Below are 72,089 nucleotides of genomic sequence, written 5' to 3' on the forward strand. Positions count from 1 at the left end.
AAAGGACTCCGAATTGTATTTGTTGAATGAAAGACAAGTTCTTGATGTATGATTTTCTACCCTCAAGGCACTCCAAGAGAGTGGGTCCTTCAAATTTTTAGATAGTTTCATGGCCCCCAATCATAACCCTGCCTTTGAGTAAGCAAGAATTTTCTTTGTACCTTTCAGACATTCATTCTAAAGCATTTTCTCTTTTCATCTAAACTCAAGATAGCTAAGTCAATAATAATCTTTCAGCATCACAGAATTAAAGTAATTCAGACTTAGAAAAGAGCTTGAAATATTGAAACCAACTCCTCCATTTTACCAAGAAACAAATGGGACTCTTTGTAGTTAAGTTGTTTATTTACCATACAGAGTTAATTAGTGACTAAAACAAGGACTTGGTTTCTCAATTCAGTTTCAAAACTATTTTCATGCATCTCCCTCCCCCCTAAACCTTATACCTTCTTAAAGACATGTTCAGTTCTCTCCTCTTCAGAATAAATAAGCACAATTGTCCTTGCCTTTCCTATTGTTCCCCATATGCAAAATGTGTGGGAATGACATGAAGTGGTACAATGGACTGAATGTTTGCATCCCCCAAAAGTCATACGTTGAAACCCTAACCACTACTTCTATAATATTAGGAGGTGAGGACTTTGAGAGTTTATTAGATCATGAGGGTTGAGGCCTCATAAATGGAATTAGCACCCATATAAAATGGACCTCAGAGAGCTACCTTGCTGTCTTTCCACAGGGTGACAGCATGATGAGAAGAAAGTAGTCGGTGTCCCCAAAAGGGGGCCTCACAAGACCCTGACTGTGTTCCCACCCTGATCTCAGGCTTGAAGCCTCCGTAACTGTGAGAAATTTCTGTTGTTTAAGCATCTCAGTCTATGGTAATTTATTACAGCAGTCTGAACTGATACAGACTGATAGTATAAGAACATAGCTTAGAGTCTGAGAGGTCTTGAGTCTGCTTCTTTAATGCTGTATGATTTGGCATTGGCAAAAGTTTGCTTATCTAAAAACTGAGTATAATAATACTCATAGGTACTGGACACCTATAAGGTACGGAGTTGTGAGCATTGAAGAGAAAAAACACCTAACACATCATAGGCCCTGAACAAGTACTGGGTTGTTTCCCAAGCCCACACCTCTATCCATAGCCAAATAATATTTGTGAAATACTCTGAGACATATATAAGCCTGTGCTGAAATCTACAATTTTAGCTCAATGAAGTAAATTTTGTTGGAAGTTGCAATATCAAGAGATTTAGATACTCTATGCCAAATTAACAGTTATTATTAGTTACTAATACTTCTTAGCTAACTCATAGTCTCATAACACTAATGAAATGAAACCTTCCTTTTATTGATTTTTATCATGAGAATTTATTAGCATCAAACATGTGCAGTAGCCCAGACTGCAAAGTACTCAATGGGGTCTTACTGGATTTACTTAAAAGATAAAGTTATTTTGTCAGCAATAGAAATAGAGATTAGAAACTAAGTAACAAACTCCCCTTTTCAAACATTAGCACCTAATTTATAATACCATGGCAGCAAGGACAGCAGTCTTGTAGATAAAAAGTAATTTGATAAAATAATGACTGCCATTTTTCTACTGCAATTGGTCTGCAACATAATTTATAGGAACCATATTTAACCTCTTCTTGATGACAGGTAATGGAAAAAATTTCAGCAGCAAACATTCATAGCATGCTAAGAACATTTGGATCAGTACAACTAAGTCATTTTTAACTGTTTCCTCAAATTTTTTTCAAGTTTTACTCCATTTCATCAAAAAAAGAACAAAGGTTGATTATTTTTTGAAATCTTTGCTCACAGCTGAGATTTTTAGATTAAAATAGCAATAAAATTATTATGACTCTATATTGTAAGGATATTGGTTCATCTGCTACATTGAGATGTTTGTAAATTAGTCTACAGTTTATCACCATGAACATTAAAGTATGCAATACAAAATTACACATGCAGCAATTCTGAAATGTGACTCACAGAGTTTTTCTAATTAACATCATGTCCTGTTTGTTTCAAATAAATTCTGAAGATCTTTAAAGATATCACAGAATGTGAAATATGATATTTAAGAATAAAAGTGAGATCGACCATCTAAAACATGAAGAAGAAATATGACTTTTAAGCTCCTGAGTTGAGTTGATTAAATGTCTTGAATCCTAAATTTAGCTATTATGTTTCTGGAATCAAAGAATAAAAATAACAGACAATTGTAATAACTGTCATTTTTAGCTACTCACATCATCCTTTCACTCATATTTTGTATGGATCCTAAGTTTTCCTTACTACTTCAATTACTTGTTTTTCCATCTTGCTTTTGGAATTATGAGGATAAAAATAAGAAGTGGATAGTTTAGACCTTTGATCTTGAAACTTTTTTACTACTGATAGGGATCACATCACTAGTGTAATATGATAGGCTGTCACATCTCTATGCAAGATAATAGAAAAGAGACCATTTAAATACCAAAACTTAGAAGTTTAAACTACTGAATAAGTTCAGAAGTGACAATTATATTGTATAAATATGTAGTAGACAACTCAAGTTGTGCTATCACCGTGCTGTTAATGTTTAACTGTTCCAGAATAATTCTAACCATTAAAATTAACTTCTTAGAAATTGCTGCCAGAAAAAGACAACAGGCTCTGTGTTGAGCATAGTCAAAGAAGTTGGCATCATTTTTCTATAGCTGAAGAACACCTATGCATTCCATCTAAAGACACTATTCCAGAATATTTAGATAAAGATCCATATATTCATTCTCTCAATAATGCTCAGTGAAGAACTTCAATATTCTGAGCACCATTCTTGAAGCATGAGAGTCAGTTGAAAGCTATATGTGTGGCACTTTCTTTCATTCTGGTAGAGACTATAGACAGAAGGATGGGCTATGCAATATAAGGGTAAGTGTGCTGAAGCAAAATAAAGCAATATGGAGAGGGGAGTGATGCAGGTAATTTTCCATTTTAGAACATTTAGATTAATATTTTCCAGGATAATTACATTTTGGAAAATTTAGATTAATATTTTCCAGAATAATTAGAGAAAGCATCATTAAGGAAAAGACTTTGGAGGAACAATCTGAATGTAAATATCTAGGGAAAGAGTGTGCCAGACAGACATAATAGCATGCTCCAAGGTCCTGAGGCAGGATATTACAAGAAAATGTCAAGGAATAAACCAGACTAATGCTAATTAAAAATAGAATGCCATATAGTTTTATATTCTTCCTCTCTTTAATTGAGTTTTGACAGCAACGTTTTAAAACAGACTGAAGAAATAGGTAGTTTGGATCAATTTTCTGGGCACAATTAGGCCAATATATAGGCCCTGAATGTTGAAGAAAAGGATTCTGATAGGCCAACTAATCATTAAATACCCTGTAATTATCCTTGGCCACTTTCATAATAAAATGAAATTGCTTTGTGCATTGACCAATAATAAAAAACTGTACTCGTGAATTCTTCTTCTCATATAAAACATAATTTGGGAAAATAATGATTCAATTGTGTCTAAGCTAATAGAGTTTGAAATGTGTCTTTCAAACTTTGGCCATAATTTGGAAGTAATAAAAGGATAACCATCATGAGAGAAGCATAAAAAAGAGAATTAATTTATGTTAATAACTTGACAAAGATCACGGTGTACCGCTCAAGAAAAACACTGTGTGGTTTTTCTGCAGTGAGATCTTCCCTTGGAGTTTTGTTCAATTTGACCTGTGAGAAACTCAGGGAAATGAGGCTGAACTTGGTTAACTATGCTGGAGGTGCTGATGGACGGATATGTAAAGAGACAAAGCCTGTCATGTACATTCCTCAGCAAAGCTCTCCAGGCTTTCTAGAGAATTTATCAATAACTAAAACTGTTTCCTTTGGCACCATAGTTTGCCATCTCAAGGAAAAAGTTTCCAGACTGACTTTTCTACTAGCAGGTAGACCAAAAAATATGCTAATAAGATTTATTATACTTCATCCAATAAGCATATTAATAAGATTTTCTAATCTCGAATTAACTATAGTTTTTTTAAATCCCCCTCAGTCCCTCTCTTTCAATTCTGTTTTTACCTTTGTCATTTGACTCAGTCTACAACTAACTTTCTAACATTTGAGAGAACAATTTTCATTCAAACTAACTGTGAGAGTGCAAAAGTACCCAACTAAATGTCTCTGAGTTATTCTTTAGTTTATCTAAACTTTGAAACATTGTTCTTAATCTCAATTGACTCTTCAAGAATCTGATAAAAGTTATTGACTCTCTCCCGAAAAATGCAACACATCCAACCACACTAAATTTTACAGATTCACAGGCTTCCTGAAGAGTCCCGTTGTGTCTAAGTTCCCCAAGGTAAGAAGCCCTGGCTGATAGGAACTTATAAACTTTTCCAGGAGATCCAGAAAAAGCTTTAGAGACGTTTACAGGTAAGACAGAAACTTACCCTCAAAGTCATTTGCAAATATTAGCCCTTCCCATTCTTTCTAGCACAAAACCATACAATGGGCAAACTATCTCCACATCTGTCCTGAGCCTTTCTTGAACTTGGGAAGGGGAACATCACACACCGGGGCCTATCATGAGGGGGGAGGGGGGAGGGATTGCATTGGGAGTTATACCTGATGTAAATGACGAGTTGAGGGGTGCTGACGAGTTGATGGGTGCAGCACAGCAACATGGCACAAGTATACATATGTAACAAACCTGCACGTTATGCACATGTACCCTAGAACTTAAAGTATAATAATAATTTTTTTAAAATACAAAAATTATAAAAAAAAAAAAGACCCACTCCCGAGAATGCAATGTGTCTAAATTGTTATATGAGCTGACTAAGCCTTTGAATGACTTCTATTGACATGCTTATGACATTTCCAGATAGTTTTGCCTAATAGTTCTAGTTTCCTACGGGACTTTGCCAAATAATAAAGTCAATATTATCAGCTTTGTTTCTTTAATCAAGTCTAACTATGTCATACATACTTTTTGTTACACATAATTAGAATTGCTTCTTTCAGACAGCACATGAGAAATATTATCAAAGCCCAAGAAATTCTCCAATGAAAGGACAAGATGCTCACTGCACCTGGGCAGACTTCTCTCTTCCAGCCTTACCTCTCAATTTTAGCACAGGCCCAGCTGGATGATAAGACACATAACACTTAAATTGGAAAGGATCATTTTTTTGTACTCAACAGTATCAATATACCTTATCGAAGTTCAATAACTTATCATATGTGAATCTACACTGTGAATATTTGCCTATGTTGAAGTTGAGATTATCTTCAAAAAGCAGAATCCTACTTTGCGTGTTCATTTTCCTTGAAAAAGTAAGTAACTTTAGTGCTTTCCAATGCTTATAATGCATCCTATTTGTTAAAATTGAATAAATGGTAAATCATCAATGTGTGTGTTCTAAATCTGTTCACTGTCAAACTGAGTCTGGCCCTTATTTAAAGACATCCTGCGTAAGTAATTGCATCCCTCGATACCTGATTTAAAAAAATAGTTGAAGTAACCGGAGTCCAAAAACCCTCAGCCAGTTCACTATTACAGCTTAGTGTTGAGGAGCTATTCTCCAGAGAGGTTCAACATGTCTTGTGACAGTTTTCATCTGGACTATCTTTCCCAAGAATGATTATATGGTGAATATATTGGAAGTTAAAGATAGTGTCTCCCTCTGGGGCAGAGAGCAGAATATTTCTTAGTGACCAGAATAATTTTTTAAGTCTCCCTTCAGAACAAAGTTTTGGCAAATTGGCCAGAAGTTTCTTTATAAGACTGGGGTTCAGGGATCCTCAGCTGTGATGCAGACCCACCGTGTGCACACCATTCATCTAGGCCACTCCACATATCCTCATAGGACTTGGAGGACAAGAGGAACAAAAGGGACATGAAGCTCAAGCTGTTTGCTATGCCATGAGCAATATATCCTTTTTCTATGATCCAGGTGTCTCATGTCTTCTGCCAATACTGTAACTGTGGCAGACTTACTCGTTAGTTTGCAAGCAGGGCACAGTTCTTGACACTAAGCTAAATAAGCAAAGACAATCAGGATAGACAAGAATATCTAGGAACTTCAACATCTGGCCAGGATAAAGTAATGGGCCAAATTTATCTTCATGCCTAGAACACTGGGGGAAAAAAATATATGAAGGCAATGGTTGTTAGACATTGGACATCAGGTAGTATAACACAGCGCTCTCCGAAAGAAGGGAAATAAAGGGCCTATAAGAGTGTCCAAGCTGAATGGAGAAGAACCCAGGGGGAGCCCAAAAATCTCCCTAAGTTAAGGACATAGAGTTGAGAAATGAAGGAGGGGAGGGCAATTAGAGTGTGTAAGGCAGAGTAGAGGGGAAGAGATGGCTGCACAAAGAGAGAATTCCAGATACCTGCAAAGGATTTGTCTCAAGTCATCAAATTAGTACTGATCCATGTATTTATGTGAAGAAACTACCAAAGGCAGAAAGAAGAACCACCTTTCTACAGTGATTGTCTATGCCTCTCTCTTTCTCTCTCTCTCTCTCTCTTCCTCATATTGTATATCTTGCTCTTTCTATTCTGGGAGATTTTCTACTCCACTCTTTGACTTTAATTCCTGATCTATTTACCATGTTCTCATTGTTAGTTTTACAACAATAATATCCTTAATTTTTAAGAGTTCTTTCTTGGTTTTGCTTTTATGAGATATTGACCTTGTTTTCTCAGTCCTTATCTTCTTTATCCTGGAGCTCACACAGGACAAAGATAACAGCCAGATTGAATACCTCATAATGGTTAGAGTCTCTGGTAGAGTACTCAGAAGAGAATTGCCTTAGTAATGGAGTAAAATAAGTCCTCAATTAACACTGCTCTGGACCTACCTAACAAAGTTTAAACACAAGCCTCAAAAGGCTCAAATTATTTCCAAGTAGCTTAGCTGCATCCCAGACAAAATTCAAGAATATTTATAAGAATATAAAAATACCCAGCATCCAACAAGGTAACACTCTGGCATCCAATCAAAAGTAACAAAGCACGCAAAGAATCAGGAAAATACAACTCATAAAGCAGCAGCCAGGGAAATCCAGGAATATCCTTCCTACTCAAAATGTGGTTCACAGATCGGTAGCATTAGTGTCACCTGGGAGCTTATTAGAAATGCAGAAAATCTTGGGCCCTGCCTCAGTGCTGCTGAATTAGAATCTGCATTTTATTAAGATCCTCTAGGTGAAAATATACACGTTAAAGTTTGAGAGTCACAGAACTAAAACTGCTTACTCAGAGACTTCTATAAAGAATGAGGACATGGGAAAAAAAAACATACTTTTCAAGTACATTATAGGGTGGATTTCTTTAAGTTTCTTAAAGTCCTAAAAGTCTGTCATAAGTCCAAATTACAATCCAAAGCAGAATTGTGAGAAGCATGCCAAGCTCACACTGAAATCAGTAAAATAGTGGAAGCATGTCATTCCAACACAGCCCAACAAACCCTTTTATTACTCTGCCACATGTTCAGAAAGGAAGAATAACACATCATAGGACAAAATGGAAATGTTACCTGACTTCTTTTTAAGTCTGGATAGACTTGGTCTTTAAACAGATTTCAAAAATCATCCATGCTGTTTCTACAACAAAAGACTAGACCATGTTGTTGATAGCATATAATATTACTAAAAACAGAGAGAATGTGTGGTGATGAATCACCCAGAATTTGGCAAATACATCCTGAGTTCTTTTTTATGTGCTAAAAAAAACTCATGGGCCTTGTCATGCCTTGTCAGTTTTCTACATCAACTTGACTTGCAAGAGTAAACCAGTTTCATGGCTTGAACTAGTTCTCATCTCCAGGATTGAATATTTGTTTACAAAACTGTTCTTCTGTGTTAGACCATAATTGTAACTGCCTCTGTGCTACCAGATTATCAGCATTGATGTGAAATTTGTGCTGGACAGAAATAATGCTTCTTCATTTTTGCCACTTAGGCAGTTCAGTTCCTTCTCTAAACAGAAGGATAATTAAAAGAAAGCAGACAAGAATGAAACATGTCCAGAGCAAGTGCCTCCTTGCCAAGATTAGACTGTATTAAGAACACATCAGCCAGCTAAGTAATTTAGAATCACATTCTGGGACACAGTTCGCAAATGCAAACCCTAAGCCTCTTTTCCCATTACTGTAAGCTGCATATACACTCAACTCAGAGAGTGTGAAAATGCAAGTCACCTGTCTGAAAGGAGGGGCAATGGCTCAGCACAATCCAGCACCACTCCTGGAAAACATATTCCAGGTGTGCGCCATAATTTCTGCCAAACTAGGAAGGGAATGTACTTGGGGACATTCTTATTTCATATTCAGATTCAGATCACAGAGGCTGACATGTTTATAGAACACTTCCCCCAAAGAATCAGTCGTGCCTAAACAAAAATATTGTTTATGGTAGTCAAATGATTTACTCACTCACCACCTCCTTTCCACATCTGGACACCTAAGAAGAATTTTTATTTTTCTTATGATTTGAATAGAAAAGCACATTCTTATTTCAGTAGCCAAAACACTGGTCTTCTTCAGGTCTCGAGAGCCATCATCAAAACTGACACTAATTGGCGTTATTGCTGACAGCACAGAGTGACAGGGTAGGCTCTGCAGATGAAGCACCATTCATTCCCAGTTGTACATGTAGCTCACTCACTCATGGATGGGGAGATTCAGGGAACCCTACAGCTGAGCCTGCCCTTGTCATTCATGCTCTGTCAAGACAAAGGATGATAGGACTTTTGATCCAGCACTTCCTCCAAACACTATTTACTGTCTTTGACTCTGTGCACTTTGCTTCCCTTCCCAAGCTGAACTGAAGGGTTGGAATTCAAAGGCACTGAAAGCTTGACTCTAATCAGTGATCCACACATAGCAGGTGCTGAGAGGCCCATGGCTGCACTCACAGCTGCATTTGGGCTTTATAACAGCAGCTCAAGACTGTGATACTAATAAGCTCCATATAACAGAATGCATTTTCCAGCCCAAAGAATCACCACACACTTGAGTGATAGGAATCTTCTTGAGCTCCATTGTTGCTCATTCATAGTGTACACAGCAAACTCATCTCATTGCTGATTCTGTTTTATTTACACCCTTCTTATCTGCTTCTTAAATGGAACTCAGCTTATTTCCACTGGAGTTCTCATATTCCATACCTATGTGACAGTGTTTGAATTGTAATATTGTATAAGAAAATTTGCATGCTAAATCCAAAGGAACATAGACTCTTTGCCTGGGCTTTTCTTGCACCTACTCACAAGAAGAGCAGAATTTGTTCTTGATAGGGCATGATCTTAAGACAGTTTATCCACAGATATACGTATTAAATAAAACATATAGAAAAAATAGCTTTGAAAAACCTTTTATGTACAGAATGAAGATCTGTGAAATAAGGAGAATAATTTCAAAATCAAGTACTGAGCAGTCACTAAAAAATAGATATGCATGGAAATCCATAATAAATGCATAAATATAGTACCTTGAAGAGAAAAGGTATAATGCACTTGTATGTACTTGGGTTTCTTTTTTCTTATCTGTCTTTTACCTATACTGAGCTCATAGAATAGCAAAGATTTCATGAGTCATTTCAGAAGTCCCTCTAGTCATCCCACTGCCTTCGTATATAATATGGCAGGTGAGGGGAACAGGGAAATCTCAGTAGAAACCCAGTGTTTACCACATGTTTCTAGTCTACTACACATAGCCAATCACATTTGGAAGAGTATTTTACCTTCTGATAAGTGCCAGGCTTAGGATCATGCTAAATCCAGAGAAGAAGAGACAGTCATATTGAATATGTGTTTCTTGAGCTCACCCACTTAAAGCCCATGAATGAGGGAGAAGTCAGACCAACATATAAATTAACCACCCAAATAAAATAAAGTAACTAGAATGGTTAAGAATGCTTTCAGCCAAACTCATAATTAAAAGACACAGTGGAACTTTACATCAAAAACAAATATTCATATTAAAAAAACAGACTGTTGCTGAGAGAAATATATCTGACACTCTACATCCAACTGTAGAGTGTAAGTGATTTTTCAAACATGGTCATCAGCAGAGCTAACTTAGACATTCTGGATTACTCAGTAATAGATGAAAGTTAATATCCCAACACCCAAAACAAAGACAGTCAAACACTTTACCAAACAGTTAGGCAAAAATGAGGAAGAAAAGACATAGGAAATGAGATGTTAAGTACATTTTTGTAAGTTAGCATCCCAAATAGCATCTTACATATTATTTCATTAATTCTTGTTGATTAATAATAAAGACCTTAGAAAGGCACAAAAAGCTCTATCAAGCAATCTAAAATGATTTACCTCAAGGCAAGGAAAATGGTTAATTCTAAGGTTGAGATTAAATCCTAGAGATCAAAATTCAACTTCTCATTTTTCTTATTGAAAAATATAGGTCTTAAGTGGTAAAGGACCTTCCCCGAGGTCATTCGGTTAGTTAGATTGCCAGAAATGTGCAGTTTCTTCAGAGATTCAAGTTTTCCTTTGCTCTTGCTGTATACCAAGACTCCACAAGATACTGCAAATACCAAGGTGGTACTCTTGCCTTCATGAAGAGTATAATCTCTGCGGAAGACATTCAAAATAGCTACAGCAATGGATAGTAACAGAGAGTGGACTTCAGTACAGACCCCAAAGAGAGCACATGCCATGATGGCAGTGACACAGACTGAGGACATCCACCTGATGGGGGACAGAACTGGTTAGAAAGGAGAGGACTTCAAGGGAGCAAGGAGAAGGAACAGCTGAGACAAACTACTCAATCTCAAAACCAGCCTCAAATGAAGCATAAATTGAGATGCATCCTATTGAAATAATCAAATACATTATTGGTGACATGAATATTTATTGAGTGATTTCTCTGGGCCAACACCCTGCAGGTACTAGGGATTAGCAGTGAATAACTAAACACAGCCTCTCTCCTAAGTGTTTCACAGCAACAGTGAAAGCTAATCTGAAACAAATAGAAAAGCAATTAGATTGCCATTGACCCTAGTGTTCCCTGAGAAACCAATGAATTCTACAGAATGGCTATAAAATCTGTCTCTACTCATCTTCTTCTATGCTTCATCCTCTAACGTCAAGAACCTCTAACAGTTTTACAGAATTCTGCTGCAAGTTTCCTGACAACATCACCTTTGAGAGAAGGGGACTAATTGAGCCACTGTCTATAGGAATCCATGAAAGAGATCTGGGGTCATGAACAAAGTCTTTGTGTATAGATATGACCAACTAGGCTGGTGGCCGCTTATAGTCAGGCAATCAGTGAGAAATTCCAGGATTGGTGGCTCACCTCTCTACTTCTCAGCAAACGAATTTCAAAATATTACCTTCAAGACCTCCAAAGGAGAGCTCTCTAGAAAATCACCTGTAGAGTGGAATTTTTGCTAGATACAAGCCATAAGTTATCATTGAATGCATGTGGCAAAGGCTACCAGGTTGACTGGCATCTACAGAACCCTTTCTGATTGGTCCCTAGTGTTTGAGGGGTAGGAGCTAAGAATTATCTCTGATGATTATGTCTTTAATAAATGCAGCCAACCAGAAGGTGAAGGTGAATATCAAGAATGTGTCTCAATATTGCAACATGTGGCCCCTAGCATTCGCAATGCCCAAAGTCAATCTGTAGATGTTAAGCTCTTAATAACCCATAAATTTTGTCTAGAAAGAGCCCTAAAGACCTTTGGGAAATTCATAAAGGATTTAAAGCTAAACTCCATGCCCAAGAGCAACTCCAATAGCCGAAATCCCTGATGTTCTGCTCTCATTCTTACCCTCTCAGCATTTCAGAGACAGATGTCTGGGCAGGGTAACCTCTGATAAGAAATTCCTAATGAGTGGTAAAAAAATAAATTAATATAATACATTAAAACCAGAAGGTCCTATACAGACGAGGTGGTGTGCCTTAAAAACGAAACTAGGGGCCGGGCGCGGTGGCTCAAGCCTGTAATCCCAGCACTTTGGGAGGCCGAGACGGGAGGATCACGAGGTCAGGAGATCAAGACCATCCTGGCTAACACGGTGAAACTCCGTCTCTACTAAAAAATACAAAAAACTAGCTGGGCGAGGTGGCAGGCGCCTGTAGTCCCAGTTACTTGGGAGGCTGAGGCAGGAGAATGGCGTAAACCTGGGAAGCGGAGCTTGCAGTGAGCTGAGGTCCGGCCACTGCACTCTAGCCTGGGCGACAGGGCGAGACTCCGTCTCAAAAACAAAACAAAACAAAACAAAACTAGGGATGGCTTTGGAAAACTTGTAGCTGGGATGACATGTTCATTCAGAGCAAAGTTCAACAAAGGAGGACAAAGCAGGCAGAGTCTAGAAAACCCTCATCTTCCTAGCGTGCCTGAGTCAAGTAAGGAGAGAAATGTGCTATTGCTATTAGGATTCTTGGTTTTACTCTATCTCTGGCCAGGAGGGGATGTGAGCGGAGGAGTGGCGAGTTGTCAAGAGACAAGTTCATTAAGTTTTATCTGACCTTATCTGACCTAGAGGTCGATTTTAATGGAAGCTCATACCCCTGGGTCTCAGATGGGAAGCTGTCTGTGGTTTTGAGCACTTTTTGATTTGAATATAAAAGAAGACTAAGAAACGAGACAAGACTCTATGGAAAAATAAAAGAATTCTATATTAATTTAGACCAGACTTTTCTTTCCCTGAATGTAGAAATAAGTTGCCAGGAACCCTGTCAAAACAAAAATGTAATAAGAATTATGATAAGAAAAGTATAGTGAGCTCTGCAAATATATCACAGGGGGGCCTTCCAAGACATAAAGACATTCCTGAAGAGATGATGTTTAAACTAGGTCCCAAAGATGAGGAGGAATTAGTCTTTTGAAGGGAGAGGGCAAAGTGGTAATATCCCAGGCAGAGGAAACACCATGCAGAAAGGCCCTGAGATAAGATAAAACAGAGTACATTCAAGGCATGAAAAAGTTCAGTGTGATAAACATGAGAGACCGAAAAGAGATGAGGTCAACACTCTGGACAGGGTGGAGGTGGCAGACCTTCCACGCTAGATTAAAAGATCTTGACTTTATCTCGGGACAAAGAGAACCAACAAAACCACTTTAAGTATAAAATTTAAATTATGACATTTTATAAAGTAGCCCTAACTAAAGAATGGAGAGTGAATTTAGGAGGAACATGATTGGAACCAGAAAGGTGAGTCAGTGGCTACTGCAGAACTCCAGAGGAGAGATGATGACCAGGATGAAAGAAGTGGCAGTGGGGCTCTGAAGAAAGGGATAATTCATGTATTTAACTATATATTTGACATCTCCTGCTTGAATAGGTCAGTCTTAGTGTCTCCTGACACAAAGCATATCCAAAATCCTAATAATGAGCATCAATCTTCCCAAGTTCCATGAAAAGCATAATCATCCTCCTAGATGTGGAAGTCAGAAACCTTAGCGACATAGAAGATTCTTCTCTTTTCTTTATTTTGGCCGCCAAACCCTTCCCCCTTTGATCTGTTCACAAATCCTGTTAATTCTACCTCCAAAACTGATTTTGCATTCTCCTGGTTTGAATTGGAAACAGAGTCTGAGAGATTTGTATGCAAGGGGTTTACTGGGGGTGTACTCAGGAGAACATATGTAAGGGAATAGGAAAGCAGGATGACAGCAGGAGCAGCTGAACTGCAATGCAGTGGTGACATGGGCCTCAACTGATTCCACAGGAAGCTATGGAGCTAGGATGGTCTTTCAGGGTTGTCCTAAATTAAGGAAAGGGCCTTTGTACTTCCTTCTCATTGAGCAGTTAATAGGGGTGGCCAACCCAGAGGCATGATCTTGGATGAGGCATTTCCCTTAGGAAAGAACACGTCTTGGAGGTGGACTAAGCTCTGGGTTGTTGGCAGCCTGCTCTCCCCAGAGCTGAGGGAACGAGTGCCTCAGTCCTGAGGGGAATCTGGGTTGGACAGCACAGCTTCTACCACATCAAAATCTATCTTCCTCCTTCTTTACTGCTACTTACATTATTCAAGTCATTATAATCTCTCACCTTGAAAATGTATGATAACCTCTGAACTTGTTTTCTCTGCCTCCACTGATGATGCCCTCAAAGCCATTTACTACCAAACAACCAGAACTATCTTTTTGAAATGTGAGACTAATCATGTCACTTTCCAACATTCAATGACCTCACTGCAATGAAAATGAAATCCAAACTCCTAATCCTGCCTATGTCTACTACTTACTGATGTGCCTTAAAGCCAACTTCTCTCTTAACAGGCAATTCCATTAGCTTTGAGCTACCTGTATCAGCAAACGCATTGATTCCACTTGCTTTCTTAAACTACACCTTGACCAACTCTTGAGACCCTTCAAACTCAACTACATGCCAAATTATACCTGATCTTGGGAAAAAAGAAGGAGAATTAGACAAAAATATAGAAATTAAAAGAAGAATATAAAGTTGGATATGGGAAGGGACATAAAAGGGGGAGAAGAGCAATCTAAGAGAAAAATAAATCTTTGCCCCATGAAGAGCAAGCGATAAAGACTCAATTCTGTTTTGAGGGTACAGACCCCATGGGAAGCAGCCAGTGACTTCACTAATGTTACCTTTGACCATCCACAGATGCTGATTTGCAAGTATATGTTGTAAGAGTAGCATAAAAACATTGCCATTCTGCAGTACTGGAATTCCAGCAATCCGTCATGCTTCATGTTTTCATTGGTTCCAAATGCATACATTTAATTTCATATCACAAGGCTACAACAGACTGTTTACACAAAAGACATCTGTGTTTATGTCAACTTGCAACTAACCTTGTTTGCTTTAAGTGTGATATTATGGATAATCCTAAGCAGTGATAAAACTACATTCACAAATACATGACTTTTATTGTTACATAAATTTTTGGCTGTGGATTTGCCTTTCTTAAGTAAATATTCTAGAAGTTATCTATGATTCACTAGTGGTTACAATAATGCTTACAGGTTATAGCAATAAATACTCTTTTTTATATTACAAATGAGAAAACAGAAGTCCACAGAGTCACAGTGACTCACCTGAGTCACATGCTTACTGAGTGATGGAGCCAGAATTCGCAACTCCCAACGCCCTGTTCAACACACTCAATAGGAGAATGAACCAAAACTGCTCACATGGGATGTTTCTCATGACCCGGTGATTTCAAGACTAAGATAATTTAGTCTGTTGGTGGCTTTTTTGACATTACCCCCACAAGATGACTTAAACACATTTTTAGAAAAATTTTTAAAACTCTTTCAGATAACTGGGAAGATTTCAAGGTACAGTATAATAGCTGAGAAATATAGATGTGTAGTTATTGTTCACTTAGTCGCCTAAATGTATTCTCAGCTCTTTTCCTCTCTGCTTTGTCCTGGGAGACCGGACCAACTGGTTCACATCATCTGAGTTACTTTGCAGGCTGGCTTAAGTAGGGCATGGCTAATGGGCATCATCAGGAGGAAGCCAGAGCTGGGGAAAAGAGGGAGATCAGTATATTTCTTCTCCTTGCACTCTATGCTTTGGACTACCTTTCTGCCAAGTTATATTCCTCCAGGACTACAACTAATATTAAGCTAATTCCTTCTCCAAAGCACCAATTCTCACCAGGTTTAAATAATGCCATTTTCCCTTCAACCCTAGGGACTGTAATGGCTTCCCTTGCTGCTAGGTTCTGGGTGCCTCCACATCCCTTGTTGGTTTCCTTAATATTAATCCTTTCTGGGGGGGTTCTTAAACTAAATGATTCACTTTTTTTCCCTTGGAACTTGCCTGACACATACATATGGAAACTGATTATTTATGTGAAGGTGACTCAAATGTTCAACCGTGAAGCTGCAAAGGTATATACATAACCGTAATTAGCTGAATCTTTATTAGAAACACCAACTGGAAATAGCTTTAAGTTTACTTGGGAGATATTGCCTGTGCTTTTCATCATAAGGACTGCCAGCAGTAGGTCTATGAAGACTTGTTCAGGTAGAGGGAGAAAAAAAACAGAAAGAAATAAATTCAGATGTGAAAGTATCACCTCTCTCCCTAATCTGGGACTTACGAAGCCATTGCAGTTCACATCTCAGAAACACCAGCCAAATAGCAGTGGTATTAATTATATATAAAAACACGACGTTATCAGAAAATGCCAGAACCCTGTCTGAAAAATTGCTACCTTCCTGCAAATCCCTGACAGCTCAATTCGATGCTCAGGTGTTTTCAACCAAAACAATGGCTTAATCACTCCATTACAAGTAATATTGCTATACTAACTGATAAGGCTTATGGCATACTATCCCTTATCCCTGGCAGCAGCATATGGGTCAACCTATGAAAGGGTGACTCCCAAGAATGTATATCATAAATCCATGCTTAGAGAAACTTCCAGCTTCAACAGTTCCTGCATTTCTCAGTGACTGCACTCACTTGAAGATTGGGAGACACAACATTGATATTTTATGTATCATTTAGGGGCACCTATAAGCCAGCACTGCCACCACTGTGTCATCTTCTAGAATGCACAACTTATGGAACTGCCTATATCTGAAACACTTTTTTTTAGAATGCCAAGAAATGACCATATTAAAGACATCTAAGCCTTACTCATGCAGACTGCTTGTATTTTATATGAATTTCTTTAATATTTCATCACCTAAAAATTATATGACTTAGTTGTCATTCCCTATCTGGTTATTATTTGTTTGTTTGTTTACTTGTCTGCTTGAATTATGGAAACTAAGGCTCAGAATAGTTAAGAGCTTGCCCTAGGTCAAACACAGCCTAAAGCAAAGCCTGGGTAAAGAAAGATCTTCAGACTCAAAGCCCAGTGTTCTTTCCCTTCCACCACAGCTGCTTAGACTGTGTTTAGTCAAAAGCACATGATCTCTTATAACAGAAAAATAAATCCTTCTTTAATTATACTTCAAAACATGTCCCTTATTAGATTCCTCACCTTCTCCATTCCTATTACCCTATTCCCAACTGCCATCCTCTCTCTCCTGGACTCCTCCAATAGCCCCTTAATTCATCTCCCTGCTTCCACCCTCACCTACCCTTACTCCCATGGTCCAGAAGCCACACAGCAGCAAGATACATTTTAAACTTAGGTTGTGTCACTACCCTGACTTGAAAGCCCGGTGTTTTCCCATTGCACAAAGATCCAAACTCTTTGCTTGGCATACACTCCTCTTTGTGATCTGGCTCCTGCCTGCTGCTCTGACCTCCTCTCCAGTCACCACTATTTGCCAGGCTTCAGCCACTTTGGTCTACTTTCCAGCCTGGAAGTAAGTCAAGCTCATTCACACCACAGGGTGCTTACCCATATTGCTGCTGAGGTCCACAATGCCTATTCCCCGGGCTTCATCATGACTTGCTCTTGCTCACCATTTAGATCTCAAGTCCAAAGTCACATCACCTCTTCCCTAATCACTTTGTCTAAAGAAGTTTTTTGCTCTATCCCAGGTACTCTATCCCATTACCTGGCTTTATTTTCTTTCAGTACACATTACTCTTGAAGATCCTACTCTTACATACTTTTTGTTTATTTTTGAGGTAGACTGGGTGATATGCAGCAGAGTCAGTCTTTCCCATAGCACTCACACTGGGAAGTGTGTACTTTCCCAGTCCCTTGAGACTTGGTCATGTGACTTGCTTTGGCCAACAAAATATGGCTGGAAGTGACAATGAACCTCAATGGGCATGGTAAGTCTCACCAGCCCTCTTGTGCTCCTGAGACCCTTCCCTCACAATGAGAAGAGTTTGTCTGAGGTAACCACCGCCCCCTTCAACAGAGCTGCTGGAATCGCAAGCATATGGCACGGGTCAGAACCCATCCAAAGCATCAAACAGATTAACCCCAGCTGATCCCAGATACGCACGCAGGAAATCAATCTTGTTTCTTCAAGCCACTGAGAATTTGCTGTTCTTTGTTGCCATAGTGAGAGGTGACAATGTGCTAGCACCCCTCACTCTCAGCGCCTTCTCGGCCTCCGCATCCACTCTGGCGGCGCTTGAGGAGCCCTTCAGCCTGCCACAGCACCGTGGGACCCCCTCTCTGGGCTGGCTGAGGCCAGAACCGCCTCCCTCTGCTTGCCAGGAGGTGTGGAAGGAGAGGCGCAGGCAGGAACCAGGGCTGCGCGCGCTGCGCTAGGGGGCCAGTGCGAGTTCCAGCAGGCGCCCGGGCGAGCTCCGCGGGTAGTGAGGGGCTTAGCACCCGGGCCAGCAGCTGCGGAGGTTGCGCCAGGTCCCCCAGCACTGCCTGTCCGCATGCACCACACTTGAATTCTCACTGGGCCTTAGCTGCCTCCTCGCTGGGGCAGGGCTCTGGACCTGCAGCCTGCCATGTGTGAGCTCCCCGCCCCTCTCCGCCCCCCGCCGCCAGCGGTGGGCTCCCTCGCCTGAGCCTCCCAGACAGGCGCCACCCCCTGCTCCGCAGCGCCCGGTCCCATCAACCAGCCAAGGGCTGAGGAGTGCAGGCGCGGCTCAGGACTGGAGGGCAGCTCCACCTGCAGCCCTGGTGCAGTATCCACTAGGTGAAGGCAGCTGGGCTCCTGAGTCTAGTGGGGACTTGCAAAACCTTTATGTCTAACTAAGGGGTTGTAAATAAACCAATCAGCACTCTGTGTCTAGCTCAGGGTTTGTAAATACACCAGTCAGAACTCTTGTGTCTAGCTCAGGATTTGTAAAGACACCAATTGGTACTCTGTATCTAGCTAACCTAGTGGGGACTTGGAGAACTTTTCTGTCTAGCACTCTGTGTGTAGCTCAAGGATTGTAAACACATCAATCAGCACTCTGTGTCTAGCTCAAGGTTTGTAAATACACCAATTGGTACTCTGTATCTAGCTAACTTAGTGGGGACTTGCAGAACTTTCCTGTCTAGCACCCTGTGACTCTGTCTACCTCAAGGATTGTAAACGCACCAATCAGCACTCTGTCAAACTGGACCAATCAGCTCTCTGTAAAACGGACCAATCAGCTCTTTGTAAAATAGACCAATCAGCAGGGTGTGCGTGGGATCAGATAAGGGAATAAAAGCAGGTTGCCAGAACCACCAGTGGCAAACTGCTTGGGTTCCCTTCCACACTATGGAAGCTTTGTACTTTCATTCTTTGCAATAAATCTTGGTGCTGCTCACTCTTTGGGTCCACGCTGCATTTATGAGCTGTAACACTCACTGGAAGGGTCTGCAGCTTCACTCCTGAAGCCATTGAGACCACCAACCCACTGGAAAGAACGAACAACTCCAGATGCGCTGCCTTTAAGAGCCCTAACACCATGAAGGTCTGCAGCTTCACACCTAACAGCGAGACCATGAACCCACCAGAAGGAAGAAGCTCCAGACACATCTGAACGTCTGAAGGAACAAATTCCAGACACACCATCTTTAAGAACTGTAACACTCACCGCAAGGGTCCGCATCTTCATTCTTGAAGCCAGTGAGACCAAGAACCCACCAATTCCGGACACAATAGCAAAAGCACAGATCGTTTATCAGTCTACGGATCATTTACTCATTTGTTTATTGGGTAAATGTCTATCTCCCTCACTGGAACTTAAGCTGCATGAGGGGAGAGACATTTTCACATTTATAGCACTCAAAATGGCATTTGGTATAGAGCTGGTACTCAATGATTACTTGTTAAAACTTATTAGCTGTGTCTGATACACTCTAAAACTATAGAAAACTTAAAACTCATTAGACAATATGAGACTTTAAGATGTAATATTTAAATGGTAAAATAGGGGACAATTTCCTAAATTTTTATTTTCATTGATACAAACTGGGGTTGTTATATTGTCTAAAGTAAGACTCATTGAAAATGAAAACAATTAAAATGTAAATCTATTAAGTGGCAATAAAACATGCTTGAATTATTTTTCGAAGAATAAAGGAATTGCTATGTGCTGAGTGTTTCTCGGTCAAAACCTAGAGTAATAGTCTAGGCCTCTGACCTTTCTTCCACTCAGACACTCCAGATACACCCTTGCTCATCCTCTTCTTTCCTGCCTCTGTATTCTGGCTGACACTCCTCTTTTATCCAGAATACTCTTGCCCAACAACTCCACATTTTGAAGTTACAGCTCTTCTTCAGATGCTACACTGCTACCCTTCTGTAAAGTATTTTCAGCCTTTGCCATACATAATTAATCTTCTCCTTGGAACTTAGGGAGGCTATTTGTACCTCCTATGTAACATTTATCACATCCTGTCTTCTGGGTGGAGTGAGAGCTTCTAATAAGCTATGCGAGGACAGGAATCACGTCTTATTCATTGCACACTGCCCTGAAAATACTATATTTTCAACAAATATTTGTCACGTTGAAAGAGGTACTAAAGTTTTCAAACATCCATTACCACCATGGTATGCATTAGGGCTGGAGAAAAGGTAATAACCCACATTACTACCCAAGCTTTCTCATAGTATGAGATTGTTGTGAAGGTAGAAAGGGAGGTAAAAATGTAAACCAACTTCTTGTAAGTTCAACTATGCATAAACAGGCTGAGATTTTGCCCTTATGCCTGACCTCCACAGATAAGAATCACCCTACTTGATTTTGAAATGCTTTGTACATTTTTGACTTTGCCAGTAAATAATATTTATAAAGCTTATTCCTTCTTTTACAAATGGATCAACTTGAACAGTTAGACATTCAAGCAAGGCTGATTTGTGGGAAAGGGAATGGGCATGCACATTATTTGATGATTAGAAAAATATCAAGATGCACTACCCACTAAATGCAATGCATCATTCAAGCTTCATTCCTTTAGGGTAATAAGTATCCTCTCAATCTAGATACTCTTGAGACAGTTCACACATTAAGTTAAATAACAGTATTCATATACTAATTGAATTAATGTAATGAGATTTCTTTCCTCTTGATAGTCAGTAATAAACGGTGGCCCTGGAAGAAGGGTGGACTGAAAGAGAGTGTAGAGAGGAAACCTTATAACAAGTGAAATTGCCCTGGAGCACAGAGTGCTGGGAGCCTTGGCAGACCCTAACAGCAGCTGTAGAGTATTAGGAATCTGAGTGGCAGGGAGAAAAAAAAAAGCCAGAGATGAAAGGAGAACAAAAGAGAAGATACACTGGGTGCTATGGAATTTCTAAAACTTTATCCAAGAGGGCTCTAGGACAACGCTGCATGTAAGAGTTTACATGATACTAAGCAAGTCCTTTGAGTTCATTTAATTATGTTGAAAGTGGGTGGGGGGCGGGAATCAACACTATTTTCTGTTTTGTCATATTCCCTGAGCAGATTCACATTAAGAAACTTTCCCCAAAGTAACCCAGAGATTGTGTTTACATAATCACAAAAATATATACATTAAATATATACTAAAAGGCCTCCAGAATAAATGTCTAGATGACCAGTTGAATCTAAAACCAACATTAGAAAGAACATTTGGCATCACTCAAGAAGATATTTAGATAAACTTCTTTCCTCACCATTTCAATTCAAACATTTGAAGCCCTGATATGCTCCAGAAATTGGATTAGAAACAAAAATAAAGATGTATTTGCTGTCTTCAAAGAGCTAGCAGTCTACTAAGAGAGAGACATAGAGGGAGATGCTCCAGAAAATGTGAAAGGATTGGCTGGTCAGAACAATGTTCATCCAGCTGGGCTCATGCAGAGCCAGCAGCTGAGTGTGCTGTTTGGGGAACGACAGTTTGGTTCTGCCTAAACTACGAAGTGCCGAGATTGGGCTTGGCACACGTGTGGGTGACAGAACTCAGACAGCCTTCCCTGGTATGCTGAGCAACTTAGAGGAGCTCTTGTCTAAGGAATGAAAATCTACAAAGAGTTTTATGCAAGGGAGTGAAAAGGTAAATTTGTGGTGATACGCTTTGTGGATTAACATGGACATACTGGGGCATTGAAGTCTATCACGAGGCTATAGCAATAAAGTGAGATACAATGGGGGCGTGAACTAGGGCAGGAATAGGAAGGGCCAAAAAGGATGGCAAAAAGCTAATAATGTTCTGGTTCTTGGAAAGGTTCTAGGTTTAGTGGTGTTCACACATATATAATATATATACTTTTTCTGTATTAACTAATTTAAAGGACAATTAAGCAGAGAAGAAAAAGGTGTTGCAGATTACAGGATATTTGTGTGCTGAAAATTGATCATATGTGAGTTAGAAAGTAGAAAAATCTAGAATGAGGATTGTTCCATAGCTATGCATGTCGTGTGCTGAACAAGAACCAGCAGAGGAGGGGAAGTGAGGACTGAAATTCAACCTGAGCTTGGCTTATCAGGTAGGATCTGTATGCCCAAAAGGTCAACTCTTTCTAACTTCCACAAAAGCACTACAAGAGCAAGCAGCAGCCCTGTCCAGGAAAACTCCGTTTTCTATCTTGAGGAAGTGAATGAATGGTGATGTCATTAACAGTGACTGGAATACTGGGGGAAAAAGACTGTTCTTGGGCAGCAGTGTGGAAAGGAAGAAGAGTGGAATATTAATTTAAGACCATGTAGGACATCCATGTGAAGATGTTCAACAGCAATGTGTATCTATGATTCTCAAGGTCGGGGGAAAAATCAAGGCTGGATACAGAGATCAATGGCAGATACAGGAAATTAAAGAATAAAAGTTATAGAAAGTATAAAACTGTAAGAAAGTAGTAAGTATAAAACTGAGCTCACTTAATCTAGCAAAGATGAACCCAAGAAAATGATTTTGGGGCCTATTGCTCTGACCCAAGATTTAACATTCCCTAATACTTCATTTCAATGACATCTTATTGCACTTACAATTTTCCTGAAAACTTAAAACTCTTTTTCTACAGAAAACCCATTTCATCCCCTAAAGCACCAGCAAGTCCATTTCTCATCAACATTAAGGCTTTTAACTATGTCCTTATCTCTTCTTGAGAAACAACTGATTGCCTGTCATTGGCCTATACTTTTCAAGATGGATTCTGTAAAAGGTATTTTATCTTACACATTGCCTTAGTCGACCAAGGATGTATTGCCTCTTGTTTCAAGATACATTTAATTCAAAATAGAAATTTAAGCCTCTGTCTTTAGCACTTTGTCCTTTTGGCCCCATGGAAAATGAAATTTTTATATAATATTTTTGGTGACATTCATGCCACTCAAATGGTCCAAACATTTTTTAAAGCAACATTGCACTATAACGCCTTACTAAGGGAAGGGAATTATATCTGAAATGGATTTCTGAAGAAATCTGAAGTGCTTCCACTCAAACAATCACAAAGATCTTAATGGGTGGGTTCTTAGCCAAAAAAAAAAAAACCTAGGTTATCTGATTAACAAAGGTTTAACTATTATTAGTTATACTTTCCTGTGAAGAGAGAATGAGGCCATACTTTGTGTTAAGCCCCTATCTTTCACCATATACAACAATTAGCACAAGATGAATTAAAGACTTAAGACCTCAAAATATAAAATCCAGGATGAAAACCTAGGAAACACCATTCCAGACACTGGCATTGAGAAGTAATTTATGACTAATTTCTCAAAAGCAATTGCAACAAAAACAAAAATTGACAAGTGGGACCTAACTAAACTAAAGAGCTTTTGCACAGAAGAAGAAACTATCAACAGAGTAAACAGACAGTCCACAGAATGGAAGAAAATATTTACAAACTGTACATCCAACAAAGGTCTAATATTCAGAATCTGTAAGGAACTTAAATAATTCAACAAATAAAAAACAAATAACCTCATCAAAAAGTGGGCAAAAAACATGAACAGACACTTCTCAAAAGAAGACATACAAGCAGCCAACTAACATAAGAAAAAAATGCTCCACATTACTAATCATCAGAGAAATGCAAATCAAAACCACAAAGAGATACCATTTCATACTAGTCAGAATGGCTATTCTTAAAAAGTCAAAACACAACAGATGCTGGTGAGGCTGCGGAGAAAAGGGAAAAGCTTATACACTGTTGGTGAGAATGTAAATTAGTTCAGCCACAGTGAAAACCAGTTTAGAGATTTCCCAAAGAAATTAAAACAGAAATACCATTTGACCTAGCAATTCCATTACTGGATCTATATCTGAAAGAAAACAGTGTCCTACCAAAGACAGATGTGCTCACATATTCATTGCAGCACTATTCACACTAGCAAAGACACAAAATCAACCTAGGTGCATGTCAGTTGTGGACTGGATAAAGAAAATGTTGTACATATAAACCATGGAATACTATGCAGCCATAAAAATGAACGAAATCATGTATTTTGCACCAACATGGATGCATCTGGAGGCCATTATCCTAAAAGAATTAATGCAGGAACAGAGAACCACATGTTCTCACTTACAAGTGAGAACTAAATATTTAGTACTCACAGACATAAAGATGGCAACAATAGAAACTGGAGAATCCTAGGCGGGGAGGGAGAGAGGAGGGGAAATTGGTTGAAAAACTAACTATTGGGTACTGTGCTTAGTACGTGAGTGACAGGAAAATTTGTGCCCCAAACCTCAGCATCAAACAATATACCCAGGTAACAAATCTGCACACGTACCCCCTGAATCTAAAATAAACATTGAAAAAAAAAGGGACATAGGAATTCAAAGAAGAATGCCACATAAAGACAGATATCACATGTTCTCACTCATGTGCAGGAGCTAAAAAAGTGAATCTCATGAAGATAGAAAGTAGAGTTCTGATTACCAGAATCCAGAGGGGGGGATCATGGGAATGAAGGGGTTGAGGGAAGAATATAAATGTATTTAAACTCTACACTTAAAATTGGTAAAGATGGCTAATTATTTATGTATATTTTTACCTCAAAAAAATTTTAAAAATAAAAGGTTGTTTGGGTAACACATTATCCCTACCCTTTAGAAATTTAATCTAGCAAATTGTCAAGAGTAAAATATCCCAGATCATGAACCGGGACAACTTCCCCAGTTCTAATTATATGAGAAAATATGAAGATCATAATTAAACTTTTATATTAATTTTACTATTATAAAATGTTACTTCATAATCCAATTCATTCCACTATTGCACCCTTTCTTCTTTAAGTTTTTAATTTTAAAACTCCAAAATAAAACAGGCTTATCCGACTTATTATTTATGATAGTCTAATACACTTATCACTATTCAAGGTAAATGTCATATGAAAGGAAATAAATTATGTATCCAGGAAGGCTGCAGTTCATAATTCCTTGCCTCTTTAATGTCAGTGCATTCTGGACAGGTTTTCAGGGTCAAACTAGCAGTTAATGTAGATTATGTAGATTCGGCCCTGACCATCATTTAATGACCCAGAAACTCCTGTGTTTCCCAGTCTGAATTACAAATGAATTTGATGTCACAATTATTTTTATTTTGCTCACCTGATTATACCCTGAAAAGTAAAATAAAAAGTCCAAGAGAGTGTATCATGTCATTTATTCTCCTTGGAACTAACAGAGCATGTACCTTGTCTACTCAGCCAATAAATAATTGAGCACATACATGGTTCCAGGCACTGCATTAGTTAGGAATGGTATCTATGTTGGTAAATAGTATAGTCTCTGACTTCTTAGAAACAGATTTTTCCATGTCATAGTATATGTCTATCACATTTCTTTTACATATAGAGAGAGAGATAGAGAGTTCAGAGGGCAGTGGGAAAGACAGGGTCTCACTATGCTGCCCAGGCTGGTCTTGAACTCCTGGCCTCAAGCAACGCTCCCACCTCAGCCTCCCAAGGTGCTGGGATTACACACCCAGCCCTATCACATTTCTTTATGAGTTTGTGAACTCTCAGAAACACACTAGTTGAGCATCTCTTCAAATGATGTTTAAGAGGGGAAAAAGAAACTCTAGAAGTCAGAGCTATTTCTCAGGATGTAAATCATCCTAAGTGAAGTTCCTTTAAATGAAGTCATATCACATGATATAACATAAACACCCAAAGAAGATTACACAGAAGAACCCTATCTATAGTTCAATTCAAAATGATCTTATTATATAATTTGATAGTTATCACGATGTGGTTCAAGAACTGGAGCATCCACAATCAACTTGTGTGACAAAAACAAAAGTGACAAGCATTAGGAAGTTGAGCAGTATTAAAGGGGTAGAGCATCTTCCCAACAAAAAATGCAACATATTTTAAATTTTTCTTTATATTCCTATTCCCTACACCACTCTTGCCATTCCCTTGATAGATAGGAAGAGAATAAGTCATCGCAGGTTTTCTTCTCCCTTCTCAAACCTTGTCTAGATGTATTATTGCCCTTAGATTTTCAACAACTCCCACAGAGATTCTCTACAAATTGTTCTGGATCTCAAAAGAGCTTCCAAATACATGACTTGTTTCTGTCTTTTCTGGGAAATGGAGGTATTCTCAAATTATGTCCTCAGATTCTATTTTTCTAGTCCTGAGAAGACATTTATTTCCCTTAATTCCTCAAAATATTCTCCTCCTCCTTCTCCTCCTCCTCCTCCTCCTCCTCTTCCTACACACACACATACACACACACACACACACTTGCATTTATTTGTCTTCTCTTCCTCTGCCTAGTAGTCAAAAGAATCTGAATTAAAGATACCACATAGATTGCCAAAATAAGATAAACCAAGGACAAAAACAGACACTACAGACACTTAGTTGGATAAAACATCTGAAACAGGCCCAGATGCAATTTCAAAAAGCTCTTGTCCTATTCATAATGGATTGGCCCATTCATTAAATCAACCTATAAGCTGGCTTCTTCTTGGCAACCATCATCTACAAGGAGTCAGACTTTAAAAGGTCATTTTTTTGGAATCTTATATTTGGCACACACTGGCTGGAACAAAGCATTAAATCGCATTTAGTCACTCTTTCATACAGACCATAGAAAGAAAGAAAATGCCACTCTAGCATATTACATAAACAAAAGGTTAATATGAAAACAAAGGTTTTTTTGAGTCGACTTTTGTTTTGCAAAAGGAGAAATAAACAATGCCATTATTGTGTTTTAGGACCTAAGTCGTTGGTGTGCCTAAAATTCCATAGTAATTCATGGCCTAGTAAAATAATAATAATAATAATAATACACAGACACACACACACACACACAGAGGCATGTATATACTTATATATATGAATATATATATATTTCTAGCAGTACTAGAGATGGATATATTCTCCTTTAGTCTTTTCCTTCCTATATTACTTTTTTTAAACTTTCATTTTATGTTCATATGCAGGTTATATAGGTAAACTCACGTCACAGGGGTTTGTTGTATAGATTATTTCATCACTGTACTAAGCCTAGTATCCAATAGGTTTTTTTTCTTTGTTTTTTGTTGTTGTTGTTGTTGTTGTTGTTGTTTTCTGATCCTCTCCCTCCTCTCATCTTCTACCTTCAGGTAAGTGCCTTCTACCTTCAGGTAAGTGCCAGTGTCTGATGTTCCCTTCTGTGTATCCAGGTATTTGCATTATTTAGTTCCCACTTATTCGTGAGAACATGTAGTTTTTGGTTTTCTGTGCCTGAGTTAGTTTGCTAAGGATAATGGTCTCCAGCTCCCTTTATGTTCCTGAGAAGAACATGATCTCATTCTTTTACGGCTGCATAATATTCAGTGGTGTATATGCACCAGATTTTCTTTATCCAGTCTGTCAATGATGGACATTTAGGTTGATTCCATGTCTTTGCTACTGTGAATAGTGCTGCAATTAACATATGCATGCGTGTGTCTTTACGATAGAACAATTTATATTTGTTTGCGTATGTTCCCAGCAATGGGATTGCTGGATCAAATGGTAGTTCTTTTTTATCTCTTTGAGGAATCACCACCCTGCTTCCAGAATGGTTGAACTAGTTTACACTCCCACCAACAGTGTGTAGGTATTCCCTTTTCTCCACAACTTCACCAGCATCTGTTATTTTTTTTTTACTTTTTAATAGTAGCCATTCTGACTGGGGTGAGATAGTAGCTCATTGTGGTTTCAATTTGCATTTCTCTAATGATTAGTGATATTGAGCTCTTTTTCATATGCTTGTTGGCCACATGTATGTCTTCTTTTGAGAAGTGTCTGTTCATGTCCTTCACCCAGTTTTTAAGGAGGTTGTTTGTTTTTTTTTCTTGTAAATTTGTTTAAGTTCCTTATAGATGCTGGATTTTAGGCCTTTGTGAGAGACGTAGCTTGAAAACATTTTCTCCCATTCTGTAGATTATCTGTTCACTCTGGTAATAGTTTATTTTGCTTTGCAGAAGCTCTTTATAGATTCCATTTGTCAATTTTTGTTTTTGTTGCAAATGCTTTTGGCATTTTTGTAGTGAAATCTTTGCCCCTTCCTACATCCAGAATGGTATTGCCTAGGTTGTCTTCCAGGGTTTTTTTAGTTTGGGGATTTACATTTAAGTCTTTAATCCTTGAGTTTATTTTTGTTTATGATGTAACAAAGGGGTCCAGTTTCAATATTCTGCATATGACTAGTTAATTATCCCAGCACCATTTATTGAATAGGGAATCCTTTCCCCATTGCTTGTTTGTGTCAGTTTTGTCAAAGATCAAGTGGTTGCAGGTGTGCAGCTTTATTTCTGGTCTCTCTATTCTGTTCCATTGGTCTATGTGTCCGTTCTTATAACAGTGCAATACTGTTTTGGTTACTGTAACCCTGTAGTATAGTTTGAAGATGGGTATGTGATGCCTCCAGCTTTGTTCTTTTTGCTTAGGATTGCCTTGGCTATTTGGGCTCTTTTTTGGTTCCATGAGATTTTTAAAATACTTTTTTCTAGTTCTGTGAATAATGTCATTGGTAGTTAGATAGGAATAAGATCGAATCTGTAAATTGCTTTGGGCAGGTTGGCCATTTTAATGATATTGATTCTTCCCATCCATCTGCATGGGATATTTTTCCATTGTTTGTGTCATCTCTGCTTTCTCTGAGCAATGTTTTGTAATTCTCATTGGAGAGATCTTTCACCTCCCTGGTTATCTGTATTTCTAAGTATTTTATTCTTTCTGTGGCAACTGTGAATGGGATTGCATTCCTGATTTGGCTCTTGGCTTGGCAGTTGTATAGAAATGTTAGTGATTGTTGTATATTGATTTTGTATCCTGAAACTATGCTGAAGTTTTTTATCAGCTTAAGGAGCTTTTGGTCAGAGACTATGGAGTTATCTACATATAGAATCATGTCATCTGCAAACAGGGATAGTTTGACTTCCTCTCTTCCTATTGGATGTTCTTTCTTTCTTTCTCTTGCCTAATTGCTCTGGCCAGGACTTCCAATACTACATTGAATAAGAATGGTGAGAGAGGGCATCTTTGTCTTATGCTGATTTTCAAGGGGAATGCTTCCAGCTTTTGCTTATTCAGTATGATGTTGCCTGTGGGTCTGTCATACATGGCTCTTATTATCTTGAGGTATATTCCTTCAATACCTAGTTTATCATATTCTCTCTTTTAAAATAATATATCCATGCCCCATTCCCATAGAGTGTACTGTCACATCCCAAACTGACACCTTGGCCAAAGCTTACTAGAAGAAAATTTTCTAGCTGAACCAATTGTATTGCCTCACACTGATTGTATTAGAGTTCACTGAGAGAACTCGGTCACTAAGTATTTCGGCTTTGAGGTAATTTACAGGGAACTAGAATGGTCATTATTCACCTTATGCAAAATGACAAGGAAGTCAGTTAGCAAAAAAATTAAGAGAATAAGGCAAATGCAAGAGAACTGCAGAGATGGGGATTTTGAGGACAGGAGAGGCAGAGAGAGTGACTGCCTTGAATTTGGATGATTTTTTTACAACTGATGGCAATGCCTCCTGTGGTTAAACTGCACCTCCTGCCTTTGGGTTCTATAACCCAAATCTTCTTTTTGGCTCAGTATATTTTTAATAGGCTTTATTTGTTATAGTCAAGTCATCTTTGATCAAGACATTGATTTCTTTTATGTACAGAGATAAAAACAAGGTGCCAGGCGTTGTCAGAAAGCCTGACTCTCATCTTGTTTCAAAATTAGTATCTACTGAGCATATGTCATTGTTCAAAACAACCGTGTGATCCTAGGAAAGTAATGTTAACTCTGAGTCTGTTTTCTTACCTTTGAAATAAAAGTGGAAGGATTTCTGTACTTGACAGGATGGCAGATTAGATACCCTGAACAACCCTTTTGAATAAGATGTCAGATAAAAATTTTTTAAGTATTTTTTTACATGAATCACTGAGCTAACACAAAAGCAATGAAGACATCAAGCTTCTGAAGTAAAGTAACCTGGAAAGTCTAGGAGATAAAACAGTGCCAAGGCTGACTTTTGACCTGAAGACTATCACTAAAGTTGGAAGGCCTTGAGCTTCCACTCTGACACCTGCTCAGAAGGTAAGGAATGGGACATAAATCCCAGGCCTCCTCAAGGATGTGTAATCTAAGTGATTCCTGCTATACTCACGATGTAAGTATGGGTGAGGCATAGGCTCCATTGCACAGAATGGAACAGAAAAGAAATTCACCTATTTCATCTATGTTCCCTTGAAGAGGAAAAAAATTATATTTACTCTGGTAATTTAGAGCCATAAGCCATTCTTAAAGCATATTTGCAACCTGAAGTCATACTATTTGTGTGATTTGAAGAAGAAAAAACAAAAACCTTAAGAGGAAAGTTTAATTTATGGTGGTTCCAGATTGGGAGCAGCCTCAGAGAACTGGCAGAGTAAATGCATATCTTACTTTGAGGTATATTGATCATCAACTAATTAAACAAAGAATAATTCAGAAAGTAAATTTAATGCAGCACTATTTTCTGAACACAAAACTGATCATGTAGCTCCGTTGCTTAGAATATTTCATGGCCTTTCAAAAGTTAAGCTAATTCAACTTCTTTCCAATAACACAATTTTCTACTTATGATGCATTTTATCTCCCAGATCCACATATCTGAGTTGTTCGGGAGTTTTAAAACACACAAGGGAGTGGAAGGAATTTCTCCAACAGGGCATCCAGCAATTATCTGCTGAAATGAAAGCTATGAGTACCACTTGACTGTTTAGAGATCTTTATACCACTGGGAAAATAGGCAAAAGGAGGTGTTACAGTGTTGATCACTATGCTGAAGGAGCTGCTGCTATTATAGCTATTATATAGGATCAGGGAAATGGCTGGAATTCAGGTAATTCCCTGGACACCTTCTTTTACAACTATGCTTAAAACATATGGTTAAAAACAAATATGTAGTAAAATCCAACGAAGGACCAGCAGGGTTTCAGATATTTAAAGAATAAATATTTGGAGCATATCATTGGGCAAACAACCCCTACCAAGGGCAAAGGGAACTGGAAAAGGTAGTGCAGAAGAAATCATAAATGCGAGAGATGAAACTCTAACCCTGCTCATATTCCCTTCATTGCTGAGTCATTTTTCTTTTAGTAATTTCCTTTCTCTTTCACATTGCCCTCCACCAATATTGAAGATAGCGTTTAGTGATGGTAATTAACCTTGCCATTTAGCCCATAATGTGAGTATTATAAGGATAAAATTGATCTCAAGGAAACCATACAAGGAATAAACATTGCCCAGATATCCCCATACTTGGAACAAGATGCAGGAACCAATCACAATTTTAGTCTATTTCCATTTGGGAAAGGGGTGAGTATAGTTTAGGTTGGTTGTAGATAATGTAAGAGGTAGAAATATTTGTGAAACTCCGTATCAGTGCTTCTCAACCTTTTATTATTACCTCCCCCAGAAAGAAAAATCCAGTTCAATTCAAATCTCCCTAATGAAGATTTGTGTCCTGTAGAGTTAAACTTTGGAGGACCACAAACCTTTGAAATACTGTATTCGTTTCTTATTCCTGCTAGAACAAATTACCACAATCTAGTATCTTAAGGCATAATTATTTTCTATTATAATTCTGGAGGTCAGAAGCTCAAAATCAGACTGACTGGGCTAAAACCAAGGTGTTAACAGATCTCTTCAATATATTTCATTTTTGCTTGAGTTAGCCAGTGCTTTCTTTTGCATAAATGCAAATAACTCTACTCGTTCAGAATAAGATAATTTCAGATAATAATCTAACAATTTTAGGGTCCAGGATTTCAAGAAAAAAATGAATCATCACAAAAGTCATTTCACTTTCACTTTGAGTCAAAAGAAAGGAAAGAAGTTAGGCAATTAACAATTAAATAACTAGAGTAGCACTATCCAACAGAATTTTCTGTAATGATGGCAACGTCCTCTATTTCTGCTGCCCAGTACAGCAGCTACTAGCCTCATGAAGTGAGTGAGCACCAAGGAACTAAATTTATAATTTTATTTAATTTGTCTATATCTTAATTTAAACGGTCACATGTACCATACTGGACAGAGACAAATTCAAATGCTTATATTTTTGTGATTAAGAATAGTCTTACATATGAAAGAGCACCTTAAATAAAGGATTAGATCTTTAAACACGAACATGAATACTAATTACTCTAATTTTTTTTGAGACAACATCTCCCACTATCACCAAGGAGGGAATGCAGTGGTGCAATCATAATCACAATTCACTGCAGCCTCAATCTCTTGGGCTCAAGTGATCCTTGTGCCTCAGCCTCCCAAGTAGCTAGTACTACAGGTGTGCATGACTGCACCTAGCTAACTTTTTTTAACTTTTGGTAGAGATGGGGGTCTTATTATGTTGCCCAGCTGGTCTCAAACTCCTGGTCTCAGGTGATCCTCCCACCTCAGTCACCCAAAATTCTGGGATTATAGGCATGAGCCACTGTGCCTGACCTAATTTAATTTTTACAAATACTCTTTGTATTAGTCTGTTCTTGCATTGCTATGAAGAAACACCTCAAAACTGCCTTACAGTTCTACAGACTATACAAGCATGACTCTAGCATCTGCTTCCGGTGAGGCCTCAGGCAGCTTCCAATCATGGAAAAATGTCTAAAGAGAGAAGGCAATGTCATGTAGCAAGAGAGGTAGTAAGAGAGAGAGAGAGGGGGAGGTCCCAGACTTTTAAACAGCCAGATCTCCTGTAAACTAACTGAGCAAGAATTCACCATCACTAAGGAGATAGTGCTAAACCATTCATGAGGGATCCACCCCTATGATCAAATCACCTCCCACCAGGCCGCACCACACTGGGAATCACATTTCATCATGAGATTTGGAGGAAACAAACATCCAAACCATATCACTCTTAAATTTTATAACAGAGATCCATGATCAGTAGGCTGGATATTTTGTTGCCCATCTAGATCAAGACCCTCTCTTTCTCTTCGCTACTCAAGGCCCCTTAGGCTGACATGTGTAGATTAATAAAATGGACTCCCTTGCCCTCTGGCTTCTATTTTGGGGTTGGTTTCTGGGAATTCCCTGCAGAAAGATAGAAGAGAGGAATGAAGTTGGATTATTTATCTCCAAGGCCGCTGTGGGCTACCAATTTCCCTCAACCACAAGCCACAGTTCCTTTCCCACAGCCCTCTCCAAATGCCCTTTCTGTTTCATGCTTCTGGTAACTACTCTTCCACTTTTGCCTTTTCGGGCCTCCAGATCATGATGGTGCCCCATTATTACTAATTCCCAGGTCCTTACTGTGCTATGGCTTTGCTGGTATACCTCCACATACCCTGTCCTTATTTACTACCCTGTTACTACCCTGTTTATTTATTACTCAGTTTGAGTATCCCATCTGTTTCACTCTGACTGAAAAAAACAGTCAACATTTCCTTTTACTAATAATTGAGAATTAGGCTTAAGACCATAAGCTAACAAATTAATAAATTTTTCCATAGAGCTAAAAGAGGCCCCTAATCAAATATTTTATTGATGATTGCTATAGATATTCATCATTATGTGCACACATACATACACACACACACACACACACACACACACATATACACAGACAGAGTTAGGAATAAAATTTAACTAAAAAATCAAAGGGGAAGTAACAATATTTCTAGTATTCAAAGTAGATAGCAAGATTCTTCTACAAAAGTGTTTACAAATGTGTTGACATGAATACTAGATTGCAGTTTGGTCAGACTCCTGAGAAGCTGGGGTTTTCAAGTGCACTTGGAAAAGAAGATAAAATATCATTGGATTCCCATTCGTTCAGTCCAGTTAGGTCACTATTAATCAAAAAAGAAAGTGGAAATAGAATTTGGTGTTGTCAACTACACACAGTTGGAAACAAAATATGAAAACCTTACTTGTTTCCAAGATGAGGGTATGCTATATCCAAAAGAAACTTTAGAGCTCACCTAATCCAAGATATTCCAGATTGTGCTGTGAGTGGTCCTGGGGTCCCTACAACCCTTTTACAGAGGATTCCTTAGTCTGATAGGATTCAGCCCTTCACCCACCACTCTTATTTCAAGAGAAGCAATTCTGATGTTAACCCCCAAATGTTTTAATTTGAATAAATAAGTCATTGTTCGATAAAAACAAAAGAAAAATATAAAAGCCATTTCTGATTCAAAGCCATTTATTTACTTCCCATTAACTAATTGAGTTCTATCTAAGTAAGAAACTTCCTGACTATTAAATACTTTGCTCCTCAACTTAGGTCCTAGAGTACCTTCCAATTGTTCTTACTATCATTTTACAGTCATTCTAATGAAAACATTAATGATTTCCTTTTACACACACACACATGCATGTATATATATTAAATGTGTATGTTAAGATCTAGATAATGTATATTACATATATGTTTATTTATTTATAAAAATTTTAAGGATCTTTATTAGGATGTATGGTCCAAAGTTCAGTTGCTGGCTAGAGTGGTTAAAGTAATACAAGCTTCTGTAACAAATAAACCCAAAATATATTTTGCCTCAAACTCAATGGGATTTTATTTCTCGCTGGGAAGGTGATCAGTTCAGTAGAGCTGTCCTCCTTACAGTCATTCAGGGACCTAAAGTGACAGAGGCTTTGCCACCTTCAATAGGTAGAGACCAAGGCCATGATGGTCATTTCCCTCTGAGCCAGCTCTAAGGGGAAATTAACATGGAAGACCACATCTGGAAGATTTTTCAAGGCCAAGAAAATGTGACATATATCACTTCTACTCACATTCCATGAGCTAAAACTCAGTTAGTTACATAGCTACCAAACTGCAACTGAGGATGGGAAGCAAGTCTAGACATGTGCTCATGAAGGAAAGGACAGGGATTTGGGGACTATCTAGCAGCTCTGTCACAATGGCATTGAACCTTTCTTTCTTTCCATTCCCAAAACACATACCTAGGACACAGGAAGAGAGAGTCATCCCCATTTTCTAAATGGGAAAACTAAAAGCATAATGTGCTGACAGGAGAAACCTCTCCCCTTTCTTCGGCCTGAGTCTTGTATTAAGTGTTCCAAATTGTCCTGGTTATTCTAGGGAGAGGAGTCCGTAGAAATAAGAGCTAGCTCCACTACTGGCTCAGAGAACAACACTGGCTTCATTCGTTGCTTTATTTCCCAGCACACCATCTATGAAATTCACCGCCCTCTACAGGAGACATTTATCCTATTGACTTATGCCAGAAAACTATACACTTACTGCTTATTTCTCAAGTAGTGGTCTGTGGCTAAACCCTCTACCATAGTTATCAAAATGCACAGTGGTTATTTAAGATAACACCAGCTGCTCGCGAGAAATCTTGAAATCTCAGTGGCTTACCATATAATAAATGTATCTCTCTTGCATATAAAGAAAAATGAGTGTTCCTGATCTGCTGCCAGTTCTCCTGTGAGCATTAATTCAAGATCCAGCCTCCATTCAATTTACTGCTTTTCTGTTTTCAACATGTGGTTTCCAAGGTTACCCCGGGGATGTTCATCCAGACAGCCAGTGAGAAAAAGAGGGGATGGAGAAGGTGTGTCTCATTCTTGACCCTCTCTTCCTGCAAGTGACACATAAATCATCACTGCTCACATTTTACTGACAAAGCTATTAGTATAGCCACGCCTAAATGTAAGGGAGGCTGGGAAAATAGTTATTTCCCAGCAAGAGTTCTATGCTATAATAAGAAAGGCGTAAGTTTTTGATGAAGAGCTAGCTCTCTGTGTTACAACTCATTAGGAGCCAGTAGAAAGAATCCCTTTACTTGGCTAGTTGTTATCAGTGCCACAAACAGTTCTATTTGCATAAATAATCTTACAGAGGGTTTTCTTTAGCCCAGTGCGGCTAAGCTTTTAATGTAAGAGAACACTTTGAAATGTAAGCAAATTGTTATGAATAAGTATGCACTGCATTCTTAAAGGATCCATAGCTTTTACATTAGATTTTCAGAGGGCTTTAAGACCTACCAAACTTTTTTTTTAATGATTGCCATAGTAGGGTTTTTTTGGTTTTTTGTTTGTTTGTTTGTTTGCTTGCTTGTTTTTTTTGAGACAGAGTCTCACTCTGTCGCCAGGCTGGAGTGCAATGGCACGATCTCGGCTCACTACAACCTCCATCTCCCGGGTTCAAGCAATTCTCCTGCCTCAGCCTCCTGAGTAGCTGGACTACAGGCGCCCACCACCACACATGGCTATTTTGTTGTTGTTGTTGTTGTTGTTGTTGTTGTATTTTTAGTAGAGACGGTGTTTCACTGTGTTAGCCAGGATGGTCTCCATCTCCTGATCTCGTGATCCACCCACCTCGGCCTCCCAAAGTGCTGGGATTACAGGTGTGAGCCACCAGGTTGAGCAGTAGTATATTTTTTTAAAGTAGCTCTGCCCTTCTAGGCACCATTCCCTAACCCAGTGGTTCGTGTCATCAGACCCACTGAAGATCACTTTGAATGCACAGATTTCAGGACACTAACCAGCCCTATTCATTAACAATTAAGTTGGGCAGAGGGAAAGACATTAGGCATCCTGGAAATACATATTTTTTTACAACTCTTCAAGGAGCCATTGTCCTTACTCTTTAGGCTAATCTGAACAGATGCATCATTTATTGCAGAGAGGTGAGGATGCTCACTCCTCACTAATGTTGCCGGCGATTAGCTGCCCCCACTCAGAGCACATCTGTGTTCCCTACAGTCTATTCAACGTTCCCAGATTGTTTCTAACATAAACAACTTTCAGTACATTTGTCAGACCCACTTTCCATTTCATACATCCCTTAAGTGTGCCTTTTTAATTACAATGACTGATGTTTATTAACTATCTCTCATGTGCTGGGTATCATGCTTTTCACTCTGTATTTCATTTAAAATGCACAGCAACCCATTTACAGGGGCTTATAGACCTGTATAACTTATGCAACATCACAGGGCTAAGGGCCTAAACCTAGATTCAAATCTCATTGCCTGATTCCAATCTACTTGTCTTATTCAAAAACCTACTTTTTTTTTAAGAGACAGGGTCTTGCTATGTTGCCCAGGCTGGTCTCTAACTCCTGAGCTAAAGTAATCCTCTTGCTTTGGCCTTCCAAAGTTCTAGGATTACAGGCTTGAGCCATCACATCTGGCCCTCAAGAACCTACTTTTAATCTCTCCTCTTCTTTAGAAAATTGCAGGAATTTTTCATGGTTTTATTATTTGCTTCTCTTCCTCTCAGCAGATTTTGCTTTCTCTCTCTGCTACTACTTTAGGTTCTTATCTTTCCTAGTTTAAAATTTTAATTCTGAGTAGTCTATGTGTAAAAGGGAGAACCTGTATAAGTTTCTTAGTGGTAACAATGCATGTATAACTGTTCATCAATTTTTTAAGTCAGAAGCACCAAATGAAGTCCATGTGAAACATTCTGGGTCTTACCAGAATGTCGGGTAGAGCTACAAAGTCCTTTTTTCTGCTTTAACATAAAGAGGAAAATGTTGGCTGCTATAAGTCCACAGATATCCTTAGAGCTTTGATCACAACATGCATAGCTGAGTGAGCCTGTTAATGACAAACACTTCAAAATATAATTAACTGTTATATCTGACTTCATGTCTCAAGGAATTCAAGATGTGATATCAAGAATTTGTGTTGAAACACTAAATTATTTTGCAGCAGATGGCACATGGTTATATCTCCTTAATTCATTCCATATAAATGTCCCACACTGGGAAGGGGCACAGCAAGATAGCAGAATAGAAAGCACCATGGATCTTCCCCCGTCACAAGAACACCAAGTTAACAACAATCTACACAAGAAAACACCTTCATAAAAAACAAAAATCAGGTGAGCACTCAAACTCACACCTAGTTTTAACTTCAGATCACTGAAAGAGGCACTGAACTGAAGAGACAGAAAAAACAGTCCTGAATCTGCAATGCCACCCAATCCCACATTGGCTGCATGGTGCTAACAGAAGCTCTGGTGCTGGGGCAGGGAGAAGACTGCAATTGTTAGGCTTTGAACTCAGTGCTGTCTTGTTAGAGCAGAAAGGAAAACCAGTCCAAACTCACTGATGCCCACCCACAGAGGAAGCATTTAAACCAACCCTAGCCAGAGGAGAATTGTTGGTCTCCGTGGTCCAAACTTGAGTGCCTGCAAAACCTCACCACCAAGGGCTACAACACTCTGTGTCTCCAAGTAAACTTGAAAGACAGTCTAGGCCATAAAGACTAAAACTCAGGTGAGTCCTAGTGCTGAGCTAGGCCCAAGACAGTGGACTTGGGAGGTGTGACGGAGATATACTGAGACACCAGCTGAAGCAGCCGAGGGAGTGCTGGCATCACCCTCCCCTAACCCCAGGTGGCACAGCTTGCAGCTCCAAAAGAGACCCCTTCCTTCCTTCCTCTTGAGGCAAGGATAGGGAAGAGTGGGGAGGACTTTGTCTTAGATTTAGGATACCAGCTCAGTCATAGCAGGATAAGGCACCAATCAGAGCCACCACACCCCCATTCAAGGCCCTAGCTCCCAGATTACATTTCTAGACATGCCCTGAGCCAGAAGGGAACCTGCTGCCTGGAAGGAAAGGACCCAGTTCTGGCAGCATTCATTACCTGCTAACTGAAGAGCCCTTGGGCCTTGAACAACCAGCAGTGATACCCAGGTACTACATCAAGAGCCTTGGGAGAGCCTCTGAGACTTGCAGACTTCAGGTAAGACTCAGCACATTACCAGCTATTTTGACTATAGGGCAAAACTTCTTCCACTTGAGAAAATCAGAGGGAAAAGTAAAGGAGACTTTGTCTTACACAGCCACAGGTAGGTAGAACACCAAGCGGAGGGCACTGATTCCAGGACTTGATTTGTGGATGGTATTTCTGGACCTCCCTGGGGCCAGAAGGGAGCCCACTGCCCTGAAGGGTAAGTCCCAGGACAGGCCGCATTCACAAGCTGACTTAAGAGACCTTGGGCCTTAAGGGAACATCGGCAGTAGTCTGACAATACTCCTCATGGCCTGGGATGGAAGTGGCTGCAGGATGAGGCTCCTATGCCTTTGGAAAGGGGAGGGAAGAATGGAAAGGACTGAGTCTTGTGGTTGGAGATCCAGCTAAGCTGCAATACAAGACAACACCAGATAGACTTCTAAGGTTTTTGACGCTAGTACCTGAATTCCAGACAGCACTTCTGGACCTACCCAGGGACCCATCATCCATTCCCTAAAGGAAAGGATGCAGGCCTAAATGGCCTTGCAACCTGCATATTGTAGAGCCCTGGGGCCTTGAGCGAATATAAGTGGTCACCAGGGGGTAGTTCCAGCCAGCCTTGGGTGAGACCCAGCGCCATGCTGGCTTCAGGTCTGAAGCGGTACATCATAGTGGTGGTGGCAACAGGTCGCATGTGTTACTCCACCTGCAGCTTTAGGTAGCTCAGAATAGAGAGCAAGATATTCTGTATGTTTGGGAGAAAGCAAGGGAAGAAAACAAGAGTTTCTGGCTGGTAACCCAGAGAATTCTCCCAAATCTTGTCCAAGACCATCAAGGTGGTATACCTCTACGAGCCTGCAAGAACCACAGCATTCCTGGGCTTGGAGTGCCCCCTAAAGCAGATACAGTTGAGATCACAACACTCAAGTCCTTTCAAATATCTGGAAAGCCTTCCCAAGAAGAATGGCCACAAATAAGCCCAGACAGTACAGACTACAATAAATATCTAACACTTCAATGCCCAGATGCCAATAACATCTATTAGCATAAACACCATCCAGGAAACCATGACCTCACCAAATGAACTAAATGAGGCACCAGGGACCAATCCTGGAGAAACAGAAATAAGTGACCTTTTATTTCAAAGTAAATGTGTTGAAGAAACTCAAAGAAATTCAAGATAACACGAAGAAGGAAAACAGAATTCTGTCAGATAAATTTAACAAAGAGATTGAAGTAATTAAAAAGAATCAAACAAATTCTAGAGCTGAAAAATGCAATTGATAGCAGAATGGATCAGGCAGAAGAAAGAATTGGTGAGGTTGAAGATAGGCTTTTAAAACATATACAGAGGAGACAAAAGAAAAGAGAATAAAAAACAAGGAAGCAGACCTACAGGATCTAGATAATAGCCTAAAGGGGCAAACCTAAGAGCTATTGACCTTTAAGAGGAGGTAGAGAAAGAGATGAGGGTAGAACATTTATTCAAAGGGATAATAATAGAGAACTTCTCAAACCTAGAGAAATATGTCAATATTCAAGTACAAGAAGGTTATAGAACACCAAGGAGATTTAACCCAAAGAAGAATACCTCAAGGCATTTAATATTCAAACTCCCAAAGGTCAATGAGAAGAAAGGATCTTAAAAGCAGCAAGAAAAAAGAAACCACCTACAATGGAGCTCCAATACATCTGGCAGCAAACTTTTCAGTGGAAATCTTACAGGCCAGGAGAGAATGGCATGACATTTTTAAAGAGCTGAAGGAAAAAATTTTACCCTAAAATAGTATATCTGGTAAAAAAAAAAATCCTTCAAACATGAAAGAGAAATAAAGACTCCCAGACAAACAAAAGCTGAGGGATTTCATCAATACCACACCTGTCCTACAATAAATGCTAAAGGGAGTACTTCAATCAGAAAGAAAAGGACATTGGTAACCGTAAACATTCACCTGGAGGTACAAAACTCACTGCTAATAGTACACAGAAAAACACACAATATTATAACAATATGTGGTATGTTACCTACCTTAGTCTTTAGTGGAAAGACTAAATGATGAACCAATCAAAAGTAATAACTACAATAGCTTTTCAAGACATAATACAATAAGATATAAATAGAAACAACAAAAGTTAAAAAGCAGGGGGACAAAATGAAGGCATAGAGTTTTTATTAGTTTTCGTTCTGCGTGTTTATACAAGCAGTGTTATGTTGTTATCAGGTTAAAATAATGGGTTATAAGCTACTATTTGGAAGCCTCAAGGTAACCTCAGACTAAAAACTGTACAATGGGTAAACAAAAAAATGAAAAGCAAGAAACTAAATCATATCGCCAGAGGAAACTGTCCTTAATGGAAGAAGACAAAAAGGAAAGAATACCATAAGACAACCAGAAAACAAATAAAACAAAGTGACAGGAGTAAGGACTTACTTATCAACAATAACATTGAATGTAAATGGACTAAACTTTCCAATAAAAAGATATAGAATGGCTAAATGCATGAAAAAAGACCCATTGATCTGTTGAATACAAGGAACACACTTCACCTATAAGGACATATATAGCATAAAAATAAAGGGATGTAAAAAAAATATTCCATGCCATTGGAAACATAAAAAGAGCAGGAGTCACTATATTTACATCAGACAAAATAGATTTCAAAAAGAAAACTATAAGAAGAGACAAAGAAGTCACTATATAATGATAAAGGGGTCAATTCAGCAAGAGGATATAACAATTTAAAAAATATATTCACCTAACACTAGAGCACCCAGATATATATAACAAGTATTATTAGAGATGAAGAGAAAGGCAGGCCCATATATAATAATACATGGAGACTTCAGCACCCCACTTCAGCAATGGATAGATCTCCAGACAGAAAATCAACAAAGAAACATCAGACTTAATCTACACTATAGACAAAATGGATCTCATAGGTATTTACAGAACATTTTACCTAAGACCTGCAGAATACACATCCTTTTCCTCAGTACATGGATTATTCTCAAGTATAGACCATATGTTAAGCCACAAAACAAGACTTAAAATATTGGAAAAAAATTGAAATAATATCAAGCATCTTCCCTGACCACAATGGAATAAAACTAGAAATTAGTAACCAGAGGAATTTTGGAAACTATATAAATACATGAAACTTAAACAATATATTCCTGAATGACCACTGGGTCAATGAAGAAATTAAGAAGGAAATTGAGAATTTTTTTAAACAAATGATTATGGAAACACAATGTACCAAAATCTATGAGATACAACAAAAGCAATACTCAGAAGGACGTTTATAGCTATAAATGCCTACATCAGAAAACAGGAAAAACTTCAAATAAGCAATCTAATGATGCCTTTTAAGGACCTAGAAAAACAAGAGCAAACCAAACCCGAAATTAGTAGAAGAAATACCAATCAGAGCAGAAATGAAATTGAAGTAAAAAAAATACAAAAGATGAATGAAACAAATGATTGACTTTTTGAAAAGTTAGACAAAATTGACAAACCTTTAGCCAGACTAAGAAAAAACAAGAGAAGATCCAAATAAATAAAATCAGAGATGAAAAATGAGATGTTACAACTAATAATGCAGAAATTCGAAAGATTATTAATGGCTACTATGAGCAACCATGTGCCAATAAATTGCAAAATCTAGAGGAAATGGATAAATTCCTAGTTACATACAACCTACCAAGATTGAAAAAATCCAAAACCTGAACAGTCCAATAAAAAAAACAAGATTAAAGTCATAATAAAAAAAAATCCTCCAGTAAAGAAAACCCGGGACCTGATGGCTTCACTGAGGAATTCGACCAGACATTTAAAGAAGAACTAATACTAATTACACTCAAACTATTCCAAAAAAAAAAGAGGAGGAAGGAAGACTCCCAAACTAATTCTATGAGACCAGTATTACCCTGATACCAAAACCAAAGACACATCAAAAAAAAGAAAACTAGAGGCCAATAACTCTGATGAATATTGATGCAAAAATCCTCAACAAAATACTAGCAAACCAAATTCAACAATACATTAGAAAGATCATTCATCATGACCAAGTGGGATTTATTCCTGGGATGCAAGTATAGTTCAACATATGCAAATCAATCAGTGTGATACATCATATCAACAGGATGAAGGACAAAAACCATATGACCATTTCAATTGATGTTGAAAAATAATTTGATGAAATTAAACATCCTTTCATGATTAAAAAAAAAAACCCTTAAAAAGCTGGAGACAGCAGAAACATACCTCAATATAATAAAAGCCATATATGACAGACCCACAGCTAGCATCATACTGAGTGGGGAAAAACTGATAACCTTTCCGCTAAGATCTGAAAGAGGACAAGGATGCCTACTGTCACTGCTATTATTCAACATAGTACAGGAAGTTATAGCCAGAGTTGTTAAAATGTCCATACTACCAAAAAATCCACAGATTCAGTGCAATGCCTCTCAAGATACTAATGATATTTTTCACAGAAATAAAAAAAAATCTAAAATTTATATGTAGTCACAAAAGACCCAGAATAGCCAAAGTTATTCTAAGCAAAAAGAATAAAACTGAAAGAATCACACTAACTTCAAATTATACTACAGAGCTATAATAACAAAAACAGCATGGTACTGGCATAAGAACAGACACATAGACCAATAGAACAGAATAGAGAACCCAGAAACATGTCTACACATCTACAGTGAACTCGTTTTTTACAAAGATGCCAAGAACATACACTGGGGAAAAAACAGTTTCTTCAACAAATGGTGCTGGGAAAACTGGAAATCCATATGCAGAAGAATGAAACTAGACCCCTATCTCTCACCATATACAAAAATTAAACTGAAATGGATTAAAGACCTAAATTTAAGACCCATGAAACTACTACAAGAAAACATTGGGGAAAATCTCCAGGACATAGGCCTGGGCAAAATTTCTTGAGCAATACCCCACAAGCACAGGCAACCAAAGCAGAAATGGACAAATGGGATCACATTAAGTTAAAAAGCTTTTGCACAGCAAAGGATACAATCAACAAAGCAAAGAGAGAATGCACAGAATAGGAGAAAATATTTGCAAACTATCCACATGACAGGGATTATTAACCAGAATATGTAAAGAATTCAAACAATTCTATAGGAAAAAATCAATCCAATCAAAAGATGGGAAAAAGATTTGAATAGACATTTCTCAAAAGAAGACATACAAATGGCAAACATGCACATGAAAAGGTGCCAAACATCATTGATCATCAGAGACATGCAAATCAAAACTACAATGAGATATCATCTCACCCCAGTTAAAATGGCTTATATCCAAAAGACAGGCAATAACAAATGCTGGTGAGGATGTGGAGAAAAGGGAACCTTTCCACATTGTTGGTGGGAATGTAAATTAGTACAATCACTATGGAGAACAGGCTGGAGGTTCCTCAAAAATCTAAAAATTGAGCTACTCTATGATCCAACAATGCCACTGCTGGGTATATACCCAAAAGAAATCAGTATATTGAAGAGATATCTGCCCTCTTATATTTGTTGCAGCACTGTTTACAATGGCTAAGATTTGGAAGCAACCTAAGTGTCCACCAACAGATAAATGGATGACGAAAATGTAGTACATATACACAATGGAGTACTATTCAGCAACAAAAAAGAATAAGATCCAATCGTTTGCACAGCATGGATGGACTGGAGATCATTATGTTAAGTGAAATAAGCCAGGCACTGAAAGACAAACATCACATCTTCTCACTTATTTGTAGAATCTAAAATTCAAAACAATTGAACTTAGGGACATAGAGAGTAGAAAGACGGTTATCAGAGGCTGGGAAAGGTAGTCGGGGGCTGGGGAGCAGATGGGGTTGGTTAAGAGTATAAAAAATAGAAAGAATGAATAAGATCTAGTATTTAATAGCATAACAGGGTGAATATAGTCAATAATAACTGTACATTTTAAAACAGCTTAAAGAGTATAATTCAATTATTTGTAACTCAAAGTATAAATGCTTGAGGGGATGAATCCCCACTCTCCATGATGTGCTTATTTCACATTGCATGCCAGTATCAAAACATCTCACATACTACACAAATATATATATACTGTGTCCCTAGAAGAATTAAAAATATTTTAAGTAAAATTAAAATGTCCCATGTTATGTCTTTCTGAGTCCCTGTCTCTGCTTTCTGACCCTGCTGACCTGGTATGACTAAGCTCCATTAGCATCTGAAAGGCAAGTCTAGAATCACCAGTACCATAAGGAAGTAGTTACAACTGTTGAAATGGCACAAGGCTCCTAATCACAAAAATTTACTTTAATTTTCCCATTGAGTAAGCCACTTCCATCACTTGATTAGCGTTAGGAGATATGAGTGGTGTTTGTTATTTTTTTTCTCACTAGTATTTTTCATGGGAGTAAGTGGGAAGGGAAGGGAAGGGAAGGGAAGGGAAGGGAAATAAAGCATACATCAGTCAATGACACTATGTTTTGTATTTCAGTAATAGATCAAAATGGTTAAAAGGTTAAAAATAGTTTATAGTGAATTTTTCAAGGATTTGTTTCTGCTATTTCTAAACGCCTTAATAGCCAAGAAAAAATACATCACCTATACATTATATCACCTGTAATAAGAGATCAGAGACAGAAAGACTTGAGTACATATGTCAATGGTTTAATACATTAATTTAAAAATTAATTAAACATTATACCTTACATACATAGATACTTCATAGTTACTTCTGGCAGCCAGCACAGTTTAACTGTAATAGGCCAGCAGCTACCTATCAATGCAGTATCTTCCTCCACATCACCTTTCTCTTGGCTTTGTTTATACCATAACTTTTAATCCTTTGGTCTTCTTGCACCCTCCAGTCTTTTACCCTGAGCTAATAAATATACTCAAATTTCTTCTATCCTAAAAGGATATCCCTTTCATTGGCCCAGGCCCTATCTTTAACTCTGCTTAATTTCCTTCTTTGTTCAGCTGCTTTGGAAGAATATTCTACTCTAGTTAATTCTACATCCTCACTTCCCATTTCCCATTCTCCACCAACCATGAAAAACTGGTTTTCACCTCGTACCTACCCACCACACACTTGCCTCAACTCTAAAAATTGCTCTGCAAATGGCCACCACCTATCTTCATAATGTCAAATCTGCTTACTGTCTGTTCTTGCAGTGTTGGTCCCCTCTGTTCCACTTGAGAATGCTAGAGGCTCATGTCTTTCTAAAATTGTATATCATTGGTTTCCATGGGATTATTCTCTCCTGGGTTTACCTCTACTCTAACTGTTCTACTGCTATCTCCTGCATGACTATTTTTGTTTCTCCTCCTCCTGTCTCTTGAATGCTAGTGTTCTACAGTGTTTTATTTTCGCCTCACTTTTTCTGCACATTGCTCTTCTCTGTATATATTTTTCTCAGGTGGTATCATTTGAGCTAATGATATGAATTCTCATCTATGTGCTACTGGCAAACAAAGCGAGTTCCACAGCCCTGCCCTCTGCCCTGACCTTCAGATGCAATTAACCAAATGTCTTCTGGATATATTCACCTGACCATCTAGTTATCTCTGTTTAATACAAGCAAACCTGAATATAACATCTTCTCCTCCTAAGACAATAGAAGCTCTCCAGATTCTTCTTGGTTCCCAGTAACATTTGTGGTAGCAATGTCTTTGGGGATAATGTCTGAGCCAGAATACCAAGGAGTCATTTTTATTCATAGCCCTTGCTGTGTGGATGGTGGGCCATTGGTTCTCTCTGCCCCACAGTTGGTTGGAGCAGGAGACAGAAAGATGCAGGCATTTGGGGTGCAGCTGAGTCTCAGGAATGGTTCAACACAAGAGGAAAGATGCATGAGCTCCTGACACTAAGATTCAAGGGTGGCTTTGAATCCAGAACCACCACACCTGTGAAACCCAGACCTCTTTTGACTCCTAATCTTAGAAGAGAGTTATCCTATGCTCCACACAATTGAGAAGGGTCTGTTTCTTGCAACAAAAATAATCTTGACTAATAATATAAATTTAAAAACACTAGTATCTTTAAATCAAAGAACCTCAACACCTAAACAGGACAGCAGTGCAATTTCTATTAGTATACAATGTCTCTCCCGCCTACAGGCCCCCATTGCTATAAAAACCCCCAAATTGACTCTAATTATCTATCTATATTTATCTAGCTAAGTAAAATCTTAGGCAACACACTATTTCTATTCCAATTCTCTTCTCATTCAGCAGCTCAGAATCCAAAATGTCAAATATAAATTATTAAAGAATGCATTTAAAAAGTCATTTCTGTAGGTTTCCAGAATTTCTGAGGCTGCACTTTTGCTAGCTGTTTTAATAATCCTTCTTTAACTCCCAGTTATCAAATTATCTTTAATCAACAAAAGTGCTGTTGCATGAGGTACACAAATGGGAAAGAACCAAATGTTCCTCAAGGTGCCTTCTCTTGGAATGAGCCACAGAAGTGACTCCTAAGTCGAGCTGATTTTAAGAAAAGGTACACTCTGAGTTCTAGCATGAAATGACAGATTCCATCATAAAAGGAATCCGGATGGTCTAGGTACTGCCTGACATCTAATGAGAATGTTCATAATTGTTAAGTTGAAAAGCGTTTCACATGTAACCACTTCTTTCGGGAGTAAAACGGAGTCCTTTCTGAGATAAGGCTGGGCTTAGCTACTTTTTAGTGAGTCAGAAGCACTACAAAATATCTAAAAGTGAAAGCGATTTGTCAAAGTAACATGTAATAATTGAAAGTTTTTAACTCTTTCATTCTGAAAGGATGTTTTCCTTAAAAACAGGCTCTGATATTATTTTACAGCAACTAAGTAGCTCATAGTAGACATTTGAAATAGAGCCACTACCAGCTCCCCTGACAAAATTTTAGAAGCAATAAATATAATCTTCCAGCCTAACTAACTTTCAGAAGTCTTAATTGTTTTCTTTTTTTTTTTTTTTTTTTTTTTTTTTTTTTTTTTGATGGAGTCTCGCTCTGTCATCCAGGCTGAAGTGCAGTGGCACGATCTTAGCTAACTGCAACCTCCGCCTCCTGGGTTCAAGCAATTCTCCTGCCTCAGCCTCCCAAGTAGCTGGGGCTACAGGCACCCACCACTATGCCCAGCAAATTTTTTGTATGTTTAGTAGAGACAGGGTTTCGCCATGTTGGCCTGGATGGCCTCAATCTCCTGACCTCGTGATTCACTTGCCTTGGCCCCCCAAAGTGCTGGGATTACAGGCATGAGCCATTGTGCCCAGCCTTAACTGACTATTTTATTAGAGCTTCCATCCCAGAAAAGTGATAAATATATCCAGCCTCTATAATACAAACTATAAATAGTTAATCCTGTAGTTTTTCAAACAACTATGACACACCATGAATCATGGTGAAGGAGGGGGAAATAAAGGAAAAAAGGAGGGAAAGAAAACACTATGTTGAGCTGTATTTTCTCATCCAACACTTTAGTTATTCATTAGGCTTTTTTAATATCTCTGTAGTCATATCCCTAAAAACTTAATTCTGTATGCAGAGTAAAAATTAAAAGTGAGAAACGGTTCAACAAAGGTTTATTAAACTTTTTCTCTTACACTTACCAGGAATCATGTAGTCCAAGTCATCATCTGAAGTCATTTAAGCTCAGCTGAAATCTGCAGACAATTATTTTCACTAAAAGGCTACAGTCTTATTTTCTCCACTTATGAACTCAGAGTGTCATAATCTTGGCTCTCAATTTTGGGATATAAGAACTTATTATCATATATTAAAATCACCAGCCTAGCTAGTCTAGGATATCACTCTAGCAATTAAAAGATACACACTGGCTGGGCACGATGGCTCACACCTGTAATCCCAGCACTTTGGGAGGCAGAGGCAAGCAGATCATCTGAGGTCAGGAGTTCGAGACTAGCCCAGCCAATATGGTGAAACCCTGTCTCTACTAAAAATACAAAAATTAGCCATGCATGGTGGCACACACCTGTATTCCCAGCTACTCCAGAGGCTGAGGCAGGAGAATCACTTGAACCTGGGAGGTAGAGGTTGCATTGAGCCGAGATCGTGCCATTGCACTCCAGCCTGGGAGACAAAAGCGAAACTCTGTCTGAAAAATAATAAAAAATAAAAAACACACATTGATGATACATATTAATAAATTTTAATAAAAACATAAGCCTCCAATCATCCTGAGTGAAAAAACAAATTCATGAAAAATGGCTACCAATAACACGAGATAATTAAATCAACTTTCCCTCTTCTATTTAATACGCTGCTTTGGAATTTCAACAAATTCAAGTTATGTCTATATTTATTTGTGCACACACACACACATACTCATGAACGTACACACACATAGGTCCACATTCTTCAATACACCCTGTACCAAAAATAACAGATTAGGATTATCAAATCGTAAACAATGTGGATTATATCCTACCAATGTTGAAATATGTTTAAGCAATCTAGGAGAAGAATGGTTCACTACAGGTATGGTAAACTGGTAAACTACTATTTATCCAAAATATTTATGTCTATCAGAGGTAATTTCATAAATTATATTTAAAAACTCATTGAAGAAATACCTCCATAAGCACATGGAGTATACTTTCAATTTAGAAAGACAAAAAATACAAAGATGTGAAAATAGATGGAATGCAAAAGGAATTTGGCAAAGAGACAATTCAGGTGAGCTGGATAAATTAACAGAGAATTTTTAAAGCAATGGTTCTCAACCTTGGCTACACATCAGAATTAACTTGGGTTCTATTTATTTAGGTTCTGATTTATTTGGTCTTAGTTGTGGGCTTGGCATTGGAACTATTTTAACTGCCCAGATAATTGTAATATGCAGCCAAAGTTGAGAACCACTGCTCCAACTGATACAAGCTGTGAAACTGTCTCTCAGACAGGACTGGAATGAGTAGAAGAAAGTGCATCAAGAAAAGGGAATGGGTAATGTAAAATCAGGCACTGTCATTCAAAGGAGAGATGAGCTGAGAAGGAAATACTGTTGGCAAAAGCTCGAGCCACCCTGTATCCCAGCCAGAGCATTCTATAATGGCATTTACTTAGTGAGGGCCCAACAGCTCTGAGCACAGACTTCAGTATACACATTGAGAATATCAATTATCAGATGATCAGTCTCTTGGAAACTTTTCTCAATAATTGGACTCACAAAATATTAACGTATGAGTCAGAATGCCAAAGCATGCCTTTATAATAAGAGACCTAACAGTCCAGTGGATTGTATGTCATATTGATACTGGGGCAAAGCTATATGGGAAGCCAAATTATTATCAGAAGGTAGTGTAAAGAATCAGAACAATGGCAACTAACTGTATGATTTTAGTACTCAATACAGCAAGTATGGAGAGCAGGATGCTTCCACCTCCACTACATACACATTCCTGATTCATGGACCAGATACTCATGCAATTTCAGAGCAATTTTTTCTCTAAGATGGTGCCCTTACTCCTCGTTTGTCTTTGCTTTCGTGTTACTGCCTGCTTCCATTGGTATCTCCTTCCTTTATCAATGTTAATGCCATAGATTATATTACAATTAAGCTTGATTTAGTCTTCCAGATTTGAACCTGGAAATATAATCTCTCTAATCATTATATTTTGATTTTATTTTTCTAAGTCTCGGATATCTGAAGAAAACTTAATTTTGCTACCCTAAGAGAGAATTGGGAATGAGAAGGCAGAGAATTGAAGCCGAGGGGACATATTCAGCAGTAATGAGAAGTCAGTTTTTACAGATCTGGTAAGGACAACAAACATGATGTACTATGCACAGGTTGAGTATCCTTTATCCAAAATGCCTGGGGCCAGAAATCTTTTGGACTTTGGAATTTTTTACTATATTTACTGGTTGAGCAGTCCAAATCTGAAAATATACAGTTTCAAAATGCTCCAATGACCATTTCCTTTGAATGTCATGTCAGCACTCAGAAAGTTTGGATTTTGGAGCATTTTGAATTTTGAATTTTCAGATTAGAGATATTCAACCTGTATTCACTTGTTTATACCTTCTTCTTTCTCTATCAAAATGTTGAGCATAAAACAAGAACTATCAATTATTATTTGGACGTTTGAATGTTATGTGTGAATATATATATACCCGTATTTTAATTATATGTATATATAATTTAACTCAACAAGAGCTTATTTATTTGCCTTTTCTTCCTCTTAGAAAGTCAGTTGCATAGTGAGTAGGGTTCCCTTCTTTCCTTCTTGCAACTATTATTTGTAAAGGAACTCTTCTCACTGTAGTGCTATCCCAGCACTCCAGATGAGAATGGCTTCTGAATCACAGTATTTATGCTATTTCATGATTAATCTCTTTTTCATTCCAAAAAAAAGTTACTGTTAAAAGATAAAGTCAATACTTTGATTTTGAAAAACTCAAATAAGAAAATATCACAACTTACCTAGATAGCATCTATGAGTATTGCTCCTGAAATATAAAAAGGATGGAAATATAATTTCTAATCACTGAACTTTAAAAGTAAATTAGTTATTTTAGCTCATCTACTGTGTGGAATTGAAGACTTGGTTTATTTTTTAAGTGAAAACACAGATTTAGACATCATATACACTTCATATTGTATTAGAATTAGTTCACTTGTAGGTGACACTTGACTTTTTGTCATTTTATATTTAAGCATAGTTACAACTCACAGCATCTCTGGAAGGTTAGCATGTAATATGATTTGGCTCTGTGTCTCTATCTTATCTCAAACTGTAATCCCCACATGTCAAGGGAGGGACCTGGTGGGAAGTGATTGGATCATGAGGGTGGTTTCTCCCATGCTCTTCTCATGATAGTGAGTGAGTTCTTACAAGATCTGTTTGTTTGTGTGTGGTGTGGTTCCTCTCTCTCTTATTCTCACTCTCCTGCCTCCACGTAAGACGTGCCTTGCTTCCTCTTCACCTTCCACCATGATTGTAAGTTTCCTGAGGCTTCCCCAGCCATGTGGAACTGTGAATCAATTAAACCTCTTTTCATTATAAATTATCCAGTCTCAAGTAGTTCTTTATAGTGGTAGGAAAACGAACTAATACAGCAGGATTCATCCAAACCTCAACTAAGAAATTTATTCAGAGGAGCTACACTTTTAAGTTCACTCTAGGTTCCAAGTTCTATCCTTAGTCTACTGCCTAGGTTAAAATCGTGCTGAGAGGCTGAGTTTGCCCTCAGATCATTCTGACTGATCAACTCTCTGGTTGGATGCTCTTTTCCCTTGTTAACTCTGATGCCCACTCAAGAGTTTCCACTGACCTTGATCACTTTGGTTTGCATTTATTCCATTGAGGACCTCACTTTAACAGACACAATCAGTATTCATACACAAGAAGCTCTGCTTCTTCTCTTCCCTGCTCCAATACTTGGCACCTACCAAACACATCATAAACTAATGGCAACACCCTTTCAATCTTTTCTCTGCTTGATCCTCAAACCAAAGATACGTAATCTTAAACTTGACCTCCTTATTTCCAATTTCCAACACTTGCTAATCCTGTCTCCTCAGAATATATGAATTGAATGTCCTTAATGTCCTACGTTGATTCCAAGGAAGAAACCAACATCCATTTCTCCTCTACACGTGTAAATATAAGAAATATTGATGATTTCAGAAAGTTTTCAAATTTATTCAACATGTTTTACAGAAGTCATTTATGCAGGATATGATTAGATAGATTTATTAAAACACTTTTTTGAGCTATCACTTCAAGGAAAATAGATGTTGCAATTTCCATCAAATATTTAAGAAATTCAGGAGGCTTAAGTGAATACATTCTGCATTCTAAAAATAATCTTTCTTTTCAGTGGACATTTTCAAATCCTATAAGAATTTTCATCGGAATTAACACAAATCACTATTAAATAATTAACAGTAATTAAGGATATTCTATTTTAGTCTTTTTTCTGAGTGTTTTTTTTGTTTTCTTTTTTATAACTAATATAATTCTGATACAGTCATGCTTGAGAATTTCAGCCAAAGAGTACACAGTCAAAAAAACAAAGTCATAAAATACGAGACAGAGAGATAGAGATAAAGAGAGAGAGAGAGAGGTTAAAATGAAGTACAAACATGTTTCTAAGGCCAGAACAGCACAGTAAATTCACACTTCTTAGTTAACTTCTTTCACGCCCCAAATTGTCTATAGACCTTCCCAACATGTCAAGAACAAAAAGAATCACTTTTTTGCATCTTTCCATTTCTGCGAAACTCTAGGGTAACAGGTCTCGTTCATACTTTCACAGACACATCATTTTTTAGCTCCCTTCTTGCTGAGAAAATTGGTGAAGTTAAAAACCTGCTGGGATTCTAATTTGAAGTAAGAGGTGCCACCATAATTCAAAAAGTAAGACTTCATTTGTGAGGCTTCAACCACATTTGCAAGCAATCAGTTGTTCTGTCCATTTCTCCATCTGTAAAACAAGGGTAACAGCACCTACTATGGTTGTTGTGAAGCACAAATGAAAAGCCTGGTGCAGAGAAGGCAGCTTTTGCAGTTGTTACTTCTGCATGATGCTTTTAGATGTGAAACTGAGGGAAACTTTTGTCTCTAGTGCTGCCTTGAGCAAACAATCACTTTGCCAAGTAATGAATTCAGCCAGAATTTATACTCTCTATATATGACAGAGTTGAGAAAAGCTCACAAATATTCCAATACTTTAGGAAAGGTGGTGGCTTTTTGCATACATTTTCTTCACTTTATGTTATAATGTATATGGCAATCTTATTCTTCAAGTAAAATATTATTTTGAATCATTAAGAATGTCTACTATGTATTGTTTCATAAAATAATAAGCTCTAGTGTATGTTAGAGTTCAGCAAGCTCAGATGTGTGTGTACAGACTTTCTTAAGGCAATTTTCTCTGTATATCATCTCAACAATTACATCGTATATACGACAGGCACAGATATCTTCTCAGAAACAAGCAGTGTTTGGTCTAAAAGATTAAACATGCCTGAAAATGTGTCCAAGGCTCACTCTTGAAAATCTGATTACAAAACAGTACATTTCTTCATTGTTCTAAGGACAAAAAAATGGGAGGATACTTTAGAGAAAATGTGTAATCCCACTTCTGAACATATATCAAAGACAATGAAATTGTATCCTAAAGAGATATCTGCACTACCATGTTCTTTGCAGGATTATTTACAATAGCCAAATATGAAAATAACCTAAGAGTTTGAAAATTGATGAATGGACAAAGAAATTATGGTATGTGTATATACATAATTACATACATAATATACATATGTATACACACACAACATAATTTTTTTGCCCATTGATTCGTGTGTGTGTGTGTGTGTGTGTGTGTGTGTGTGTGTGTGTGATGCAGAAGGAACATAAAAACCTGACTGAGGCAGGTCCCAATCCTCATGCTTTTGGCAAGCTTTTGGCATTACAATTATTTAAACAAACCTAGATCAACCACATTAAATACATGCTCTGCTTCCACAATAAATGGCCTCAAAAATCCATACTTCAACTCTAAAATTCACCCATACCATTCTCACTGGGCTACCCTGTATCATTGATCTCTTCAACACAGCTTCCCACCACCTGCAATTTTAAGTCCCAATTTTGCTCCATGCCTCAGTTACACTTCCCTGACAAATACAAGTGATTGACAGCTCATTTTGATCTGCAGTCTTATCTTTTTGATATCAATACTTTCCTAAAGCCAGTCACCATTTAGAGGAACCCAGACTAGGGACAGGAGGTCCCCAGGCTGGAATCTTACCCTAGGATCCTGAAGGAACAACTGTCCAGACCCACTCCTCACCAGGAGCTCCCCCGCAAGAAGTCTGATGGAACATTCCTCAGAAGAGGAAACAGAAATCCTGGAGTGGAACCTCTGAGCAGTAGAAAGTGCTCAGCAGTGCTTTTGGAAGTGGGAGTTATCCCTGGATGTTGAACTATTTATTCAGTTGTTGCACAAGTATTTACTGAGTCTTTTGTGTGCCAGGCACTATTCTATACACTAAGGATAAAGGAGTGACCAAGTCAGAGAATGTTTCTTTTCTCCTGGAGCTAGTATACTACTTGGGGAAGGCAGATACCAAACAAACAAACAAAATTACTACATACATAAATGCACAATTAAAACCATGATAGTGCAAAGCAAACCACCAGGGGAGTGAAGGCACCTCATTATATTGGAGAGTCAGGAAAGGCCTCTGGTGATATAACACCTGGACTTAATCTAAACGTGAAGAAAAAGATAGTCATCAGCAAAGTGAAGATACAACCCACAGAATGGGAGAAAATATTTGTGAACTACTTATCTGACAAAGGATTAATAACCAGAATATATATAAAGCTCCAACAATTCTATAGAAAAAAATTGAATAATCAAATTTAGAAATGGACAAAAGACATGAATAGATATTTCTCAAAAGAAGACATACAAATGGCAAACAGGCATATGAAAAGGTGCTCAATATCACCGATCAGAGACATACAAATCAAAACTACAATGAGATAGCATCTCACCCCAGTTAAAATGGCTTATATACAAAAGATAGGCAATAACAAATGCTGGCAAGGATGTGGAGAAAAGAGATTCCTTGTACACTGTGGTCGAAATATGAATTAGTATAACCACTATGGAGGACAGTTTGGAAGTTCCTTAAAAAACTAAAACTTGAGATACTATACAATCTAGCAATTTCACTGCTAGGTATATACCCAACAGAAAGAAAATCAGTATATTGAAGAGATATCTGTATTCCCATGTTTGTTGCAGCACTGTTCACAATAGCAAAGATTTGGAAACAGCCTAAGTGTCCAACAACAGATGAATGGATAAAGAAAACATGGTACATATACTCAATGATGAATAAAGAAAATGTGGTACATATACTCAATGGAGTACTACTCAGCCATAGAAAAGAATGAGATCCTGTCATTTGCAACCAAATGGATGGACTGGAGGTCATTGTGTTAAGTGAAATAAACCAGGCACAGAAAGACAAACATCACATGTTCCCACTTGTGGGATCTAAAAATCAAAACAATTGAACTCATGTAGAGGGAGTAGAAGGATGGTTACCAGAGGTTAGGAAGGGTGGAGTGGGGAGGGGGGATTGTTAATGGACACAAAAAAATAAAAAGAATGAATAACATATAGTATTTGATAGCACAACCGGGGTGAATATAGTCAATAATAATTTAATTGTACATTTTAACATAACAAAAAGAGTATAATTGGATGGTTTGTAACACAAAGGACAAATGCTTATGGAGATGGTTACCCAATTTTCCATGATGTGATTATTGCACATTGCATGCCTATATCAAAACATCTCACGTGGCCCATAAATATATATATATATAATATATATAGTTTATTAAATATTAACTTACATGATCACAAATTCCCACAATAGGCTGTCTGCAAGCTTGAGGAGTAAGGAGAGCTGGTCCGAGTCTCAAAACTGAAGAACTTGGAGTCCGATGTTTGAGGGAAGGAAGCATCTAGCATGGGAGAAGGATGTAGGCTGGGAGGCTAGGCCTGTCTCTCCTTTTTCACAATTTTCTGCCTGCTTTTAATTCACTGGAAGCTGATTAGATTGTGCCCACCAGATCAAGGGTGGATCTGCCTTCCCCAGCCCACTGACTCAAATGTTAATCTCTTTTGGTAACACCCTCACAGACACACCCAGGATTAATACTTTGTATCCCTCAATCCAATCAAGTTAACACTCAGTATTAACCATCACAGTATCCACAAAATTTTTTATTTTTTTAAAAAAGATAGTCATGGGGGAATATAGGATAAAAGGATTCTAGGCAAAGGAGATGGCAAAGGATATGTAGAGTCTGCTGAGTATATTAATTTGCCCAGGTTAACAAACATAAAGACATTCATTGTGGCTGGAGCACAGCAAACAAAAGTAGTGGGTAATGACAGAAACGTTAGTGGGGCCAGGATATACAGGACTTTGTAAAAGCATGGTAAAGTGTTTGGATTTTGTGCTAAGAGTTATGAGAAGCAATTAGAGGGTTTTATGTAGGATAATGCATGATGTGATTTGTATTTTAGGATCTCTCTGGCTTCATAATGTAGCATCCATTACAGGGGTTCAAAAATGGAAGTAGGAACAGTGTAAGAAGACTTGTCCAGAAAAGAGAGGATGGTGGCTTGAGTTAGGGTTTGTAGGTAATAGCAAAGAATACAAGTCAAAAGAATCAGAGTACATACATTTTTAATGGAGCACGAGACTAACCGATGCATTGAATGTAAGTTGCAGAATGAAGTGTCATTTACTGGTGTGAGGAGAAGTAGGGAAGGAACTGCAACCCCATGTCAAGAAGGAATGTAAAAATGTCCCTCCAGCTTCAGGGGGTGAATGAGGCAGAGGGGAAAACTGCAGCCAGATGACCATTTTGAAAAGGTATCTGAGTTTCCCCAGATAAAGCAGCCCTTCAGAGCTTTGTATTTCAGCTCAGTAACTTGGGCTGCAGAAAAGGTCCCCTGCCCCCACATTTTGCTCTAAAAGGCTTACCCCTTACAAGACTAGCAACATTTCAGCCCATGCTACCCTGAAATGAAACGTATTGCTAGATTTGACACATATAGCCCATCTTTGGGATTCAAACCAAGTCTATTTGGTTTGACAGGGGAGATGGTAGGGATGGATGACAACGATGGATAGCAAGAGAGGAGAGGAGTTTTGTGACAATGAAAGTGATTCTGGCTCAGAACACAGAAGTGTTCATTGAAACAACTGTAGCACTAATGTTATCTGCCATGAGGTGATAGAAAGGAGAAAGAAGAAGAAAAGAGAGGAGACAGAAGAAGAGAGAGGGAAGAAGTGGAGAACAAGAAGACCTACCAGTACTACTACCACAACTAGTTTTGTGTGGCTACCATTTATAGTGTGTACTCAGCAAGGTATTTTTAGATGTCGTGAAGTGTTATGATGAGCTAGGCACTGTGTTAGGTACTTTATATTGTCTTTAATCCACACAGCATCCTAAAAGTTCAATGTTGTTTTCTTACTTACACAGGTGAGGAAACTGAGGATCAAAGAGAACAAAGGATTTGCTCGTGGACACAGTGCCACTAGCAAAGCCAAGATTCAAACCAAGGCTATTTAACTCCAAGGCCTATAGATGCTGTGGGCAGAGAGTGGAGGAACCTGGGAGATAGCATCTGACAATGAAATCTGCCAGGCCTGGCTTGCCGAACAGCAGTGGACACAGTCAAGAGTCACAGCATGAACAACAGGGACAGCATCTGAGACTCTTCTCAGGAGGGACACAACACACAGACCATGGGAGATGCAACATTTGACTGATAGGTAGAGACTACGAGGATATTCTTTGATGTTGCTACTTTTATTGTGACCCTGATGCTTGTGTCCTTGGGTTAGCAATACTACTACAAAACTGCATAATTCTGCAGCTAAATAAGTGCAGTGTAACTTCCCACCCGGCTCCCAAGTTGCTGCAGCTAGAAAGAAGAAAAAGCTTATCTCTGTGTGCACAATTAAATCTCTACAGAAAGCCGTGTTGGTCCTACTCAAAGACATCCGCATTCCCCTCGTTTTATGAAAGAATTATGAAAGTGTTCCTTGCTGAGTTGAGTTACGTCCTGAAATCTTTGAAGAAAACTTAAGTCTCTCTGGACTTGCATAACTCACTTGAAGTCTGTAAAACTAGAAGGAAAGATAAGGTTTCATAAGCTCCAATTCTTTTCTTTTCAAACATCCACAATTTTATGCACATAAGAGCAAGAGTAGCTCTCATTATTACTTGCTTACAATGCAAACATTGATAATGTTTCAAAATGGATTTTTCACAGAAGGAAGATATTTTCACACTTTGAAAGTTTCACATTTTCCTATTTAAAAAGTTGTTCTTAATGAAAAGTATGTTCTCTGGCTTCTGTTTTCTCTTCTTCACCAAACTCAACAAGCTACCAGTTTTTCATCTCTAATACTTCTTCCCACCTTTAGTCACCCCAAAAGGAATAAGACAAGAGCCACTAGGCCTACCATACACCAAAATCAACTCAAAAACTGATTTAGCTTTTATATTTGTGACAACGAAAATGATTCAGGCTCAGAACACAGAGGTATTCCTTGAAACATATGCAGCACTGATGTTATCTGCCATGAGGTGATAAAAGCGAGAAGGAAGAAGAAAGGAGATGAGAGAGAAGAAGAAGAGAGGGAAGAAGGGAAGAAAAAGAAGACTTACCAAATGTAGAAGACCTAAATGTAAAAGCAAAAACTATATGATTTTTAGAAGAAAATTGTCACGGCCTTAGGTTCATGAGAAACAAAACGTTCTTAGAAAACAACAACAAAATCATGATCTACAAAAGAGAACATTTATAAACTGGACTTAATAAAAATTAAAGTATTTTGCATCAACATACTTAAATAAGAAAATGAAAAGCCAAAACAAAGACTAGAAAATATTTGCAAATTATATGTCATAGAGGATTTGTACATAGTATATAAAGAATCCTTTCAACTCAATATAAAAATAGAATCCGATCTTAAAATGAGCAGATTTGAATATATATTTTACAAATGAGATATATGAATGAAAAGTTGCTCAATATTGTTAGTCATTAGAGAAGTCATTGTTAAAACCACAATGAGATGCCACTGTCGATCCACTAGAATGGCTATAATCCAAAAGACTGACAACACTAAGTGTTGGTGGGGATCTGGAGAAATGAAACCTACATATACTGCTAATGGGAATGTTAAATGAAACAGCTATTTGGGAAAACAGTGTAGCAGTTTCTTTAAAAAGTGAAATGTAATTCATTAATTTCACTTCTAGAAATTTACCCAAGAGAAATAAAAACATATGCCTCTGTAAAAGCATGTACACAAATATTTATACCTGCATTATTCATAATAGCCAAAAAGTAGAAACAATTCAAATTTTCAACAACTTGTGAATGGATAAACAAAATGTGGAATTATATAATCAAATACTATTCATCAATAAAAAGGAACTGATTGGTGCTAAAATATTGATGAATCTCAAAACCATCATGCTTAAAACCATGAAGTCAGATTTGAAAAACTACAGATTGTATGGTTCCACTTATATAAAATGTATAGAAACAGTGAAAATATAGAAACAGAAAACAGACTAGTGGTTGCCTGGGGCCGAGGGTGGAAATGAGGATTATCTGCAAGTGAAGATGAGAGAACTTTGGGGGATTGCTCTAAAATTGATGGGATTGCTCTAAAAGTGAATTGTGGTGATGGTTGCATAGCTCTTTAAATTTACTAAAGAATATGAAATTATATACCTATAAAGAAAGAATTGTACTGTATGTGATTGTACCTCACAAAAAAGCTGTTCAAAAAAACTTCGTAAAGAAAGAGACATTAGGTCCCTAAGGGTCAACAAGATATATCTATGGCTTTAAAAACAGAATGATTTGCTTTCCTGATAAAAAATACTTTAAGACATCTATCAGATTGGCCAAAAGCTTACAGTCAGACAATACCATATGGCAGTGAGCATATTAGTCAGGATTTGTTATGTTATACCGTATAATGACTCCAGGATCTCAGTGGTTTGAAACAAGGGTCAGCAAAGTTTTTCATCAAAGGGCTAAATAGTAGGTATTTTCAACTTTATAGACTACATGGTTTCTGTCTCAACTACTCAATTCCGCCTAGATGATATATAAACAAACAGGTAATGAGCCAGATTTGGCCAATAGGCTATAGTTTGCCAACCCCTGATATAAAACCTCAATAATTTATTTATAGCTCATGCCTAATATTTATTGCAAGTCAACTGGTGACTTTACTCCATGTCATCCTCACTGAGACCCCATTCGATGAAGTCATCATATGGATCATTAAAGTTCACTGAGGCAGAAGCAAAGAAGGAATGTGGTAAATTCCTCACTGCCTCTGCAGGCTGTGCTCACATTTCATTGCCCAAAACAAATCAAACAGCTACACCTAATTTCAAAGGGATTGGAAGAGTACAATTCTATCATGTGCCTAGAAGGTAGAGAGCTAGAAGTAGTAGCAAAATTAAACATACTGTACAAACCAAAATTTCTACTCTTAGGTGGGTGCCCTAGAGTAGCTCCCATATAAGTGCACTAAAAAAATGCATACGAGGATGTTCACTGCAGTGTAGTTTATAATATTAGAAAAAATTGAATCCAACTTCAATGTCTATCAATAGTGAATGATAAATGATGGCATTTTTTACTAAATGGTATCATGCATGGCAGTCCAAATGAATAACATACAGATCAATAAAAATGAATTACTATGTAAGTATAGATATATCTATAGAAACTAATTTTGAGTTTAAAAGGAAATCTGCAAAAGAATACATACACAATGGTTTTATTTATGTAAGTTGTTAAAAACACAATTTTTGTGGAGATATAAAGAAATGGGCACACATTAACTTTAAAACAATGCTAATCCTTGAGGAGACTGAAGGATTGAGGAAACTTCTAATGTATTTTGCAATGTTTCAGATAAAATGTCTGAAGAAGTTATGGCAAAATGTTAATGTGCATTAAATCTGGATGGTGGATAATGTGGGTATCTTTTCTCTTTCTCCTGTTCTTAGTCGTATGCTTGAAATATTTTTAAATTAAAAAGAAAAATAATTACTGCAACTAGAGTATGATTTTCTGCAGAGTGAAGTGACATTAAATGACACTAACGACCAGGCTGAGCTGAGAGCAAGACAACGAGTTGCCCTTACAAGTGTCCAGCTATCAAAAATAGACCAAGAAAGAGAATGAGCTAATATCACTAACTGAGCAGTCTCAAAGCAAAACTGTCAAGACTCATCTCTCTGATCTAGGGAAAGTTAATAGTGAATGAAATCTTCAAAAAATAAAGTCTATTTTTTCATGCCCTTTAATAATACATTGTGTGGTCTTTGAAGAGAAAATTGTTAGGACTTTCATGTTATAAAGATTGCTCTGTCTTCTACATTGTCAAAGTGTTCTCATATAGCAGAAACAAAATGGAAGAAGAGAGATTGGGGGGGGAAGAATGGAAAGAAAGAATTGGAGAGAGAGAATGAGAGAAATTTTGAATGAAGCAAAGGACGGAGGGCCCATACTGTATTCTGGGAACTGAGCTCCCATCCTCGCTCTGTTACTAAATCTGTCTTGAGCAAGTAACTCCAGTTCTCAATTTCCTCTCATATAACTCCAGTGAGTCTCAATTTCCTCTTCCCTAATAAGAGCACAATGGTCTCCATTGCAGCTCAACATTCTATGAACCTTGAAATATCCACTGAGGGTCATGTTCAGAGAAGAAGTATTGCCCTGGAATTAAAACCCTCGGCATCTGTCTGATCCAGTGAACAACACGGAAGAATAAAAAGTCAGGGTGACAATTCAGCATGAAGGTCAAAGCCACATATCATTCCTCAGGGCAGTCAGTTGTGCTAATGACAGGTAGAGTGGGACGTGTGTGAAGATAACGTAGGGAGACTGCTGGGCTTCCTCTTCCACTGATAACAAGCAGGATTCCATCCCATCAGGGTGGCCCAACAGAGACGTGTGAGAAGAATCAAAGATCTATGCCTACTTCCATCTTTTCAGGATTCCAGAACAACATAAAGAAACCCAGGAGACCCTGGTATACTCAAACCTTTCATTTTCCCCTAAATTTAGTGTAAAAAAGATAAAAATTATAGGATATGGGACAAAGCCTCACCAGAATGGTTTCTAAAACACCAACTATGTGCCAAACACCGTACTAACAACAAAAAAGAGCCACTGTTGTTCTTTTTCCATTACCCGTTCCTCCCCATCACCATCCCTGTGGCACCTCAGCCCCTTTCTGCAGAAGGCATAATGACTCCTAGGATTTCTCTCCAGCCTAAGCCTTTTGCCTTTTAACTGGGATTAGGCTACATGAAGTCATTTCCCTATGACTATCCATGTGAAATCATCCATAATTTAAAGCAGCGAAGGCAGCATACAGGACCTGTGAACTAGTGAGGCTCCCTTAGGAAGCAGAATGTCACGGATTAAAACAAATTTTCTTCAGAATTACAGACAGACATTCTCAGAGGAAAGTTTTCCAAACAATCCGACTACCTCTACTTTACATTTGGTATGATGTCATCACAAACCAGGATATTTCCATTAAAGTGTCAACACTCAGATTTACACAACAGACATAAAAATAAAAGCTAAACACTGAGGCAAAGAACGTTAATGGAAGTTATGTACATGCATTAAGGAGAAAATGCACCTCTGAGTGTTGTTTATGTAAAAGGCTATTTGTGAGTTTGAGCTTGCATTTCCTCTGACATTATTTGAAAGTGTCTATTTTACTGATGTGCTAGAAACATTTCTTACATTTTAATTATGTTGTGAAACATGATGATTCCAATCAACACATTGAGGACAGTTTTAAAGTCTATCAGCAAGAAAGAACCACCGTTCATACAGAGTCCAGGCCTTTATTCATACAGACGTGAGTATACATTTAGTGCCTACTATGTGCTAGTGTCTGTATTAGACACAGCAATTTAGATATTACTCTCTCTCTCTCTCTGCTGCATGAACAATAGGTTTCCCCTTTGTGCTCCCACGTTTGCATTAGGACAATAGTTTTTGGGCAGCAGAGAGAATCAATAGGCAGCACAGTGAGGCAAGCAGGGTCCAGGTCATCAAACCCCACATAACTTTGAAAGCTATAAAAAATATGGAATAGTTTTAATCTGAGGAAGTATGGAATCAGATTTGCATTCGTAAAAAAAAAAATCATTCTGGCCAAAGTAAAAAGAACAAGGTACAATCAGGGGCAAGGAGATAGGTTCGGGGCCCCTGGAGTAATTAAGGGCTTGCATGTGGAAGAAGTTTTAATATGTACATTAATATAATTTGATAACCAAATGAATTGGAGGTGAAGGATTGAAGGCAAGGATAACTCATTATTTCCTGGCTTTGGCTTCTACACATAGAGATGGTACCATTGGGTGAAAGAAGGAATAGGAAAAAAAAAAAAAAAAAAAAAAAAAAAAAAAGCAGGTTTGCAAGGAGAAGAAGGTGAGAGATGATGAGATGATGAGTTCAATTTTGAACACATTAAGTCGGAGGTACATGGGAGCAGTCCAGGTGGCTATGTCTGGAAAGCCCCAGGAAATGTACCTAAGGCTCAGAAAAGATGTTCAGGGGATAGTGGAGACTTTGGATGCAGATGAGTTACTGCAAAGGAAGTCTATGGTGGAAGAGGTTAATAACAACAAGAATGATGCTAATAGCCAAAATTGAAAGAGTATTTCCCATGTGTCAAACTCTATTCTAAGCCCTTTACATATATTAACTCTTCTTTTCCTCACAGAAATCCAATGGGGGTGTGCATTATCACTCTTCCCATTCTGCAGATCATGAAACTAAGGCACAGAGAGTTTAAGCAACTTACCCAAGATCACACAGTAGCTACTGGAGCTGAGATGTAAACCAGACAAACAGTCCATGCTTTCAGTCTCTATACAATACATCCTTCCTAAGACAGCAGGGCCATAGAGGTGGCCGTGGACAGCAATGACATGGGAGGAAGCAAGGATTGCATGAAGAACACTGAGAATGGGAAGCTCAAAAAGGTAACAAGAAAACTAAGGAAAGAAATAGCTTTACAAATCAGGGAGGAGTCAGAAATGTCAAAGACTGAAAATATCATTGGCTGATATCATTTGTTAACACACAGGAGGAGAAAGAAAACTGTTCTGAAAAGACTTTTATGTAAATATTATGTAAATAATATTTACAAGTGATCCAGTAATAATGTTGCAAACATTTTCATTGAATGATAAAGGGTTTCTGTCCCCATTAACCACATAAACATGAGGAGGTCAGGCAATTAATATGGATCTCAAGGTACAAATAAACACTATTTAGAATCAAGTTTCCCTCTGTTCCTCTTATATACAGTTACCTGCAGTTCCGCCTTGTCTTTTGGTACGTAAAGGCTCCTGAAAACCAAAATGATGTATTCTGCTGCCACATCTTGCCCAAAGGAGGCAGTGAAACTAGTGAGGCCTCTTCCCAGCAAGGACTATAAACTCAATTTGGGCAGCACTAACTCTCTACTGCCACTGCCAATGAAATGAAAAGGGGAGATACAGCAAAGGTAGCTTTGCAACCCATCCTTGAAGGAACCATAATCAGATCAAAACCAAACAAACAAAAATCCTTTAAGCTTTTAGATAGGCTCATTGAGGCTGTTGATGCATCCTAAACCTTGATATGTCATGCGTATTCCAGCAGTCTGCAAATAAGTGAGCATCTCTAAATCTAATCTCCCATCCCAAAAGAAAATTGTAAAGCCTATCCTTTTCTCATTTCCAAATGGAGAAATACACTCAAATATTCTGCTCTGAAAAGCTAGGAACTGAGATCTCATTAGCTCCCTTCTCTGCTTCAATGGCAATATATCCCCCTCTTGTGGATTGTTAGGATATTTCCACCAGAGAGTCCTCTCCAATTTATACCCCCACCCCCGACCCACCCCCGCTTAATCGTTAGGTTACATTTCATAACTGTAAGCATTAATAAAAGATAGGTTACTCCACCATAACCTTCTACTAACTGAAGTACTAGAGTACATACCCTGGCAATTCATATACATTCTTCTGGGAATGAAATCACTGTTAACAAACTGTGACCATGCATCAAATATTTATTGGGCTATTATGAAGACATGAACACAGAGCACTTGAAAAGGCAGAGCCGGTTTCTACAAAAATTTACAACCTAAAAGAGACCAAATAAGCTGCTGAACACTGTGAATCAGTTGTTCTGGTGGGAAACTTGGACTTAGAGGAGGACAGCTGCACAGGTGGACTCCCCCACCTGTGACCAATAGTGCCAAACACCTGGATTCTAGAAGACCACTGAAGTGGGTAAAGTATGCTGATGTCCTGTGACTAGGAAAGTAACATTTTACATCTGAGTACTTTCTATGCACCAAAATTCAACATAGGAATTAAATTTCATGAGTGTTTGTAGAGATAACACCATCAGACAGAAACACTACTGACTTCTTATACTTCGACCTTAAAATGTGACAATGTGTAGGCCTACCTTTCCCTCATTTCAGAAAAGAAGGTGTCATTCCTTCCCAAGATGGACAAATTTACTTTCTCGGGTTCATTCTCCTCTTTTGGCTCCTTTCCCTCCACCTCTGATATTGCTCAGGCCTCTTTTATCCCATACTCTGATACTTTGAACCATGAGAAGTAAATGAACCTAATTTATTTCAAATAAAGCTATGACATAATTTACTACCTAACAGAACCTACCTGAAAAATGAAATGACACAAAGCAACTTATACCCATTCAAATACATGGCTTGTTGTTCTATTCTCTGTCTAGCCGTCATTGTGTCTCCATTTGATGTTTAGAACAAATAAAAATCTGATGTGGTCTCCCTCAGGAAAGGCAAAGGAATAAATGAGTGAGGTATTTACAACTTCTATCTCAAGACTCCAAAATAAAGGATACTGTTGATGAACTAAAACGCATTTCATTTTTAAATACAGTAGAGTGGTGCTTCTCAATCTATCATGATCTAATTGTTCAAGAATTCTATCCTAGAGAAACACAAGTGCCAGGGAGCTACATGGTTTATTATCTTTCCACACATTCACTTCTCTAGAATGTGGGATTCCCAAAGGGATACATACTATTTCCTGACAGCCCCTAAGCATAAAATTATTATAGAGGGTAAAAGAAATTTTGCTATGGAGATTCAGAGCTGATTAATGTAAGCCATGCCCGTCAGTCACTCTCTGGAAGCCAATTAAGCAAAGTACTCAGATGTAACACTTTAACACCATAAATTAAAGTGGGCGAAAAGTTTAAATTCTATCATAAAATTAACCATTGTAAGTGAAGTAGCTTTGAAAATGTACCTTATAAAAATAAAGTATAGTAATGCCTCAATTGCTATGCAAATAAAGGAAAATTTTATTATGAATCAGCCAAAATGACCTCATCAATCTTCTAGCCTTCCATTTGGGGAAAAGAGGATCTTTGCACCAAGAGGTATGCGAAATTAATCTTCTTCAAGGGTATGATTCTGTTGATTCTTGTGAAAAACTTCACACAGAATCCCTTAAAAGTAAGAATGGATAACTCACCAGATGACATCTTCCTCCTCTGCTAACTCATGAAGTTGACCCAGGGCTGCATCATGGTCAGAGCAGAAGGAAAATGGTAGATGGCCTGATTTCTTCCTCTCACATTAAATAGTTTGGGCACTTTTTAAATCCTCTATGAAATTTATTTGAGGTAAGAGACAGTGCCTCCCCCACACCTCCACACAATAAAGAAACTGACTGATAATTAGATAAGATAAAGTACTCCTGTAACTCTATGTCTTATATAAATGCTCTCAATACATGATTTTTGTTTGTTTTTTACTTTTAACTTAATTGTCAAATAATTAGCTACTGAACCGTGGCTTTTACAACATAATCAGGAAAAAGTCACTATGATTAGGGAAGAATAGTACTGTGTTCTGAACCTGAAGTACCCAGAAACAAAGAACCCTGATTAATTGCTTATGCCAGGTGACTCTAACATTACATATTACCTCAACCACTCACACCACGGCGTCCTAATTCCGTGCCCCAGGCTCTTCAAGCATCAGCTAATACCACTCTTCTGCCTTTTCCACACTATCCTTGACAAGAAGAGGAAGGTTTCCAAACTTCATGTGCTACAGATAAAACCCCACTTTTCTTGTTCACTACATCAACTCTCACTACCTTTCTATCTACTATAAAACTGGAACAGATTTATCTCTTAATTCCTGATTTATTGACCACCTCAAGAAGCTCAGCTTCTCACCCTCTTCGATTCCTCTCCCACCCCATATGCCTTCATCCTCACTCTTATTAGATAGCTGCCTACTTTCTGGTTTATGAACTCATCCCCCACCCATCCCAACACCTGAAACAATTTCAATGTGCTCTGTGAAATCCACACTCGATCATCAGCAAAATGCCCTGTATCCTTAATGTCCTCAACTTGACCTGAATCTCCTGACAAGATATAGTTTCCATTTATCTCATCAGACCATCAACCCACTACCCTCCCTTGTTGCAATTATCTATACACCTGGGTCCTTTCCCTCACTCCCTGAAGAATTGAGTCCCTCATTCCCTGCACTTCCAGCACTCTACTTACCATCATTTTTGGTGACTTAAATATCTAGCTGGATGATCCTTCCAATGCACCTGAATTTACTTCCTCTAATGTTCTTGTCTTCCACCTAGCCACCTACAACAGCAATTCCTCTATAGACTCAATATCAAGCATTCCACTCTCCCACCACCACTCCTTGTCCTTCCAGCACTTTCCCTCTACTATCCCAATCCAAACTAGGACCTATCAGTTTTTCCCACATCCTACTTATGTATTTACTTCCATTTTTACCTGTTTTTAAATCCATAGCTCATCCTCTCTCTTTTGTATAAAACCTCAATTCTCTTAACTTCTTACTTTGTGGTTCTAACTTGGCAAAACTGTAATCATGGTTAAATCCAACTCCCCACCTGTTCTGTCCTAGCACCCATGAAGCTGAAGGTAGCTAGTAGCTAGAGAAAAAGGTTTTGCTGTATGTTTAAATCATAATAATTAATCTCAAAGAGACTTTTAGTGCTGCCCAGAGAATGAACTGTATTTCTCTACTTATTCTCTTTCTCCTAGAAAATTCTTTTATATCTCTTCTTCCACCTCAAAATTCCATCATCTCATCTTCACTCTCAGTTAATTACTTTCCTGCCTACATCTCTTAGAAAAAAGTAGTTCTAGAAACTACTGCCACCACCTCTATCTACCCAGCTGCAAGTATTGCACCTTCCTCTTTGTTACTACAAGTGATTTTTCCATGGCTTCATCTCGACCCAACTCCTCGATTTGAGCACTGGATCCCATAATCTCTCCTCAAATAAATTATATTGCTCCAAAAATTATCCTTACTCTTTCCTAATTTTTAAAAAATCTCTACTAAATCATTCTGTTAAGCACACAACCATCAATTCGCCAAAACTGTTGTTGAGGTCACCTCCAGGTTGCTAAATTAGGTCTCAGTTTTTCACCTACATGACAAAGCTGCAATATTTGACTTAGTTGATCACACCCTCCTCCTCGAAAGACTTTTTCCACTTGTTTTCCAGGACCTCACATTCTTCTAGTTTTTCTTCTATCCATGGGTCACTCTTCAGGTTTTGGGGGCAGTGTTTTGTTTTGTTTTGTTGTTTCATTTCATTTTTTGTGAACCCTCCTCCCCTTTATGACAACTTCACAGTGGAGAGTCCCAGGGCTCATTCTTGGGATCTCCTCTATCTTCACTCATTTCTTTGGTGATCTATCAATCTACAAGCTGACAACTCCCAGATTTATATTTTAGCATTGACTTCTCCCATAAATTCCAGTCTCAAATATCTAACAGCATTCATCATGTTTCCGCTTTAATAACACTATAACGAACAACTCACAAGTTCAATGGCTTATGATTTTTAAAAATACTTATTTTTTTTTTCTCATTTGTCTTCAGGTTTGCCCAGGCCTCTGTAACTCAGGCTACAGGTTTAGTTCAGGTTTGCTTCACCTCTGTCTCATTCTGGTTCCAATAGCTCTTCAAGGGCATGCTTTTCTCATGGCAGAGAGTAAAATCTTCAAAGGGACTGCCACATTTTTGCCATAGTATCTATATCCCAGCTAAGTGTCCACACTATCACTTCCATTCACATTTAATTGGCCAATGCAAGTAATGTGGCCAAGCCCAGAACCAATGAGGTAGAGAAACATACTGCACCCAATGGAAGCCATGACAAGGATGGGGATGGGGAAAGAAAGAGCTGTGAACAAATACTATAGTCTACAACACTAGCTCCCCTATTCAATGTCTTCACTGACATGGTCAATGAAAATCTCAAAACGTCCTGAACAAAACTGGTTTTACCCCAAACCTGCTTATCCTGCAATCTTCCTCATATCTGCAATGTGCAGCTCCATCATTCCAGCTATTCCAAAAGCCTTTAAGTCATCATTGACTTTCTTTCTCTCATGCACCCATCCAATCCTATTGGCTCTGCCTTCAAAATAAATCTAGAATCTAACCCCTTTTTTATCACCTCTGTAGTTACCACCATGATTCAAGTCATCATCATTTATTGTCAGGAGTATAATCACAGTGTCCTAACCAACCTCCATGTTTACACCCTCAACCCCCTATGGTCTATTCTCAATATGACAACTAGAATAATCCTTTAAAAGTTAGATTAGAACATGTCTCTCCTTTGCTCAATCTACCACTGATTCCCTTCACCACTCTGACCTCATCTCCTACTATTCTCCCCCTCATTCTATTCCCACCATACTTGTCTACTGCTAATCCTTGAACACAGCGGATAGGTACATTTTTTCCTAGTGCCTTTGCATCTGCTTTTATCTCTGCCTAGAATATCCTTCCCCAGATATCTATATGGCTCTCTCCTTTGCCTCTTTTGGGACATTTATTCAAATGTCACCCTCTCAGTGAAGCCTCTCTGAACACCCTAATTGCATAGTGCAATGATAAGTGCTATGATGAAGTAAGCAAAGTAAGCATGAACTAAGTGGGAACCCTAAAGGGCACCCAGTCTTGACTATGAGTCAATATACTAAGTCCCTGATTAATAGGGAGGTGCCAATGAAGAGCAGGGGATCATTATGCCTTGTGTAACTCTGAAATGCATTGCCAAGAGATACGTGGTTGCTATCCTGATTCTGGAGGAGATGTATACTCTGACCCATTGATGTTGAACTAAGCCATGCGATTTTCTTTGGCCAGTGGGTTGTGTAAGGGGACATTATGCAAGCAGAGGCTTTATATGTGCTGTAGTGGTTTGGTTTAAACACTTGTGCTTTTATCATTTTCCTTGAAAAGAGCATACCTGGGATTGTCTCAGGTCCCTAAATGAGAATCATGTAGATCAAAGCTGAACCAACCCATAGCACCCAAGCCCAGGCAAGCCCAACAGAGCCCAGCAAGTAAGATCTAACCTACAACCCCATTAGAAAAAAAAAATGCTTGCTGCTGAAAGCCACTAGACTTCGAGGGCGTTTGCTATGCAGCATTATCACAGCAAAATCCAAAGTATTTTTATATATAGCATCAATAACATCTAGAAAGATTTCTGCAACCATTTCTCCATTAATTTTTTTTTTTACCATATCCCATATAGGCTTTCATCTTTTCTCTATTACCCAGCTACCACCCTCACTCTTTCTTCTTCAGTGATAATTTCTTGAAGCAATAGTCTATACAGTCTATACACATTCATCTCCTCTTCGTCATTTATTCACCCACTTTAACCCCTCCAACATGTTTGAGGCTGGAGAATAGGATCTGGAGGCAGGGAACCGAAGGCCGATTCATGCTGACTTCCTAGAACGAAATCAAAAGGAAAGCCGCAACTTTCCATATCCAAGTAACAAAAGTACCAAAAGTACCAGAGTCTACTCCCTTGACAACCCCGTCCCGCCCCCACCACCCCTCCCCGCTTCTCCCTTCCCCTCCCCCATCCCCCTTCCCCTTTCTGCCACCCCCGACACCCCGCCCCTCCTCCCGCCCCTCCCCCCACCCCCATTTTCTGTCTGGCAGATGAAAAATTGGAAGTACTTCTGATTCTGATTGGTCCCCTCCCACAACCAATCAAACTGCTCGTGGGCTGCTACTTCATTTACGTAGGGTGTGCACCAAGTAACCAACGGGAAACCTCTAGAGGGTATTTAAACCCCAGAAAACTCTGTAACCAGGCTTTTGAACCCCTTGCTGAGACCCACTCCCGTCCTATGGAGCTTACTTGTGTTTTCAATAAATCTCTGCTATTGTCGCTTCATACTTTTTTTGCTTTGTTTGTGCATTTTGTCCAATTCTTTGTTCAAGATGCCAAGAACCTAGATACCCTCCAGCAGTAACATGTTTACACCTTGATATAGAGCCATTTTTTCAAATGTCACTTGTTTCTGTACCAAAGGGTAAACAAGGGCAGATAAGACACAAAGCTGGGCCAGTAGCAGTCATGACAACTGAGTCCTTCAATAGTGACAAGTAAGAGGTGGTTGTGTCAGGGTGGAAAG

The sequence above is a fragment of the Macaca thibetana genome, chromosome 3 (genome assembly GCF_024542745.1).
Source record: "Macaca thibetana thibetana isolate TM-01 chromosome 3, ASM2454274v1, whole genome shotgun sequence".
NCBI lineage: Eukaryota > Metazoa > Chordata > Mammalia > Primates > Cercopithecidae > Macaca > Macaca thibetana.